The sequence below is a fragment of the Protopterus annectens genome, chromosome 8.part1 (assembly GCF_019279795.1).
Source record: "Protopterus annectens isolate FY-2018-M chromosome 8.part1, PAN1.0, whole genome shotgun sequence".
NCBI lineage: Eukaryota > Metazoa > Chordata > Ceratodontiformes > Protopteridae > Protopterus > Protopterus annectens.
The window spans coordinates 431,200,643-431,272,731 of record NC_056742.1 but is presented as its reverse complement, the minus strand read 5'-3'; positions in this window follow the sequence as shown (position 1 = coordinate 431,272,731).

The window sequence follows — 72,089 nt, the reverse complement described above, 5'->3', positions numbered from 1 at the left end:
ATGTATAAAACAAGGAAAATAACTATATTTTTTTTGCTATTTGCTACTTTTTTGTATTAACTAAAGCTATTCAAAGTATCCGGAGTGTGAAAAGTGTTTGCAAGTGTATGCAGTATTACAGTGCTGTTATTTCGCAAAGTACAGTCATTTCAAAGAATATTTTGAAAATACAGTTATTTCAAATCATATTTTGCAGAGAACAGTCTTTCAAAGAGCTTATTGTGGATTTGATTATTATTAGAAGTACCTGGTGTGTGTGTGAATGTTTATACATAATTACAAGGTCCATTTTTCATTGTGTTTTACTATAATCTGTGGGCATGGCAGAACGTTTTTGCATACTCGCACTGCTTGTGTTTGATAACAATATTGCAGAAAATTAGAGAGTGCTTGAGCAGGAATATGATATTTTCATACTGGCTGCTTTTTCTGGTAAAGACACACATGCAAAGGCATTTATTCTTCTTAATTTAGCTGATTTGATGCCATTGAAAGAGAGTGTTAATTTGTATATGCACCTGCTGTGTTTGCAGGGGAGGGGGAAGACCACCATATAGTGGTACTGGCTGAAATGTGGGAAGACCCTGAATGCTTAAAATGTAAATTTAGAGAAATGTGTAACCCCCCCCCCCCCAAATGAATATTATAATGGAAAGGCACTTATTTTACACAAGGTATCCAAACCCTGGTGAAACTTTTGCAGCATATATAACTGACTTGAGAAACAAGACTAAAATGTGCAGATTTGGTAATTTGAGAGATGAGTTGATAAAGGACAGGCTTGCGTGTGGTATTAACAATGACACAGTGAGAAAACCTTTGCTTTGAGACAGTGATTTAACTTTGAATAAGGCCATTCAGATCTGTTGGCTATACGAGCTTACAAAAAAGTGCACAAGTATGCTTACAAATGAGAATAGCTGCAGAAGGCACAGTAACAAACCTCATGTTGATAGTATACAGCATGTGATTAAAAGAAACAGGCTCAAGCACATGTCAGTTACTGCAGGTCCTGTAGCAGTCCCTGTGAAACCCCAAGTCTTTCCAGCAAATTCCTGAGCATGCCCAGTGAAGTATAAGGGTGAGTCAGCAAAGTCAAATCACGTGTCCCCACCCAGCTTCATAGTCAACTGTCGTAATTGTGGTAGTAATTATGAACCCAAAAGAGAAAAGTTCTTAGCTTTTGGTCAGCAGTGTCATTCTTGCAATAATTGGAATCATATCAAAAGATTTTGTAAATAAATAAGGCATATTCTTTCATTAAAAGAGAGCATTCCAAGAGGCAAATTGATCAACTAGAAAGCTGTGACCCTTCTTTTTATGTTGACGGTGTGTCTGTGCTTGGTGAAACAGTAAATGCAGTAAATTTGTGGGCAAAGAATGAAATCTTTTGTACTGTTTGGATTAAGTGCAGTCCCGTAGAGTTCAAAGTAGATATTGGATCAAAGTGCAATGTTATGTCAGCAGAAACATTTGCTGGAGTAAAAGCTACAGAACATCTCGATTTGACAAAGTGTGCAAATTTTGTTGCTTATGGTGGTGAAGAGATACAAACCAAAGGCTCAGTAGTGCTTTCATGTTACTCTGCTGAGAACAGCTATGGCTTGCAATTTTTCATAGTCAAGAGGCATGTGCAGTCATTATCAAGCCTCAAATTGTTTGTTTGTGTCTTTTGGCTTTTCCCGGTTAGGGGTCGCCACAGAGGAACACCGGTCTGCTAATGACTGGTAGTGAATTTTGACATACCAGGTTACCAGCTCTGATGCACAACCTTCAATGAAGGCACGCCCCATTCACATATGCCTCCACACAGAAGACGCTCTAGCTGAGAATCGAACGGGACAACATCTTGCTATGAGGCGACAATGCTACCGCAGCACCACCACCACAGTCTACAGTTTATAAATGGGACTACTTTAATTTAATAAAGAAGTTCACCATGTAAGACTGAATGACAACAGCTCAAATTCCACCCAAACTATTTTTTCTGAGTATGCTGATATTTTTGCAGAAATCTAGGCAAACTACCAGTCGAGTACTCTACAAAATTAGACCCAGAGGTCAGCCAAACTGTATGACCAGCATAGAAAGTTCCAGTACCTATGCAGAGCAGAGTCAAAGCCGAGCTAGACAAAATGGTGCAGCTAGGGGTAAATTTATCCAGTAAAAGAACTTACTGAATGGGTGTCCTCCATGGTGGTAGCTCATATGAAAAGCTCAGATGACATCAGAATACGTTTTGAATCAAGAGATTTGAACAAAGCATTAAAAAGGCCTTATCATCCAATGTGCACAGTTGAAGAGGTTGCTGCCCTCATGCAAAATGTCACAGTTTTTTCTGTCTTAGATGCAAAGAGTACATTTTGGCAAATTTTGCTTGACTGAAAATCTTCATTGTTAACCATATTTGGTACACAATTTGGAAGATACAGATGTCTGAGAATGCCATTTGAAATAAATTCTGCCAGTGAAGTCTTTCAGCGTGCAATGGAGCACATTTTTTTTCTGGCTATCCTTGTGCTATTATAGTAGGAGGCAATGGTAAAGTCGAACATGACAGAAATCTCAAGAACATTATACAAAGAGCACACAAAGTGAATCTTAAGCTGAATCCTCAAAAGTGCAAATTCAGGCTACCAGAAGTTACTTATGCTAGTCACTTGTTTACCAGTTCAGGTTTACAATCAGATCCTTCCAAGCAAACAACAGTTCTTGAGATGCCAGCTCCAGACAATTTCCAAGCCCTACAATATTTTCTTTGTATAGTCAACTATCTAAGCAAGTTCATTTTAGATTTAAGCCAAATTTCAGCACTGCTCATAGAACTGGCATGCAGAGATGTAATTAAGTCATGGTCAGAACAGCACCAAAGAATATTTGATGTCCTGAAACAGAACATTGCCAACCCATCAACTCTCAGCTAGTATGATGTTCACAAAACAGTTACTCTTTCCTGTGATGCTTCTACATTTGGTCTATGTGCAGTCATTCTTCAATAGGGTATACCAGTAGCCTATGCATCGAGAACTCTTATGCAGACTGAGATGCAATATGCTCAGATTGAGAAAGAGCTTTTGGCAATTGTGTTTGCATGTTCGAAGTTCCATGATTATATTTATGGTCGACCTATCCAGATCAAAACTGACCACCAACCTCTTGTTACTGTTTTGTAAAAACCTATGCATATAGCTCCAGCTAGAATGCAACATATGATACTCATATTGCAAAAGTACAATTTCAATTTTGTTTACATAAAAGGCAAAATTCTTTATCTTGCTGATACTTTATCCAGATTGCCAAGAAAAAAACAGAGAACAGCATAACATTGAGTGACTTGATTTTGAGGTCATGGAAGTGAGACATTTTTCTTCTACACATTTTATTAGCTCTGAACTCACACAGCTTCAGATCCAACTCTCCAGAAACTAAACCACTTTATCAGTTGAGGATGGCTTTCAAAGCAATCTTGTTTACCAGTAGAAGTGCAGCAGTATTTTCCATACAGAGATGAGATTTTGTCAGACAATAGTATCATCATAAAAGGTCCTAAAGTGATTGTTCTCAAGTCTATGCAACAAGAGTACATTAACATCTTGCATAGTGGCCACCTAGGAACTGATTCTACCAAATGTTGGGCAAGGGGCCTAGTATTTTGGCCTTCTATATCAGGGGATATTGAGAAAGTACTATCATCTTGTTCAGTATGTAATAGTACAAAGCTACATCAACAGAAAGAACCACTTCAATTAAGTCAGATTCCTGAACTGCATTGGTCAACAGTAGCCACAGATATCTTTGAGTGGAATGGTCAACATTACTTGGTGTTAGTAGACTCTTATTCAAATTGGTTGGAGATTGACCTGCTTCCCAAACTAAATTATGGTACTGTCATCACTAAGTTGAAACAACATTTTTCTGTCCATGGTGGTCCACACAGTTATTTCTGACAATGGTGCACAGTTTACTAGTCAGCAGTTCAAGAAATTTGCAGAATAGTGGGACTTTGTTCATAGTACAAGTACTCTGGAATGCTCCCAGTCAAATGGCTTGGCTGAATGTGCAGTCCAAAGTGGAAACCAGCTGTTAGATAAATCGAAATGTGATAATAATGATGTTCTTTTAAACTTATTACATCTCAGAAACATTCCATGTGATAATCATCTTGGTTCACCTGCCCAGAGAATAATGTAGAGACAAACAAAAAACACCTTACCAATCAGCAGTAATTTATTGGTTCTGTGTGCTAAAAACAGCAAAGCAGTAAAAGCCCAACTGTTAAAAAAGCAGTTGTGCCAGAAGGCTTACTATGATAAAACCAGCAAAGTCCTCAGTTCAATGAAAAAAGGGGAGATAGTGAGGATGCAGATGTCAAAAGATATGGCCACATCAAATTTGTGAAAAAGTATGTGTCAAGAGCTGAGATCTCAAATTATGGAATAACAAAAAATGGAATTCAGACAAAATCGGAAACATCTGTTACCAGTGTTTGAATTGGTGTTACAGCATATTCCCTGTGACAAAGACTCTAGTTGTCAGAGTGACTTGCCAAATGTTCCTGTTTCAGAGGACATTTCATTAGAAATCCTAATTCCTGAGAAATTCCCTGAGAGTCCAAAAGCAGAACATTCCGCAATGACTGTCGCTGTTGCTGAACACAGTCCTTACTATTATGTCATGAGATCAGGTTGCATCCCAAAACCTACTTCCAGATACACGACAAGCTGAACATGACTGTAGTCTTTCTTTATTAGTGTCTGTATAATTGCATGCCTATTGAGATATCATTGTTTATACATGATAGCTCAGTAAAGAGGGAGGATGTAGATCAGTGTGTATGATATACCTTTAAGAATCTTTCTAGTGAGTCACCACATGCATATAAATACTGAGCATGTGCAAGGAAGAGTGCCATTTTGATTGAGCAGCTAGAGTGAGAGCATGCAAGTATGTAGTCAGTCAGTTAGTTAGATAGTTCATTCAAGTTTAACGTTTCTGATATTCATCCCCATGTATTTGTATACAATAAATTACTTAAATGAACACCCATGCCTCAACATCTTCTTAATGCAAATAAGAAGAGCAACACGCAATAAGATTTCCTACTGGCACAGTTTCAGAGTTAAGTCATCAGCCAAGTGCCCAAGCCTAGTCCTCCACCACTCTGTCTGTGAAACCAGTGTTTCATGTCCTTGCTCCAAGTAGCTGGCACACACACACACACACACACACACACACACACACACACACACACACACACACACACACACACACACACACACACACGCACACATGCACACACGCACGCACACACACACACACACATACACACACACACACACACACACACACACACACACACACACACACACACACACACACACACACACACCTGGGAAAGGCTAGCACAGGATTACTAGCTGTGCCCTCTTCTGCCCAGACTATAAGGTAGTTCTCACTGCCACCAGGCACTACAAAGCCAGCTACCTAAGGATCCTACAATGGTACCCAATTATACTGAGTGAATTCCATATTAATACAAATGGTAATGTTGACCAAACAGCCAGGCTTTCAAGAGTGGCCAGAGTTATCATGAAATAAATACATACAAATTCTCTCAAAATGTAAATATTTTTCTAAAGTGACTAGCCACAATGAGAGGTTTGAATATATTTAATAATAAATAGTAAAAGAACATGAAAATATTAAATATCTATCTGCAGTAAACACCAGCGTTTCTGCCACAGGAAATATTAAAATAACACAGATGAATAGATTCACACATTTACAGAAAAATAGCACTTCTGATCTCACTATATTTTCCTGACTAATCTAAAGACAATTACTGTTCCTACTTACTGAATAGAGCAGGGCTAGACTATGTGGAGGTGTGTTGGTCCTTGTTGTCAGATCCAAGACAGAATATAGAATACTGAGAGCAAACTCCTACTAACATCTAAATAATATTTATGATTTACAGAATGACATCACACAAATCTGGTTATCTAACTCTATTTCCCACACTGCCCCCCATCACTAGAAGCTGTCAGGATTTTAGTACCTACATGTTACCCTATTCACAGATAGAGCTTTGCTCAGATCTGCTCCTGCTGCTGGACATAAAACCATTTTAACACTTCTACTCCTCCTATATAGCTACTATTTTCTAGAAAAGTCATTATATCTCCATCTCCATTCAAAACTGACTTAACCCATAAAGTAATTTAATTTTATATATATTTTAATATTTGCTGCAGCTGGACTGTGATTAACCTCTGCTCTTCTGTTGAAATATATGCATTAATTCAGTAAGCATTAATAAAGAAGTAAATAAGGTATTGTGCCCTTAATTGATTGCATTACTCTCTCTCTCTCTCTCTCTTTCTATGGTTGGAAGGTTTGGAGACAAAGCCAGAGAGGCAAGATTACGCTGGTTTGGACATGTGCTGAGAAGGGATGCAGAGTATATTGGGAAAAAGATGCTAAGGATGAAGCTACCAGGAAAATAGGAAGGCCTAAGATAAGGTTTATGGATGTGGTGAGAGAGGACATGCAGGTGGTTGGTGTGACAGAGCAAGATGCAGAGGACAGGAAGAAATGGAAACAGATGATCAGCTGTGGCGACCCCTAATGGGAACAACCGAAAGAAGATGATGATATATATATATATATATATATATATATATATGTATATAAACTGCAAGTGTTTGTAAAGGATAATAAATGAAGGCCTGTATTACTTTAAGTACATTATTGCAACCAAATCAAATAGACAGGTAAAAGTATAAATCCAGTGTTCTGTCTAAAATTGATATTATTAGATATATAACTGCAAGTATTTATAAAGAGTGTTTTCAGCAAGATAATGCAAAAAATATTTATCAGGCACAAATATGACATATAAGTCTCAAGACTTGATAGCAATACACACATTGTTCCAAAGTATGCACTTCCCACATAATTGTTCCAAAAATATGCATACACACTTCCATATTGTCACTACCATGTATACAAAACCACTTCCCATATCACCATTTCCATGTATAGATAAGCACTTCCCATATCATCACTCCCATGTATATATAAGCACTTTCCATATAATCACTCCCATGTCTACATGAGCACTTCCCAAATCATCACTCCCATGTATAAATAAGCACTTCCCACATCATCACTCCCATGTATACATAAGCACTTCCCATATCATCACTTCCATGTATACATAAGCACATCCCATATCATCATTCTCATGTATACATAAGCACTTCTCATATCATCATTCCTATGACTTCATAAGCACGTTCCAAATCATCATTCCCATGTATACTTAAGCACTTTCCATATCAACACTCCCATGTATACATAAGCACTTCCTATATCATCATTCCATTGTCTTCATAAGCACTTCCCATATCATCACTCCCATGTATACGTAAGCACTTCCCAGACCATCGCTCCCATGTATACATAAACACTTCCCATATCATCACTCCCAGGTATACATAAGCACTTCCCATACCATCACTCCCATGTATACATAAGTACTTCCCATATCATCACTCCCATGTAAACATAATCACTTACCATATAATTACTCCCATGTATACATAAGCACTTCCCATATCATCACTCCCAGGTATACATAAGCACTTCCCATATCATCATTCCCATGTATACATAAGCACTTCCCATATCAATACTCCCATGTCTACATAAGCACTTCCTATATCATCACTCCCATGTATACATAAGCACTTCCCAAATCATAACTCCCATGTATACATAAGCACTTCCCATATCATCACTCCCATATATACATAATCACTTACCATATAATCATTCCCACGTATACATAAGCACTTCCCATATCATCATTCCCATATATACATAAGCATTTCCCATATCACCATTCCCATGTATACATAAACACTTCCCATATCATCACTCCCATGTATACATAAGCACTTCCCATATAATCACTCTCATATATACATAAGCACTTCCCTTATCATCATTACCATGTATACATAAATACTTCCCATATCATCACTTTCATGTATACATAAACACTTCCCATATCATCACTCCCAAGTGTACATAAGCACTTGCCATATCATCATTCCCATGTATATATAAGCACTTCCCATATCATCACTTCCATGTATACATATGCACTTCACATATCACTCTCATGTATACATAAGCACTTCCTATATCAACACTCCTGTGTATACATAAGCACTTCCTATATCAACACTTCCGTGTATACATGAGCACTTCCTGTACTTTTGGCTTAAGTTCAATAAAGATTAAACAAATTAAATTGTTTTATAATAAGAAATTGAATGCTGTCTAACTTTATGTGTGAATTTATTGAGTGTATTTTCTCTTTGTCTCTCCAACCCCCATTTCTCTATTTTTTTATTTTAATTATTCATTCCTTTGTCCTTTATTTTCATCTTCTATAATTTATATTAATTTTTTTACAGATTGAAGTTTCTCTGGAGCAGCCCAGTTGCAGGCCTCAAAGATAAGGGAACATTTACCCTCTGAATGCCTATGGCCCTCCTCACAGGGTCAGCTCATTACCAGCATTCCTGTAGGCAGCCTGGCAAGCCTCACTGAATGGGGCCTTTGCAATTTGGTTGAGGACTTAAAGGAGCTCACAGATGACAGTTGGCTTCAGCATATCGAGGCTCCTTTTCAGTCGTGAGAAGACTTGCTGCCCCAGTTGGTGCTAACCACAGTGGCATCACAGACCCCTGCCCCCTCAACATCAGGGGTCAGTGGAAATGTTTGAGGGCTTGTGGACTGAGGAATGTTATTAAGCACCACTCCTGGCCACCATCTTCCATATTCTCCCTGCTACACCCTCTTACCTACTTTCCACTCACACTACCATCATATACATACACACACACACACACACACACACACACACACACACACACACATCTATATATATATATATATATATATATATATATATATATATATATATATATATATATATATATATATATATATATATATATATAGATATCTATATATATATATATATATAAAATACGGGGTCTAACCCTCAACAAAAACATAGTTCCCCCTTCTCCACCTATTGCAGTGCTCTCCTCTTGATGTGTTCCTGCTATAGCTCCCTGTTTGTTGTGTCTCCCCTTTTTTCAATCTTTCCCCTTTTCCACTCTTTAATGAAAATATTAGGCTGTCCACAAAAGGATACCCCTACATAAAACTTAATAAACCCCTTTATTTTTTTTAAATATTAATAATAAAAACTGTAATGTCTGCCACTTGCCTTACGTCTTTCAAGCATGGCAGTACATAGCTGTGTTTGGCTGCAACATCTGCATATATACAAAGTCATACAAAGCCTACAGCCTTCTCACAGTCCTTCATGCATACTTAATGCATATCTTCAGGTACTTTTTGCTCTTGCCATAAGTAGGCATGATTATCAAAACATCTTTGCATTTTCTTAGCATGAATAACCTATGTTAGGTTTATTTGCATGTGCATGTAATGCTCTTAGTGGATAACCACTATGCAGTTACAAAATCCCGGACTATCAATACCACCATTACATTTTCTACCTCTGAACACTGCACATTTATATAAATGTGTACTTCTAATTGCTGTTGTCCTTTCAGAATATAATGCTGAACTGTTTGTATTTTCCATCTTTACAGTTTTCTATTACTAGTACTCTGCCTTTCCACAGCCTACATTATAGTTGAAAATTACTTTTCCTTTGCATGCAATAATTAAGGAACTACCACGCTCTTCCAACAAACGTCTAGCTAGCGCCACCAAGTCTAATAACATGGCTGGGGACTCCTTGTTCTCCAATACCGCTGGAAAACAATGGAACCTCTTGCCGTCTGACCTAACCTCACTACCATCCCTTCTACTCTTTAAACAAAGTCTCAAGAAACACCTTAAAACTCACTGGCTGTGCCCTTGCTGTTACCTAGACTAATTTTCTGGATTTTTCTGCTGCTATCTCCAGACTTCCTACTTTCTTCCACTCTTTGCTGTCTACCCCTCTGAAGTAGTAGCCCCCATAAGCAATCTGAAGTACTTAGGATTTGTATGTATCATTGAAAGTAGTATTCTTGCCTATCTTTATACTTCCTCCTTTTTCTACTACTACTGCTTACCCCTGGGAAGTACTAACTGACTGGGGTAAACTAGAATAACCGAGGATATGAATATATCTTAACAATGTATTGGTAATTGCCTTAGTTATTCATACTGTAAAAATGATTTGTAGGTGTATTATGTTTTAATGTAATGTGTATCATAGTTTTACCCATTATTCAAATTGTAATACTTTTTCTTGTACATTGCAAAACATTTTGTTGTTTATATGTGGAGATTTTCTCCCTGGGCCTCTACTGAAAATGGAAATATATCCAGCTGGACCATCCCGGTCAACAAATGTAAAATAAATAAATAAAAATGTATTTCAACTTACTGTAGAGTAGTTAATAACATTTCAATTGCTTTTTGCCATTAAAGTACTTGCTAGATTTCTTTTTTCTAAAACACAAGGAATGCAAACTCAAGACACATCATTTGTTTCTGTTTGCAACAGTATATGCAACAGAATCTGTACATATCTGGAAACCTATGGATAATATAACACATTCTGTAAAACATCATGTGAAGAATCTAGCTCTGAATATGTATTTGCCTGCATCTCTCATGTGTATATATATATATATATATATATATATATATATATATATATATATATCGATAGATATGTAGATATATAGATACAGATATATAGATATAGATATATATATTTATATGGCTCCCCTTCAAAACATCTAAAACCCATAACATCTAATTTCATAACATTGAGACTAGAACATCTAAAACCCAAAACATCTAAAACCCATAACATTGAATTTCATAAAAACAGTACAAATCACACAAAAATAACATCCTCTCCACATATAATGACATATAATGACACCAAATTACCAAACACACTTTTTACTATGTTTGTGCAGGGGGGCTTGATACAGTGTGGTTAGGAAATTAACTTCTTCCCACTGTAGTGCGATCTTGGAGTTGGTATATTTAATTTATGCAGGGGGGGCCCTCCAAATGGGGAGTGCAGGGGGGAACATAGTAAAAAGTGTGTTTGGTAGTTTGGTGTAGTTATATGTGGAGGGGATGTTATTTCTTTGTGATTTGTAGTGTTAGATGTTATGAAATTCGATGTTATGGGTTTTAGATGTTTTGGGTTTTAGATGTTCTGGTCTCAATGTTATGAAATTAGATGTTACGGGTTTTAGATATATATATATATATATATATATATATATATATATATATATATATATATATATATATATTTCTAAATGTATGTATATGTATATATATGTACTTATATACGAGTATTTATAAAAATTATCTGTTGTGCATTCCTTATATGTTACTCAAGCTCTGTAAAAGCTATTTTTATGACTGTTACACAATCTCTGTAAAATCTTATTTATCTTTTTAACTGCTTATAGCCCAGGTTCTGGCTGAAAGGAGCCATCATACCCCCCCCCCCCAGTTAAGACATGTCAAACAAATAAATGCAGTGAGTTTGTATACATCTACTATATAATTTATAATTCCATTTACTAAAATGCAGAGTGGTTTATATTATACAATGAACCTGTGAAGACATTTAAGATCAACTCCACCTATGAGAGTGAGACTATTACGCTATAAATCTGATATATGATTTTTAATCAAACACTGTTCATCCATGGCAGAGAAGTACATCACCTTCCTGGGTTAGATGGACCCTTTCTGTGTACCGATTAACTAAAGCTGTCAAACATGCACCCTCAGCAGTCCAGGCTGTCTAAGTAACATCAAATTTTTATGGTGTCATATCATGAGAGTCTCTAAGTCTCTGTATCAATCATCACTTAAAGGCACTCTCACTTCCTTTGTAATATTGTTAGAACTGGTTGCAGTCCTCTGGATGTAACAGAGCAAATACTGTGTATGACAACATAATTCCTTTTGCACAGTGCTTCATGTAAGCAGTCAAGCTTTGTATTACCTTAATCCGCCAACTTTAGATTGTGCCAAGTAATTCAGCTTAGCGCTAATTATATCCTGTCAACCTTTTATATTTCAGTAAATAAGTCTGTAGTGACCTTTTCATAGTAAGTACAGAAATGTGTATATGTGTTGCCTGAGTGGACACAGTATATTTTTTGAAATACATTACATCAGCCACCTTGAGTGTACACAGTATAATTTTTGGAATACATTACAGCTGCCACTTTGAGTGGTCACAGTATAAGTTTTGGAATACATTACAGCTGTCACCTTTAGTGGACACGGTATCATTTTTGGAATACATTACAGCTGGCACATTGAATGGACACAGTATAATTTTTGGAATACATTACAGATGCCACCTTGAGTGGACACAGTGTAATTTTTGGAATACATTACAGCTGCCACCTTGAGAGGACACAATATAATTTTTGGAAAACATTGCAGTTGTCACCTGCACAGCATAATGTTGCTTCTCAAATTGAACTCAGATTATTATTCATGGCTATTGGAGGAATTGTGAAATTAGAAGTGAACAGTTTGGTTTGCTCTCTACTCCACAGAAATACTCAAAAAAAAAAAAATCAGTAATCAGTTGTAGAAAACAACACTTCAACTCATATTAATGATACTGCATACACTCCCCCCCCAAAAAAAATCATAACTATGACAAATATTAAACTCTCTTTTGTGTAACACAAGAACAAAAAACATATATTGAAGTATACTGCCTGATAAGTAATAGAATAAGATGTTCAAAAAATGTAAAAAAAAAACAATGTTGTGTTGAAAGTGAAAGCATAATCTCCACAAATAGGAAATGAAGCACTATTAGAAGGGACAGGACGTGAATAACATGAAGACAACATAGCAGCATCCATAGCAATAGAAAAGAGTCAAGCACTTTAACTTATCAGTAAAATTAGATGCATAGACATACATCCATACCCACACGGCAAATGCAGTAGAAAGCATCTGATAAGAATTGTTAGACAAAAGTAATAAACATGAAGATACAGAAAACACAAACATAAACGCAACATGAATGCAAAAGCATATCAAAATAGAAATAAACAGATTTAAAAATACCACAAAAATCCTGTGTGTGTGTGTGTGTGTGTGTGTGTGTGTGTGTGTGTGTGTGTGTGTGTGTGTGTGTGTGTGTGTGCAGTAAAATCTTTACTAATCACATCCACTCATGCTTTATTGCATATATATCTGGTGATATGAAATGTGAGCCTTGTTTACTTATTTAATTTGGTAAATCCTTTGTCAGTACTCTATTCATAGATTTATGCATTTTTCAAAGTTTGACTAACTGCATTGGATTACGGTAAACAAAATTCACAGCACAAATGTATATGTTGTATCGTTTCAGAGATAATTACAAAGAAAAATCTGCAGAAACATTCTCTTTCTCACTTTTTATTTGCTTGTCATCTTTGTTATTTGGGAATTTCAGAGGTGGCAGATCCACTATGAGTCTTTGAAGCTACTCAGATTGATTTATAAATGAAGAGTAAACGGAGTATGAAACTAAAGTGTACCTATACTTTTTACACATAGTCTCGTGAATATCACATTTAAGAACAAGTGCAATAAAAAAAACAAAACAAACATCCCTGCACCTTCCACATCTGTCCTCCTCATTTTATTATTCTCACTGACTGCTACTCCTTGGAGAAACAATTATCGGCAACAGACCATGAAAAGTTGCTTCATACTTCCATCAGGAGTCTACACTTTCAGAGAACAACAAAAAGTATAAACTAATTGCTGCTACATGAAGCCTGCATGAGAAATAATATCCTTGAACTGTAAAGATCAAACTACTATGATAAATCTGATACCGAACAATGGTACACAACACAGCACAGGGAATAGTGACCTCTGTTCTTGTCACTGTGACAAAGACACCTTGCATAAGTCTTTGAGATATGTTGTGTGAAATGTATGAGTGAAAAATGGCATGGTGATCTCAGCAAAACCTATTTGTTGTTGTAGTGAATGAGGCTGCAGTACTATCTACAATATGACAGCGCTGTTGCTGTTTCTACACTGCAACACTCAGTGCCTTTCCATTATTGTATGCCAGCTGTCCCTCACAATGATGCATTGCATAGACATTCTCCTGATGTACTAAGAGGTGTGTAGCCTTGAGTTTGTTACACAGGGAGTCATCAGCATGTCTGTGCAGTGTATTGTGATAGACAGCAGCTTCTGGCAGAGTCTCTACTCACATTATGAAAGCCATATTATACCTTGCTAGGCATTTGCAAAACTGAGATGTTGTAATCGTTCCTTTGACTTTGCTCCGTAATTCTTCTTTGTTAATCTCCACCTGAATCCCTTAAAATATGCATCCACCCATGCATCCATCCATCCACAAATCCTTTTCTCCATTTTTGCACATGGGGTTGGGGTCTTAGTTCAACAGTGACAATCGTCTAGATCCAAGGTATAGACTGCTGGGTAGCCTGCCCTTTGCCCATCATTTATTTATATTTATTTATTTATTCCAGTTTGATAACTGGGGAGGTCCACTGGGCTCGGTGAGCCTGTTTTCAGTGAAGGCCTGGGGAGAAAAGCTCCAACAATACATAGTTACATGAATAATTACTAAGAAACTTTGCATTAATGACAAATAAACAGGTAGCATTCATAAAGAAACAAACAATTACAATTTTGTTTAGGTGTAAAAGACAGGTAAATGGCCTTGAGGCTAGATTTTACAGTATAGTTATATATACAAAATACAAATGAGCAAGGTTAGCTAGCTGAGAGGTTAACCAGGAGTAAAAGTGGAGGAGACCTTGAGAGGTATAGAGTGAAGAGTACAGTTGCATTTCCTGTTTGAGTAAAGGTGAGAATTAAGAAGAGTTTTAAAGTTTTCAAGGTTATCACAGGTCCTAAGAGTGGAGGGAAGAGCATTCCATTTTTTGGCTAAGGTGAATGAAGGCGGAAGTTGACCAGCTGAACACTTGGGATTGTGGATGGTGATTAGGTTTTGGTGGGTAGATCTAAGTGTTCTATGGGGAGTATATGGCTGTAGGATATTGGATAGTGCAGGGCACTTGGTAGGTTGGAATAGTAGTATATAGGCAATCATAATTTGAAGAAAGCCAAGTTGGTTATGGAGTTCAAGCCAGTTTAATGAGTGAAGGGAGGAACAGTGATGAGAGGAAGATTTGGCTTTGGTAGCAAATCTGGAGATTTTATTGTAACATATTTCTAGTTTGGAGGATAGTGAGGAGGATAAATTAGTAAGCAGAGGGGGGCCATACAGTAGAGAGGGAAGGAGATAAGTAGTAGCAAGAGTTAGTCTGGTAGCAGGAGAGAGGAAATGATTGTTTCTATAAAGTAGGCCGAGTTTTATGTGGGTTTTCTTTGTGTTTAGCTGGACGTGAGTATTAAATAATTAGTAAACAAATTGAGTTCCCTCTATCTGCTACTTGATCTGTTCTGTCTAACCCTTTCTTCTCTTCTTTCTTGTCCTACATTGTAGTTTTGGTGATATTTTAAGTCCTCTCAAGCTTTTACTGATATTTTAAATTCATCAACATTCATTTTCTCTTGTTATTTTTCTGCTTTTTAATGTTTTACTTTGTGAAAACAGCACTATATGCATAAGCTTTTTAGCATGTGACAATGATACATTTGCTTTTATGTCTGCAGTTCGAGTGATGTTACTACCCTGAAAACCATATTTAACCAATCAATGTTCTCCTCATTGATATGCTGTCTTACCTTTGGCATACATGACCCTATGAAAGACTGTGTATAATTCTGTATCTAGGCAAACAGGCAGGAATATCTGCTTCTGTTCTTATATCTCACTTTTTACTGGAGTCCTTCCTGTCATCACAGGCATGTTACTCATTAGTGCTTGCCCCTGGGAATGGCCCCTCTGACACTACTAGTGCCCCTAGATATTTTTGCCAACAGCTGTCCCATTGCTTCCTGTACTATGTGTATAAAATGGGCTGCTATATTATTACTTATGTGTCCATTTAAGTCTCACTGCAGCAACCAGAAGGGCCCCTCTTTGCCTTCACTTTAGTCTCTGAAACCTGTATCTTCACACTCAGTTCAAAGTTTACCATACCATCTGCCATGCACTGCTACACCATGTGAGCCTCACTGACATAGTTCTTGCTTCTTGGATTGCTCTTCTGTATTGACTAAGCATGACAGTGACATACTCTGACACACACACACACACACACACATATATATATATATATATATATATATATATATATATATATATATATATATATATATATATATATATTGCTATACGCCGCAAACAGTAAGGTGCAAATGATGATACATGCCTATTCAGTCTTTTGGATAAGATCATGTATCTTGTCTTGTGGCAGTATGTGGTTCATGTTCCTACACAGCTATGTTACCTGGGATTTCCTTAGTGACTGAATACCTGCATGAGAGCTATTGTAGTTTGATATGCAAACTGCATGTACTTCTGAGCTCATGGCAACATTTTTGTAATAGTTGCATGGTCATAATGCAGAGGCCTTATCAATATGCCATATTTTCTGCTTTTTCTGTTATTAGTCTAGTGCTGGAGGGGAAATTCAAGCTTTATCCAAGGATGTAAATAACTGAAAAAAGACTCAGCTCGGGCATACGTAATATGGCAGTGCATTAAGTAATTTAGTTAATTATTATTAAAGTTTATTAAACAGGTAGGTGGGACTGATCCATTAGAAAACTGCTTTGTAACTTAGCCAAAAGAAAAGAAAATACAGTAATACCAAGTGACTATAAGCAAATGTGCATATGAAACTGCAGAAGTAATAGTGCAGAATACAGGAAGGATTAAACACTATCTGTGGGCTGTATCATTATTTCAGAAGACAGAACAGATAAAAACAACATATTTTCAAACATTATGGAATGGTAACAAATCACAATGCATTGCTAAATGTGGATCATATACAAAAATATAACCAAGAGCAAGCAGTTATAGAACACATTTAAACAAATGTAGTCCAAGCAAAACAGTAATTCGTAAATAGCATATATGGATGATGAAGGGTAATTGACAGATACTATTCTAACGATGACATACATGTGAAGTAGAAGAAATCAAGAAATCAAAGATCTCAAGTTAGCATTACCTGTGCACACAAAAAAGCAGGATTAGAAAACAGAAGTTAAAGGGAAACAGAGGAAAAACAAGAAAATAAAGTCTTATGAGTAGAAAATAATGGGGTTACGCCTCTTACATACTTATCACAATGCAGGTGAGTGTTTCTCAATTACTGCTGCTACTGGTGTTAGCAAATGCCCTCATTTCATTATATAACCTTTAAAATTGTTGAACTGTTCTTCAGTCATCAACTATATCTTGTTTAATAAGAAGATGCCATCTGTACAAATGATGCTAATACCTAATTGGGCCTACTTATACATTCAGAAAAATCTGCATCCGTCTGCCATAAAGAAGATTCACACATTAAGATAGATCCCACTTTCACATCAAACAACTGCTGTTTACTTACAGCGTGACAATGAAATGAAATGAGTTATGGCATTCAGTGCTACAATCTAACACATCGCCAAGTGTTCACATCACATATATTTTTCTCCCAACACAAACATAAAAGATTGACTTGTGAACTTTAACATTGAATATATATATTTTAATATTTGTTTTGATGAAATTGTTGCTGAACAGCTCATTAAAGTGCAAATAGTGTTAGTATATGTTTGTAGAAATGCATTTTAAACATATCCATTATATTATTGCATATTCACTTTGTTAATTTTCCACATTCTAATTTTTGGAAAACAACTGTGTGATTATGGATAGCACTACTATTACTTTTGTTAATGTAAAAAATTCATGGTTTTGCAAAGCATGTCTTTATTTATGCACTTAACCTAGAAAGTAGTCTGGCCCATGATTATTGTAGTACACCAAACACCATGTTATGTGAAGCACATTAGAATGACTGATAAAAGTTTAAAATTATGTCTCATAGTATTTTTCAGTTATGAACACAGCTGTAAAAATATGCTGATGGACATCAGCCATAACATAAATGTATTCACCATCGATACTGAGCATTATCAACAACCAGAAATTTAAGGCTGTATTTTTAAATCAGGTGATAAGTTATATGCACATCCAGCATTAAATCTTGTATACGGTATAATATTCCGAAATATCTGCTTGATGCAAGAAGGAGATTGTCTATCAATATAGTTTGATTTTAAACACAATTATCATTCTGTCTCAGCCTTCTCTTTCCACCTCAGACCTTCCTCACCTGCACATACAGCAGTAGTTTTCTTTTCTACCACCAGCAGTACTACCCCATTTGTTTGTCTCACAATCCTTTTTGTGCTGAAGTATGTTTCCACATCCATGAAATGGCTGATCTCCACAGTCATCTGCATGTGCCCAGTACCCCGTGCTTTCTCTTCAAGATGACTGCTGGCCATCTCTGTAGCACAACTTTGTGTAGCCCTGTGAAAATGCCCTGGCCTCATCTGGTCTCCAGTGAAAAGACCTCCATTGTCTCTGTCCTCTGCTCATACCCTATCCAGTCACATTCCTTGCCACACAACTTTCTGAGGTAGCTCAGTGAGGGCTTTACCTCCTTACTTCTGGTGTCCACCCCTCTAAAAATTGACTCCAACATTCTTTTATGGGTGGTCATGGCCCTTTCACTTTTCTCCTGAAGATTCAGTGCAGATATCACCAATACTTCTCACATTCATATTTTGCTGTGGCGCCATCAGTTGTAGATTGATTTCCTAATACTGCATATCAGAGTTCTTAAGGACCAATTACGACATTTGGCTGAGTCAGCACTGAATCTCAAGTGATATTTTTTCTGCCCATTTGCTTAGCCATACTGAGTCTTTCATTAGATTCCTCCCTCCCAATCTACTGTTACATTATGTATCTTTGTGTCACCTGTAAAAAGTCAGATCTTCTTCTTATTTCCTGCAGATGTCACTAAAACAGACACAAGGGACCCGAGAATAAGTAATGTGGCAAACCAATAGCCACTGTGTGTGTGTGTGTGTGTGTGTGTGTGTGTGTGTGTGTGTGTGTGTGTGTGTGTGTGTGTGTGTGTGTGTGTGTGTGTGTGTGCATTTATTTACTTATTTAGCAGGCAGGTGGATGAGTATGACTCGATATTTTGTAGCTATGACCTGAATATAGTATATCAGAGGACAGCAGATGGTTACAGATCAACATAATATTCCATTATAAATGGAAGGCAACATTAATAAAAGCATTATTCTTTGGACTCCAAACTGAATAAATAAACAGAGTAAGCCATTGCCAGCAGCAGAAGCTGACATTTCTTCCACACACAGTGCACCAAATTACAGCTGAATAATGACAGTCAGAATCTTCAGTAAGAAAAACAGTTAGCTCTGAGTGAAAGGTTAGAAAAGATAACCGATATCTTATTTCCCAAGGAAAGCAACTCCCAAAAAATAAATGAATAAATAACATGCATGCAATGTCAAGTTTTTGCTCTTATGTGGCTTACTTTTTCAGGTCTTTTGGGTTTCTAGTAACATAAAAGGAATGGACCCCATTCCTAATTCAAAGTATGATTTAAGTTCATGAAATTAGTATTGTTTCAGTCTTTGACATTAGCCAAAAGTGCTCTTCAAAGCCACCACAATGTGTCCAGATCTGACTCCTTCTATAATTCATATGGAGTTACATGTATCGGTAACACATCAAATACTACTGTAAATTATTTTTTATGAGACCCTTTGCTCCTAGTATTATTGAAACTGTCTGGGTAGCCTTCTTCCACATTGCCCTTGTTTCTGCTTGTAAATCATGTTATTTTTAGACTTTGTGTCTCTATGTACATAAGGCAGTATAATCACAATTCAATTTCAATTCAATGATCAATGCTACTTTTGTCTTCTTTTCATGGAGTAATATCTGTTTTTCTTGCATCTATGTTCTGAACTGTTAGTAATGGTTAATCCCATGTGATATAAACCTCAGCATTCTCTATAATGCTTTGGGGATCATGTTTCCAATGTTTCTCAGTTAATTCAATATTCTAGTCTTTGCACACTCCACAGTGCAACAGTCTTTCCACATTACTATGCCTTTCAGTATACAGGCCGTCTGACATTAGTGTATCCCACCCAGCAATAAGATGTGCAACTGTTTCCAGTTTTGCTTTACAGAACTTGCATTTGTCTGTTACTCCCTTATGTTCAAAGGACTTTCTAAATCAACTTGTACATAGTCCACCATCCTCTGCTGCCAATATTAACTTTTCATCTTTTGGTTTAAGTTCATCTCTGCTTAACCATTGCCATAGCAGATCTAGACAGACATAAGGCTATTCCAAGAGTTTTCTGTACTTGCAACTATATTTATACCGTTTCCACATTTCTTGCCTTCTTATCTGATCATTCTCTTTATATTCTTTTTTTTTTGTATATACATTCAATTGCTGCCTGTTTTTGTCTACTTCTGTTTTGATTTCCATTCCCACTTGACACCAGTATGATTCCACTAAACTAAGCAGGGAAATCCTCTTAAACTTCTTTTCCTCATATTTTAAAACTTTCACTATGTTTGGATCTGGTGGAGTCAGAAAATGTGTATATAGTTGTAAATTGCAGATCTATAGATGGAATCAATTTTGAGGAGGCCCATACCTCCTTCGGAATGAGGAATATATAATCTTGGTATACAGTGATTTTTTATATATAGCATTTGTAAAGTGTGAAACATTTTTCTTGTTTTACTGCCCAACTTTACCTTTTGGGGCCAATCAGTCAACCCAAAACTGTAAGTTGGAACAGGAAGAGCAAATTGGTTTATAACGTGGACTTTGTTCCTAGATGTCAGGATTGTTTTCAGTACTAATTTTAGTCTTCTAAAATATTCCTTATTTAGTTTTGCTCACATTTGTTCATTTTTTTATTGTCGATCGTTTATCAGTTCCCAAATATTTATACACTTCCTCCTGCTCAAGTTCATTTATATCACATTCCTATCCCAGACTGATGTCTTCTTGGTGCTGCAGTTTTCCTGCTTTAAAGGTTGCTTTTCACATTTATAAAGACCAAATGATATTCTTATATCATCTAAAAAAATTTTAACTTCTTGAAGCTGTGCTTTCAGCTCCTCATCTGATCTACTATACCATTTTAAATAATCCACAAAAAGAAGATGAGAAGTCTTTACACTTGGTTATTTTCTGAGAACCAAATTGTAACCATGACCTAATCTGTTAAGTAGACAGCTTAATGGGTTAAGGACAAGGCAAAAAGCAGCAGTGACAAATACTGCCCAGTGACTATCCTCTTTTGAATTTTTATCGTTGGGATAATAATTTGCATTTTATAATGGCTAGGCTGCAAAGTGGTTTACCACTGTTTTGTGGTCAGTGTAATGTAAATGAGCAATGTAGGGTGTATCTTATACAACTGTAAGCAGACCTTTATCCATGAATGTGGGATGCTATTAAATGCCTTTTTGTAATCTATCTATGCCATACTTAGATTTTTCCACTTTTTACAATTCTCTATTATGACTTTAACAACAAATTATACTTTGTTTTATATGACTTTCTTTTGTTACCCTTCTGTTCTACTGCCATAATTGATTCTTCTAAATGACTATAAACTCTGTCAGCATCAGTTCCAGTATACAGTTTATATATTGTTGAAAGGCAAATTATTTGTCTATAGATATTAGGGAAGCTTGGAGGTTGACTCTTAAGGAGAAGTATCGCTTTTGCTGTTGTTAACCAGGTTGGTGTCTGCTTGGGATGTACATACACATAGTTCTTACTCAGAACTATATTGCTGTGTAAAGATGTTAATACTTTTAACCAGAAATTAGGTATCCCATCTGTGCCTGGAATTTTCCATTTAGGAGCTTTTCTTAATTTTATTTCAATTTCTCTGGCTGTTACTTCATTTCATTTCATATCCTGCACATTTGAACATCTTAATGTTTCTTTTACTTGCTTTGTCCAATCAGCATTATTAATATATTCCACAGGGTCTTCGTATATATTTCTCCAATATCTCTATACCTTTTGCTTTTTTTCACAATCTTCAATAAAATGTTTTGGGTCATCAATGGATTGCTTATTTTGTACTTTTCCTTCATATTTATCTGCATGTCTTTTAAGTTTTTCTGCTTGTGCTGACATCTTTAGTTTATTGATTGTGATTGTGTATATGCCAGATCCATGTCTGCTCTGATACTATGCATTGCTTTTATTACATCTATCTTTCTAAGTATTTTTGTTGATCTGTTCTGTTCTTCTGTAGTCTTCTAACAGTGACACTTCTCATCATAATTGCTTGATAGTTTTCCCTATTTGATGCTTCCATGATAACATTTGATTTCTTCCCTTCCCTTATTGCACTGTGTTTTTGTGATAAGACTTTATCTGTTGTTAATTTAGTTGCACAGTAATATATTCTATTTACCTCTATTATATCAGGTGACTTTCTGTTAATAGTCTTGGTTACTGTGTTCATCTGTTTTTTCAGATTTCAAACATTTTAGCTCTTATTTACTTTCTGTAATCTATTTCTTTCATCAGTCTTAATATGTCTAGCCATGTCTATTAAATCAAACAACTCTTCCCTTATATACTTTTCTTTTAAATTGAGGGCGCATTCTTTGCTCTTTAAGTTCCAGAACATTCTCCTGTAACATATTTTCTTCTACTGCATCCTGCATCATCCATTGCTTTTTCATATGGGAATTCACTGGCCTCTCACACCAAAACATGGACCGTGTTAGAGTTGCCACTGTTTCCTGTTCATTCTCTTGGTGTGCAGCTCCAAATGAACTTTTGTGCTGGTTTCCTGTTGAAGGATCCAGACCGTGCTTACATGGCAAATGATCAGATGCTTCTCATTTCACCTTTTTTCTCCTTAATTTGAGAACTTGTTATTACATCATGCTGTGACATAACCTGTGTTAGGCTTTCTACACTAAATCCTTCATGTTGCAGGTATTCGATAACTTCAGTTTCTATTTCTTTAATGCCTCTATTACTAATCATCTTTTCTACTTCACCCTTTGTCTTCTTAGTTTTTGTATTGTGAAATTTTATGTATGTAGATACCTTTGTATTTCTCTTCAAATATCTTGGTGCTGTTTTTTTTGTACTAATTAGTTATGCTGTCACCTTTACATAAATATCACAACATATTAAATCTTACTTTCTTTCCCACGTCCATATTTCTTCTTCAGATATTTCCTGCTCTACCTGTTTTTCCTTAATTTAAGGTATCATTGTTTCATCATGGAGTGATATAACCTGCATTAGACCTTTTACATTGAATTCTTCACTTTGCATGCAGGAATTCCATAAATTTAACTTATATTTGTTTAACTTCTGATTTACTAATCTTTTGTTCTGTCTTCCCCCTTTGTGATTTTATTTTTTGAAATTTTCCATGTCTCAGTACCTTTGCCTGTATTCCTCTACAAATTCCTTTGGAACTGTTTTTTTTTTTTTATTATTATTATTGATTAGTTTGGCTTTCTTTTTTGTATAAATATTGCACCATATCAGCTCTCTTTTTCTTTCCCATGTCCATGTTTCATTTTTATAGCTTTCAAAAATCAGGTCTGTATTAGTTTGCCGAAATGTAATTCTGGCAAACACCTATTCATCTATCCATAATCAGTGAAAATTATGTCAGAGATTCACTGAATTTACTCAGGGCAATAAATTAGTTGCCTGAAGCACAACGGCCCAACTAGTAGTTGGCTCAAACCCACCCAAGTTGGGGGCTACCCCCACCCCCCAACTATATATATATATATATATATATATATATATATATATATATATATATATATATATATATATATATATATATATACCTAGACCAACTCTAAGATCACACTAGAGTGGAGAAAAGGGCAAAGTTCTGTAGTTGTCCATTGTGCTTCAGCCAACTATTTCATTGCCCTTAGTAAATTCAGCAATGAAGCGATTTTAGCTGATTACAGGTCGATAAATAGGTGTTTGCCAGAATAACATTTCGGTGACCTAATACAGACCCCAAAAATCTCTAGGTTTTCTTCTTTATATTTTGCCTCTTCCTCTGTGACTTCTTTTTACAAGCAGCCCACAAAGTTTCTGTGCCTATATAATGCTTCCCATGAATCTCTTGTATCAGTAAACACAAATTTGCATTTGAAGCTTTTGACAGTTTTTCTTGAGCAAATAATTTTATTTCCTCTACATTTTTTCTTAATTTTTTTGAATATCTTCTGTCTGGAAATTCTCGTTCTCTCCTATTTCTTCACAGAAGGTGGTAACTAGTATATGCTGTTTAACACAAGACAGAGTCTGATGATGTATTTCCACTAGTTATGAGACAGCAGCATGCTATAGAACATTGTGCACCTACTTACCTGACTAATGATATGCTGAAGATGCCATAATGGCATTCTGAAGGGGAGGGTCATGTGCTGATTGCATTTATGCATACAAAGGAGGAAAACCACGCAACAACAGGGAGGACATGCAGACTCCGCACAGAAGGCACCGCAGCAATTTTAATATCTCAATAAGAAAATAATTTTTTTCCAAGGATTGTTGATCCAAGTTTTAGGGGAAAGTCTCATTTTTTTTACTTTAATTTCAAGTAACGCTGTTTCTTCCATCAATCTCAGAAATTCTTCAATGGTGGGTTCTTGCGATGATTTCCATTTTCTTGTTATACATTTTCTTGCTACTGTGAGTATGGACCAAAGTAGAAATAAGTATTTTTCATTCATTTCTATATTGCCATTAGCATTCAGAAAAAAATAAGAGATTTAGTCAAAATAAAAGACTATGTAAAAATAGCTTGGAGAAATTTAGTGATTTCTTCCCCAAAATTTTTAATGTTAATACATTCATAAAAAATATGTATCCAGTCTGCTTTGCATCTTAGTGGGCATTTCCAACAAGTGGTATCTTCATATTAATTGATTTTGGTCAATTTATCAGGTGTGATAAATGGTCTGTGTAAAAATTTCCAAGTATATATTTTCCATACTTGTAAATTAAATGTTAATTTAATAGAGTACAAAAGGCCAGATTTACTTTCAATTGATAAATTCATTTGATGTCCTCTTGTAATGAAATTCCAAACATTTTTATTGGGTTTAGTTTCATAATTCAATAAGATTTTGTATATTTTTGAAATTTGATTTGTCCAATTATAATTATTATATATGACTTCAAACATGTTTGGGGCTGGTTTTACAGGAAGAATTAATAATTAGAATGTGACAGTAAGCTTTGGAGTACCAACCAATCTGTGTTTGATATATCATATGTATTTTGGATTTGTTGAATGTCTAGTACCCTTTGATTCTTTATACAGTTTTGCCAACATGTAAAGTTTTTTATTTCCCAATTAAAGTAGTTTTATGAATCTTATTGAAAAAAATGTTTGTAGAGCTGAAAGGTACTAGTAATTATATCCAATTTTTTATGTCTGTATTGGTGTGAATGAATCTTCTACATAAGTTATAAATGTTATTTATATAATTTAAATTAGTTGGTTTTATTATATTATATTGAATGTTGACAATCAATATATGCAAAAGCCTATTATTTTGTTGATTTAGCATAAGATTTTTAATTAGTTTTAATTTAGAAAGATAATATTATATAGAGTTTTCCAAATTTAAGAATAATTAGGGCATATCCAATTTATAATAGTTCTAAAAATAGAAGCTTTTATATATGTCTCTGTATCTGGAAAATTAATTCCACCCATTTCCCACGGTCTAATGTGATGTGTGTAAGCTATCCTATTTCTTTTTGGAAACCAAAGGAAATTTAATAGAATTTTATTTACTTCTTTTAAAAATGTTTTATTTGGTGTCATGGGAATAGCATGTTCTATATAATTTATTTTTGGGAGTAATATCACTTTTAATATTTGCAATCTGTCCTCAAATTTCAGGTACATTTAATTCCATTTTGCTATTTGCATTTTTATGTTATTTGTTATATTATTGCAATTTATGGTTAATGCTGATTCCATAATTTCACTTAGTGTTACTCCTAGATATTTTATAGTAGGAACCTGTTTACCTATTATATGATTTGTATTTAATGGAAATCCCACCTTTTTATTAAGAAATATATAGTTAGATTTTGTTTTGTTAAAACATAGACCAGAAATAAGATACATTTTTTCCACTAGCACATCTAGTTCTTTTAAAGATTCATCTGATACAGATAAGGTGAGTAAAATATCATCAGCAAATAACATAATTTTGAGTTAAGTTGACCATATATGTTAGTACCTTTTATTTTGTGATCAAAATGGGTGGGAGGATGACATAATGGTTAAGGTGTTTACCTTAACAACACAAGGTGCAGGGTTTGATTCTCACATGGGGTAACTAGCTAGGCTTCAAATGGCCCAAAGGGGCAGTTAGCATAGTACTAACCTATGAATCTATGATGCAAATTGTTCTACGGCTAGTGCAAAAAAATAGGTGACATAGGACAACCTTGTTTTGTACCTTTAGTTATCTCAATGGCTTCTGATGTAAAAGGCCCAAGTTTTACATAAGCAAAATTGTCTTTATATATGTTTTTTATTAGTGTAATGAAATGGGGAAATTCATATAATTCTAGTGCTTTGAAAAGATAGTCCTATCTGAGTGTATCAAAGGCTTTTTCTATGTTTAATACAACTATAAGGGCTTCCTGATTATCTCAGTTTAAGAAGTCTGTAAGTGTTAAAATTCACTGCATATTGTCATGAGGGGTCTATATTAGAACATCGAAGTTTCAGAACTTTGAATGTTCTAATATTGACCCCTATTCAGCGAAAGCTGAAAATAGCGAAGTTACAGAAAACTGAATTCTTTCCTAGGGAAAGAATTTGGTTGTCCATTCCTGTCGCTTCGCTATTTTCAGCACTGTGGTGGAAAATTACAGGTCGGGTTCAGGTAAGTGTGCGATTGTGTGGACGTGAGGGTTAGGGTGGGTTAGGTGAGTTAGGGTTAGGGCATGGGTCAGGTAAGTGTGCGAATGTGTGGATGTGAGGGTTAGGGCAGGGTAGGTTAGTTAGGGTTAGGGCACGGGTGAGGTGTGTGTGTGATAGTCACGGACCTTAGGGTTAGGGTTTGGGTTAAGGTTAGTGGGTAGATAGTGGTGTTTGTACAGTTTAGTGTAGGGTTAGATGTAAGATTTTAGGTGTATGCGTGTGGATTGCTGTTTGTTTGGTGTGTTTGTGTTGTGTGTATGTGTTTTGGAACAGCAAATTTTTCCCTAGGAAAAAATTCGGTGTTCTGAATTTTCGATGTTTTCAACTTTTGCTGAATAGAGGTCGATATTAGAACATTCGAAGTTCTGAAACTTCGATGTTCTAATATAGACCCGTCATGAGTATGTCTATTGTATATGAATCCAGTTTGGTCCTCATTTATGATATGTATTAAGGATTTTTTTAATTCTACTAACTAGTATTGATATAAAGATTTTATAATCATTGTTAAGTAATTAAATTGGTCTGTAAGAGTTACAATGTTTAGGATCTTTATTTTCTTCTATAATGGGGGTGATTAGGGAGTATCTCCATGAGGGTGGTATTGTGTTTTCTGATTGTATTTCATTTAATGTTTTATGAAATAATGATAATGCTGAAGTTGGTAATATCTTATACAATTCATTAATTATTCTATCATTCCCTGGTGCCTTATTACTTTTACTTTCCTTGATTTTTTTTTCAGTATTTTTTTTAGAGATATTTGTTTTTGAATATCTAGTTTTAGTTTTTCTGGTAGTGCTTTTTTTTTTTTTGCAAATTTTAAGTCTATATTTAATTGACTAGTTTGGTGTGTGTCATCTCTATAATGTTCAGTGTAGTGATATTTAAAGGCATCAGTAATATCACTTATGTCTGATACTATTTTATTTTTTATTTTCCCCTCATGTATAACATTTGTGATATTGTTTTCAATAGATTGTCTTTTAATTCTAATTGCTAGATTATGTATATGTTTGCACGATATAGCATATGAGTTACATTTTAATTTTTCTATTGCTATGTTAGTTTTATGAGTTAGAATTTCATTATATTTTTTTGTTTAGTTTCTCAATTGCTTTTTTTTTTGTTAGATGTTTTTCTATGATCATTGATAATAAGCTCTATGATTTGTTTTTAGATGTTATGCAATTCTCATTTCCATTCCTTTGTTTTATTCATAAACCATGAAAGGACTTTCCCATTCAAATAGGCTTTCAAGGTATCCCATAAGATTACTATATTTGATTATTTTAGTATTATTTGTATCTAATAAAATTGAATTTCTTAATCTAACCAAGGTCTGAATTGTTTTATTTTTGTAATATAAGCCAGTATTCTTGTTATAAAAATGAACTTCTTATAATCTGTTTGTAATTTAAGAATTAATGAGTTGTGATCTGAAAAAGACAAGGAGTTATGGAGAAATATGTTATTTTCGTGTTTAGCTCTTGAGTTATAAATATTTTGTCTATTCTTGTTTGAGTACCATATCTGTGATCTTGATGGGAGAATAATAATGAGCTGCTCTCTTCATATCTGTATGAATCAATTAGATTTAAATTTTCACACCATTTTTAGGGCCTTCCCTATGGGATTAATACGGAATCCTCTTTTGTTTGTGGTCTCAGAATTATCCAAAATGCAGTTGAAATCTCCCTCTACTATCAGATTTCCCTTAAAAACTCTGGTAATTAGATCTATATGTTTTCTTACTGTCCCAACCCCAATGCCTGGGAACCAGTAAACATTTGCTAGTGTCCAGATTCTATTATTAAATTTTACTATTACAATAGCTAAAAGTCCTTCCTTGTCATCATAATTATAGATTATTTGAGGAATAGTAGCGTTTTTTCTCCATAAGATTAATGTTCCTCTAGTCTTTTTTTTATATGAAGAGTGAGATAATTTTATGTATTCATTAGGATTCCATATATAATTATCATTTAGTTTAAAGTGAGTTTCCTGAAGAAATACCACTTGTGCTTTATTTAATTTCATATATGTTAATACATTTGATCTTTTCCTTAGATTATTTAAACCATTAGTGTTTAAAGATAGTATGGTTAAGTCCATTCCTTTTGTTTGCATTTATAAAGTATTTATGGTGAAATATGTTTAATGTTGTTTTATAATATATAAATTGTGTAACATATCTATTAATTTTAATTATTGTAAACAGACTGTCTTTTTTAACTGAAAAACATGAATTCTAACTAAGTTCAGGCCAATAAAGAAAGGAAAAAAATAGGTGATTCAAGATTAATTACATAATTCCAAGTAATCAAACATTTTGACAATCCCATTGGTAAACATGAAGTGATATACACTTAGAATCAGATTATCTCTCATATCTACCAAGTAAAAATAAAACTTGCCACGCCACTAGCTCCAATATAGTTTTTCTGTTGATATGATGGCTTCAAAAAGGAGTAACAATATTTAATTAAATATGTGTCATATAATCTAAGATTAAATGTACACAAAGTATGGAAATTATATATCTTTTTATGTATAGTTCTTTAACTTTTTACAAGTACTGTCTTTTTTGTAATACCTCTTAAACTTTAGTTAAAATCAGTTTTCATCATGTAAACAAATATTCTATAAAACAGTTGAAATTTCCATAAAAAACAATTTCTGAATGTACTTTTAAAAAGTGTTATGCTGTGCATAAAAACTCTATGAGTTTAACTAAGATAATTTTTTTCTTGTATCTTGTCCATGAAATATCATCGAATCTATTAAAGATTAATATCAGTCATGAGTAAATATGATGAAAGAGTTTATTTATTCCTGTTTATAATACATAAGTGAACCAGTGGAATGTTATATATAATATAATGTTGATTTAAAGCTCATATGAAGTAGCACATTGTTGCTTCCTTCTTGTATTATTCTCTGTAAATCAGTGCAAACTTATAATAATAGACTATCTACAAATCTGATTCTCTTTGAGAATAATTTATATCACCTTAGTAACCCTTACTTTAGTGAAGGAGTACAGAAAGGGGTGGTTTAACTGAGTGTATTAATGAATGATTCTTGTACTTAATTATGTTGAATCTTATTCCCTTTATAAGTGATTTCATGTCTGTTTTCACTTCTTTAATAAGTATTTGGTTATAGAGAACTATGTCCTCTCCACCTGAGTCCCAAATTGCTGTGTATCTTACCATCTCCCAAATACCAAGTTAGTTGTAATTAGAGTACAAGGGAATCATAGCTCCTATTTCTGTCTCCTAGTGCATTCCTCTTCTTCTAAGTAATTAATTTTTTTTTTCTAGATTATCCTGTAATAATTTTGTTGAGGAAAACCATCTCCTACCAAACTGCAGTTAATACCGTGTCCGCATTAGTAAGCGAACACTTACATTCAAAGAATTTTCATAGCACAGACTCCCCAGGTTTCTCAGTGTCTATCTAATTACAATGTGCTTACCATAACCTTAACTATATACCTTAATTTAAAAAACCTTCCGTAATACTATCATTGATCTATCAAATTTGTTCAGAATTATGTGTCAGGATTATGGCTTTTTACTTGTATAAGGAATTTATTTTCCTTTTGAAGTCTATTTGATCTTCTATAATATGCGCTGTTAGTAGACTGTATGTTAAATATGTTTTAGTTAATCTTTCATGGGCTAACTTATAAAGATATTGAACATTCATGATGTGATGGAAATCTTATACATGTAATCATTTTTTGTTGAGTGCAGAATGTGAACTACTATTGAGTGCTCTAATCATTAGAATAAACAGTTACCAAAAAATGTCTCTATTAGTAATAACGGATGAGTCTGCAATGTTAGAAATCACTGCCAGTACATGTTTGTTAGCTCACAAACAAAATGTCACTTTTCTTGTGCTTTGTGCTTTTGTATACTGTGATGCAATCATAATCATAGCGCGTATTAAATACACGTATGATAAGACACTGAAGGCACAGGTCTAAAAACAAGAATCTCTTTATTTTCCTTTTTTTTTAATTGGTTTCCATTCCCTTATAAAGCAATTTCAATGAGATTCACTCCACTATGCTACTCTCTGCCCACCTTATTTAGATTAATTAATTAAGTCCCCAGACAACTGCAGTCATGTATAAACATCTCTTACATATTGCAAGAAAACTATTAATAGAAAGGAAAACAAAATTCAGATTTTAATATTATTATGATCTAGTATCTCTCTTAGTGTCTATTTGTCCATTTTAAATTAAAGAGATACGTTTTCCACCTTAAAAATCATTTTGCTTGTCTAGGAAGTGTGAGAGAGGAAGGGGAAGTACGTATGCACATTAGTATGTTTTCACATGCCTTTCCGCTACTGTTCTTGCCTCTTCTGCAAATCTGTGACTGTCTCTACCCGACCAGAGAAACTCATGCAGACAGAAAACATCACAATCCATATTTTCTGTGCATCATGCCTTAAATGGAATACCAAGTATTAAAGAAGTGCGAGCGGTTTGTAAACCAATTAAAGCTTTCCTTTACTATCACAACACAATCTTCACATTACCTGCAATGCTGCACATTCCAATGTAAATCCTTTGAGTTTATATGTGTGAAAGGTGCTTACATCCCCTAGATTATTGAAAAAAAAGAAAAATGTTAATAAATGCACGCAGGTACTCTAGTCAGAAAGACGTTCATGTACGGCCCTTCAAATCCATTCAATATCTGACTCAAGACATTCTCTCCTTTCTCCTTCCGAAGCAAAGAAGCCATTAGTTTCAACAAATTTAAATACCTGTTATGTTAAAAAAACAAGCAAAGTCACATACAAAGGGAACTTCTCTATATTTCTATCAATTATTAGAGCAAATATACTTGTTAAACAATATCCACATGGAAATGCAGTCATTCAAATATATTATTCATAAGTTACTAAATACTCAGCTTGAGTCGGTTAATGCTTTCTATATTCCGTTTGTCATTGTGTTAATGTTATGTTAATTAACTGACTTTCATTTATATTTCATATACTTATTTCATCAGCATAGGTAGAATTAAGCCTGTGTTAAATATTCTTTTATAAAGATCAGTGGAAAAGAAAAATTCTCCAATAAGTTATAGTTAATGAAATAAGTTAAAATACATACTTTTTTTGGTTGCATGAACATGTAGACTATATCTTAGTTGAATCTTTCAGAGATGTGGGTGTTTCTGTAGTTTTAAGATCAGTTCTTTGTTTCTTTTTCCTCACATCAGTCCCGTTGTTTTTTTCAGGAGATCTTTTCAAAGTGGTAGTTGTTGACCAGTCCATTTCTTCAGGAATTGTGATGACGTTATTTTTGAAAAATGAAGATGCTTCCTCGAAGTTGTTGAAGGTCCTCATTACATTTGAATAAAAAATTCTAATTTTAGCATGATAGACCAATTGTGCTTTTATTTTATTTTGTTTGAGAAGTTTTATCAAAGGCCAGGTTTTTTCCTTAGTTCTACCACTCTTGCAGAGTAGTCATTGTCAAACCTTATCTGACTTTGTTTGTATACTATGGGATTTTTTTCTTCCAGGCTGATTTTAGTATAAGTTCTTTATCTAGATATGACAGAAATTTTACCACAATTGATCTTGGAGGAGCTTTAGATGAATAGGGTTGCGGTTTTCCTATAGCTCTGTGCATTCTCTCTATACCATTTGATAGTCCCTCCTTTAAGTCTAATACTTCAGGTAGCCAAGAGTTTAGAAATGTAATGATGTCCTCACCTTCAGATTTCTTTGGGAGACCAAAGATTCTTATATTTGTTCTCCTTTCCCTATTCTCCAGATCATCCATTTTGTTGATTAACCAGTTATTCTGGTGTAGTAAGAATTCAGTCTGGTTTTCCCCTTCCTTGAGCCTTCCATATATGTCATTCAGTGAAGTTTCTATATCTAGTATTTTATTTTGTTGTTGCTGTAGTATTTCTTTGAGAACATCAGTTTGTTTTTTGACAGTTTTCCTTGAGATTTTCCAAGTTGTCTGTAAATCTATCCATTTTCAAGGACAGTTCATGTAGTTTGGAAGACATCAGTTGGATCTCTTTCTTCAGAGTAATTTCTGAGTGAGAGTTCTTTGAGCTGGCCATTTCCATACAGTTGAAGTAATCTCCAGTTTATTTTGACAGGAAATTCTCAACAGAATTTCTTCAAATTTGACATGATTGTAGTTAGAAAGTTCCTTGATAAGGATTTGCTGTTTCTATTTGATGAAGTTTATTTTTTTCCAGTTTTCTAGTATAGTTTTGTGGACCTCTAAAAAGATGCTGGTATCAATTTGCCATCTAGGCTCTGCCCCTCTGCACATTTCATTTTTCAGAGTTTTTCGGCACACTTAGCTGATTTTGCTGATCAGCTGTATAATGCTGAGCAAAACATTATTATATGAGGTTCTCATAATTTTTTACCTCTATATTTGTGACATGTGGACAGGAACTTAGAATTTCTTCTCATACATACCCTGTGCATAAAGGAATGTGGCTACACAATGATGTGACACCATAAATGCGGATTTTCCCCATATTATAGTAATGTTAGTGTAACACAGTGGGGCTATATAGTTCATGTGTTTAATGTATGGTAGCTGTAGGTTTTAAGGCATCAATGGTAGTAGCAATTTGATTCTAGGGATAATGGAATTCAACTTTCCTTTGTCATATCTCTGCATAGATATAAAGAACACTGCTAAGATACCTTAAGTAGAAAGGTGGAAGCATTTCAAAGCTTTACTGAAAAATGATATAAATTCTCAGTCCCACAACATACGCTGTTTTAAACTAAGGCTTCTTAAAGGCATATTACTGTACTGACATACCTCCACACATGCCAATCCGTTTTACTGAAGCAGTTGTAGAATGACTATACATTGCATCTGTAGTTATTCGTCATCTGCAGTTAAAGTCTTTTCTACAGAGTGCTGTTGCCTTGAATGGAAATGACCAAGCTAATATCTGTGCAAAGACAGTTAATGACTGTAGTTGTACAATTCAAATATCATCATTACATACACATAAATATTAAAATGTGCAAATCTGGTTTGTAATATGTGATTCTCATTTAACTCATGCAATTAAAAAGACTGTAGCATAGCAACAATTGCGCAAGTTAGTATACTTATTTTTATTCCAGCTGGTACCTTTATAGAAGCAAAGATGAGGGGGTGCGTTGCATGTATATTCCTGGAGTGATATTTAGCCTACATCCTCAGCTTCCAAGCAGATAACTTTTACAGGCTATGTTCTTGTGACTTTAGCCATAGCTTTTTATAGCTGGTATGGTTTCTGCCTGTTCCTTTGTTAACATGTGCTATCTTCATAACCAAGCAGTCACCCAAGTACTGCTGTTGTTATTACTATTATTATTATTATTATTATTATTATTATTATTATTATTAATAATAATGGTAGTGCTAGCAGCAGTAACTTCAGACTTCATTTTCAGCTCTTTTTCACATATATAGACCATATTTTGGTTCATAGGTTCATAGGTTCATAGGTAGGTACTGGGCTATCGGCTCTGGGGCCTATACAAGCCCAGCCAAAAAGGTACCCTGGCTTTTGTCACCCAAGAAAATTATTTTCCTGTGCCAATGTCGAGCAGAGCCACAGAGGTGATCCCCGGGGTAAATTTCCTATTTCCCATCCAATCATCAAGACTTTTCTTGAAGAGTGCTAATGAGATGCTTTGTTTGATATAGATAGGTAGTTTATTCCAGAGTATGGGAAGTCTCTGGGACAGGAATCTATCCCTCTGGCATGTTTTGTTTATTGTGGTGACAAGGTTTAGGTCCCTAGAGCGTGTAGCTCAGAGGGCTTGGGATTTCTTTAAGTGGAGCATGTCCAACAGCTTTGGGTTTGACATAGCTTTGTATGTTAGGCAGAGATCACCTCTAAGTAGGCGATATGCGATGGAGTAAAGCTGGAGTTTTTTAAGACGGTCTGCGTAGGGCATCTGTTTGAGGCCAGTAATCCTCTTTGTGATGTATTTCTGTGGCCTTTCCAGTTGTTGCAGATGTCTTGTGAGGTACATACCAAAAGGGGCGTTGTACTCTTTAATGGGTCTAATGAGTGATGAGTAGAGGGGAACAATGACCTCTTTTTTTTCTGGATGAGAAACCTTTTGTGATGAGGTGTGCCATGTAGATGGATTTCCTGACTACTGTGGCGATGTGATTATCAAAGGAGAGACTACTGTCCACCTGTGTCCCAAGGTCTCTTATCACACTTTCAATGTTAAGTATACTACCGCATATGTTGTAGTTCATGGCTACAGAGTTTTTACCAAAGGGGATGATAATGCACTTTTTGGCATTGAGCTTGAGGCCATGGCTTTGACACCAGGCATCTGTCTCAGTGAGGCCTTTTTGTAGGATGTCCACATTGTTAGGAGTTTTGATTATGGCTCCTATTTCACAGTCATCTGTGAACTTTGTTAGCCAAAGACCTTCTGTGTTAGCCTGTACTTCAGAGAAGTAGATACCAAACAGGAGAGGAACCAGGACTGAATCCTGTGGTACTCCACTTGTCACTGGTCTGAAGTCGGATTTGGAGTCTGCTACTTTCACCGTGTGGGTTCTGTCAGTGAGCCAGTTGGCAACCCATCTTGTGACATAGGGATTTATACCTAGTTTAGTGAGTTTATCTATAATTCCAGAGTGGGGGATGGTGTCAAAAGCCTTGACAAGATCTAGATAGGCTGTGTGAACCACCTTACCCTTGTCTACAGCTTTGGTGACTGCTTCAAAGAAGTCTATCAGGTTTTGGAGACATGATCTGCCTTTTACAAACCCGAACTAGGTGGGATCCAGAGTTTGGAGATTACCAATGTCTTTGTTTATAAGTTCCATGATGATACGTTCCATGGCCTTGCAGACCAGGCTCGTCAGGCTAATGGGGTGGTAGTTCCCGGGGTCCGTGGTGGCTCCCCCCTTATGGAGTGGGATAACCGTTGCTATGCGCCATTCAACAGGCACAAAGCCTGAGGTGAGGCTTTGATTGAACATGGTACTTAGGTGGGGTGCCAGTTTGTTCTGTAGTTCATGTAGAACGCAGCCTGGGATGTTGTCTGGTCACATGGATGTTGTGTTTTTGGCTTTGGAGAGTGTGGTTTTTACCTGTGCAGCCGTGATTACAGGAACTTTGCATTCTTCCGGTATAGAGATGGGCTCTTTAGGGGGTGAGAGGGGGGTAAAGTTAGCACTGAACCTATCTGCCAGGATGTTGGCAATATCAGTTGGGTCTCTATATTTAGTGCCATTGTGCTGTAACTTAGAGCAGATCTGAGTATTGCCATTGAGATTCTTGACATAGCTATAGAATGCTTTGTGGTTGTCTTTAGAATCAGTGGCGGTTTTGTTTTTGTAACTAGCTTTGGAGGATTTTATCAGGAATCACAGCTTCTTACTGAGGCTGTCCAGGGAGTTCTTCCACTCAAGGGATTTTACTCTCTTTTGCAAGAGTTTCTTCCTTCTGTTGTACAGTTTGTTTATGGCAGGGGACCACCAGATTGGCTTTCTTTTTTGGAGGATAGCGTCTTGGTTTCGTTTGGGATAGCACGATCCATGCACTCATGTAAGTACTTATAAAGTGCAATTGTGTAGGATTCTGTAGTCGTAACTGTATTGTCCATCTGCATGGGTGTCATGAAGTTCACCACTTCTGTCTTAAGAAGCATGAAGTTGGCTTTGGAGAAATTTTTTACCATGGTTTCCTTAATGGGGGGTGGAGGCACTGCTCCATCATAATTTTAAGCTGCATGTTAGATCTTAACACAGCAACATTTGTTTCCAGTGTTTAGTCTGCCTCCATTAATACTCTGTTCATAGCTTGTAATTTATGTTTCCACAAACAATTCTGTCCCTACATATGGACTCAGCTCCATAACCAGTCTTACTGTATCATGCTAAGAGCTAATGCTCATTTAGATAAGCATTTATTGTTTCTTGCTACCCTTGAATACACAGCTCATATATGAGTGATTCTTCTATGGTTTTCAGTCTGCCTAGATTATTTTTTTAATTTTAGTCCTTGCTGTAGCTTCTTCTTGAAAACCAAATATGTTAAGTGCTTGATGGTTTCCTCATCAATGATATTAAAGCAGATTACAGAATGTATTTTTTCATTATTTTTGTTTTCACAACTCTGCTCATAAGTTCTTTTCCTCGCTCTCTCACACACACACACACACACACACACACACACACACACACACACACACACACACACACACACATTTTGCCTGTCTGAATTTAACTATTAATGACCAATCTCCTGATTCAGATTTTGGTAATTTTGTGAAGTATCCCTTCTAGCTCAAGGGAATAAAGCTGTATATTCTCATTTTCCCTTTCTGGGCATGTATAGGTATTACAGAATTATATCTAGCATAAATAACTTAATTCCCAATGAAGGGTTCCTGTTAATCTGAAATGTCAATATCAAATGTTTCTAATTCTGCCTAAACTCTGCTTCTTGTGATTCCATAATGTACGATCTTGCCTCTGGGCAAATACTCTGCACAACTCAAATCCGATCATAACCTTTGGACATTTGCACCCTTACCACTTCTCCTACTTGTAATGGACTTGAGTGGTTTGTTGGTCTTATCATCACAGGATATCTGGGTTAAATGTTTCATCAACAGCTTGGTTTTCACTGACCAGTTGTTCTTGACACATGGAACCAACAATTGACTACTAATTGGTAATGTGGTTCTGGTTTGCCTCAACAGAAGTCTCTGGGCAGGTGAACCAAGATATTTATCACAAGAAATATTTCTGAGATTTAAGAGATTCAGGAAAACATCACTATTGCCTCTTTTTGACTTCTTTATTAACTGTTTTGCACTTTGAACTGCACATTCTGCCAAGCCATTTGATTGCAGGTACTCAGGGCTACTCGTGACATGAGTAAAGTCCCATTCTTCAGCAAATCGTTTGAACAGTTGGCTTGAAAACTCCATGACATTGTCTGAAATAACTTTGTGCGCAATACCATGGACTGCAAAATGAGGCTTCATCTTAGTAATGACAGTACTGGATGCTAGGTTAGGAAGTAGGTTAATCTCGAACCAATTAGAATAGGAGTCTACTAACACCAAATAATATTGACCATTCCACTCAAAAATGTTGACCAAGGTAGTTCAGGAATCTGGTTTAGCTGAAGTGGTTCCTTCTGTTGATGTGGCTTAGTACTATTACACACTAAACAAGATAAAAGTGCTCTCTCAATGTCTTGTGACATAGACAGCCAAATTACTAACCCTCTCACCCTTCGTTTGGTAGAATTCGTTCTTTGGTGACCATGATGCAAGATAGTAATGTACTCTTGTTGCAGGACTTTTGAACAATTACTTTCGGACCTTTCATAATGATACCATTGTCAGACAAAACCTCCTCTCTGTATGGAAAATAAGCTTGCACTTCTTGAGGTAAACTAGATTGCTTTGATGGCCATCCTTGATTGATAAAATGGTTGAGCCTCTGTAAAACTGGATCTGTGGCTGTGAGATCTCTTAGCTCATCAAGATGTGTGGAAAAACAAATTCTCATGTCCATGACTTCAAAATCAAGACTCTCATTCTCATGCTGTTCTGTGGTCTTTCTGGGTGATCTGGATAATGTATCAGCAAGATAAAGAAGTTTGCCTTTCTTGTAGACAAGAGTGAAATTATACTTCTGCAATCTCAACATCATACTTTCCAATCTGGCTGGAGCTTAATGCATAGGCTTTCTCAAAATAGTGACTAGAGGTCAGTGGTCTGTTTTGATCTGGATAGGTCTACCATAAACATAATCATGGAACTTCAAACATGCAAACACAATTGCCAAAAGCTCTTTCTCAATCTGAGTATAATGCATTTCATTTTGGGTAAGAGTTCTTGATACATCGGCAACAGGTTGACCCTCTTGTAGAATGACTGCACCAAGACCAAATTTCGAAGTATCACATAAAAGAGTAACTGGCTTGTGAACATCATAGTATTTGAGAGTCGGTGGACTAGAATTCTTTGTTTCAGGACATCAAATGCTCTTCGGTATTGCTCTAACCAATAACACGATACATCTTTACATGTCAGCACTCTAAGCAGTGATGAAAGGTGGCTCAAGTTTGGAATTAACTTGTCTAGATAGTTAACCATGCCAAGGAAACATTGCAGGGATTGAATATTGTCTGGAGCTGGCATCTCAAGAATGGCTGTTTGCTTTGAAGGGTCTGGTCATAGGCCTGAACTGGTAAATAAATGACCAACATAAGTAACCTCTTGTAGCCTGAACTTGCATTTCTGTGGCTTGAGCTTAAGATTCACTTGACGTGATCTTTCCAGAACTTTTCTAAAGTTTCTGACATGCTCATTTTCACCATTACTTCCTACTAGTATGCCATCTACTATATTACCACAAGGATACCCAGAAAAAATTTGCTCCACTGCATGTTGAAATACTTCACTTGCAGAATTTATCCGAAATGGCATTCTCAAAAATCTGTACCTTCCAAACAGAATACTGAAAGGAGTTAGCAATGAGAATTTCTTGTCAAACTGAATTTGCCAAAATTAACTCTATGCATCTAAGACAGAAAAAACAGTAGCACTTGGCATCAGAGCTGCAACTTCTTCGACTGTGTGCATGGGATGATGAGGTCCTTTAAGTGCTTTGTTCAAATCTCATGGATCAATACATATTCTGATGTCATCTGAGCTTTTCTTATGAGCTAGCACCATGGAAGATACCCACTCAATTGGTTCTGCAGCTGGACAAATCCCACCTCGTCGCATCATTTTATCGAACTCAGCTTTGACTGTTTCCTGCATGGCTGTTGAAACTCTTTTTGTGCTGGCCTGATAACTAGACTGTCATCTGGGTCTAACTTCATTGAGTACACGACTGGAAGCTTTGCTAGTTTGTCTTCAAAAAGATCAGCATAAGTAGAAAAATGTACTGGGAAAAATTAGAGTAGTGGTCTTTGAAGCTAACATGGTGGATTTCCTTATTAAATGAAAGCTGTCCCATTTTTAGACTGTCTCTGAGCCCTAATAATCACTGGACATGCCTCTTGACCACATAAAATAACAAAACCAGGCAACAAGTTGCTTGCAGTAAAAGGTAAACGCTCCTAATTCAGACGACAGTGTATCATAAATAAATTAACCACAAAAAGGAGCGAAATGGCTTTGCAGTAAAAAATCCAGTTCCCAATGTAAAATAACAAAAACAAAAACAGCAAACCTCTATTTCCAAAGTAAAACAGCTTTTTCAGCTCATAAAAGTAGTATGCTGCAAAGTAAAGCAAGTGTAGCTGGTTCTTCAACCCAAAAAGAATTGCACAAAAGTATAATCCAAACGAGAACTTCTAAAATACATTTAAAAAAGCTAAGATAGTTTATTCATCATAATACGGAAGGACATAGTATAAATACACATCTATGACCTAAAACAAATGTAAAATAAGATAGTGAAATGTTATAAAAAGTTATAAAACATCCATTTTTAAATGTATTTTAGAAGTATATCAGAAGGATTTCTGTATATATGTAAATGAACTAGAGTTTAAGTCAATTAACTATGTCATGTGCACCAATGAACTTCTTCCATTGTATATTTAAATGCTTTGTTTTTAATGGCAGTTGTTGAAGTTTTGAAAAAGCCATTTGGTGAAAGCGCTTAACTCTAGCTAGCTATTAAAGTTCTGGATTTTTTACTGCAAAGCCATTTCGCTCCTTTTTGTGGTTAATTTATTTATGACATAAAATAACAAGTCGAAGCTTCTTCCAGCAGAGTAACATGAAAGCATTAATGAGTCTTCAGTCTGAATTTTTTCACCACCATAAGCAACAAGCTTTGCTCACCTTGTCAAATCAAGCCTTTCACCATGACACACTCCAGCAAATGTTTCTGCTGACATAGCATTGCACTTGGAACCTCTTAACTTTGAGATCTATGGGTTTTCCATTTATCAGAACAGTACAAACTACTTTATTCTATGCCCTTAAATCTACTGCATCAACTTTTCCATAAAGCAATGACTCATTTCTTCGAATGTTCCCTTTTAACAGAATAATGTGGGCCTTTTGATTTACAAAACCTCTTGAAATTATTCCATTTATTGCATTTGTGGCATTTCTGAGCAAAAGCTAAACATTTTTCCCTTTTAGATTCATGACTTCCACCATAATTATGACAGCTGGCAATGAAACTAGGTCGGGGCCCATGGTTTTAGTTTGCTGCCAATTCTTATGCTTCATTAAGACTGTATGAACTATTGAATTTGCTGGAAACTTCTGGGGTTTACCAGTGGGTGCTGCAGGGCCTACAGCTGCTGCCATGTGCTTAGGCCTGTTCCTTTTAACCACATTCTGCATACTATCAACATGAGCTTTATCAATATGCCTTCTAGAGCTATTCTCATTTATAAGCATATGTGTGCTTCTCTGTGAGCTCATATATCTAACAAATCTCAATGTCCTTATTCAAAGTTAAATCGCTGTCATGAAGCAAAATATTTCTCACAGCATCATCCTTAATTTCACACATAAGTCTGTCCTTTATCAATTCATCCCTTAGACCACCAAATCTGCATATTTTGGCTTGTTTCTCAAGTTAGTTATATAAGTTGCAAAAGTTTCACCAGGCCTTTTGATCCCTTGTGTAAACTAAGTGTCTTTCTGTTGCAATGTTTGTCTGGGGATTACATATTTCTCTAAATTTATGTTTTAAACACTCAGGATCCTCTCTTGACCCAGCTGGTACAACAATATGATGGTTTCTCCCTCTTCTGCATAGAATGCAGGTGCATATACAAATGAGCATTCCCTTTCAATGATTTCCAACCCAGCTAAATTTAGTAGAATAAATGCCTTTGTACGGTCATCTTTATCAGAAAATGTAGCCTGTATGAAAATGTCATACTCTTGCTCAAACACTCTCCAGTTCTCAGCAATACTATGATCAAACACAAGTGCACTGGGTTTTCTCTCCAGTTCTCAGCAATACTATGATCAAACACAAGTGCACTGGGTTTTCGAAATCCATTTGCCATGCCCACAAAGTATGCACGAACACACTGAAAATATGGTCCTTGTAATTTTGTATGAACAAACTGTTCTGTGAGCTTGCAATAACATTCAAATGCATAATAAACTCTTTGAAATACTGTTGTTTGCAAAATATGCTCTGCAATGGTCGTATTTTGTGAAATAACATTACTGTAATACTGCACAAAACCTGCAAAGAGTTTATGCACTTCTGACAACTCGAATATCTTTAATTAATATGAAAAATATGTGCTTAGTGAAAAAATGTGGTAGTTTCCCCTTATTTTATTCGTTTTATGCAATTTGGACTTTATTTCAAACATTTTCTGTAGTAATTCCAATATTTTTACCAATAACAGACATTTTGATTTATTCAAATATTGTTTAGAGTGTTCTGTATGCCTAATTTCATATTTTGGAATAAGAAATAGTTTTGAGCAAGTTTTAATAGCTAAAACTAATTTTTGACCTGTTTTGTGAATTATGCATGCAGTAGGGATGCATAGCTCTCAACTGTACAGCTTTTTGCAGAATGTCCAGATTTTTGCTTCATATTTTTGGTACATTTTTCATAAAATTGTAGTTTTCTGTTAAATTAGTGGCAAATCATTAAAGAATGAAGTTAGAAAATAATGACAGAAATTTGAGTTTCAGACGTCATACCCTTCAGAAAATCCATGATAATGCAAAACCCGTTATTCTATCAACTTCCTAAGTTTGTAAGATCGATATTTAAAATGTGTCCCTATTTTGCGCCTTTGTCCCACTATTGTATATGGCTTTGCACAGATTTCTTGCTCTAAGAGGTTGAGAGATATGTAGGGATAATACACTACTTCATATTCCTCCAGTGCCATCTGTGTGCCCCTTGAACTCCAGTGGAAGAACCTGGAACTTTTTCTGTCAACAAATCATTTTGGCTATTCTTCATCTAACATCATGTCTGTTTGGATATGCTGCTTCTGACATTATGTTGTTTTAGACATACCACTTCTGACATGATATTGCTCATCCCTCTATAACATTGATGACAAGCAGGCAGGGTATTTCATTCAGATGCATTACTGTATAGAAATACATCAGGATGGATAGTAGTATCATAAAATATAAATTAACTGGTTAACAGATAGAGCTTACAAACAAACATGCTTACATTTCAACAGCTTACTACAAAATGGCAGTCAGACTCACGCATGCTCAGTATTTATACATTTGTGCAAACCCTTGAATAGCTTCTTAAAGATACATACACACACATTGATCTACACTCAGTATAATGTGATCTCAATCAGAACGATTTGACTAATGGCATGTTTGATAAAATGCTGTCTGAAATCCCGTTAGGTGATCCAATTCTTGGACAAAATAATAAGAGACCCACAGAAAACATGTGACAACATGTTGATGTAGCAACTCCTGAGAAGTCAGAGAAAGTCAAAAAATCAACCTCCATGTCAAAACACAGTTCATTCTGACACCATGTCATGTCTGTATTTTGGCAAAAGGAGTAGACATTGTCAAGACAGCCAAAGCAAAGAGACACATAGGCAGCAAGCTGCTTGTAGTTCAAAGCTTTACTGAAGTGTGGTAGTTTTCATTGGTCACATGATGCATTCCCATTTTAAGCTAAAACCTCCTAAAGATTTATTAGGTCACTCAACTATCTTTGTATGTAAAACTTTTGTCTACTTAGAGAAAAAAATGTTCTCTCCTTTAAAATTCAGCCATATACTTGTGTATCCTGTTTTGAACATATTGGGATAGTGTTAGAAGATGCAGTTAAGAAACAATATTACCATGGTAGACAGCACAACTATTTTTTGCAAAAACAGACCTTTCCTCAGATGTTATATAGATAGAAACTCCTAATCATATTTCTATTAAGATTTTGCTTTTAACGTTTAGATGTAACATGTCAAGCCAGACATCAATGTATTTAAATTACTGCAGTGACTCTGCTCATTCTCTTCCTAACAGAAAGTCATTAATTAGCTTGGACTTGTGCCTACTGATAATTTTTCACAAATATCACCGATATGGAATTGATGTAGTTAATGGAGACACTATAATTTGACAATCAGTGTCATATGCCTGATCAGTCATTAGTAAAGAATAGAATAGTGTAAGCTGAAGATATGTGTGTGTGTGTGTGTGTGTGTGTGTGTGTGTGTGTGTGTGTGTGTGTGTGTGTGTGTGTGTGTGTGTGTGTGTGTGTGTGTGTGTGTGTGTGTGTGTGTGTGTGTGTGTGTGTGTGTGTGTGTGTGTGTGTGTGTGTGTGTGTGTGTGTGTGCGCGCGTGCACGCGTGCACAGTACATGTTAATGTCTTTTGCATACTGGAACATGTACATAATTAAGAAATTAAGTGTAATAGTAAGTACAAAAATGAAAAAATAGTAACAAGCAAAGATCTAATATTGAGGTTCAGAAATTCTATAGTCCATGAATTGTCCTTTAATTATTTACATGGATACAGAAAGGTACATTGCTGAAGGAATTCTACAAACATCAGAGTGGTATTTGCTACACTATACCTAAATAAGCAGCATGCAAAATGCTGTCTGGGTCCTTAAGTTAATGAAGAATGCATAACAGACATGGGCTTTGTCAACAACCTTGAATGCCTTGTTTGTAATGGGATTCCTATAATTTGATTTTAAACTAGAAATATCAAAAGCCCAATATACTGAAAACTCAAAATGTTGAAATCTATTTAATGGGGGAGACCCCCCTACCCACAAAGACACACTGATAATAACATATACCATCTCTGAAGTTGTACAACATTGTAGAAAGGGCATATCCCAATTTCCAATATTATGAGTGTTCAATATTTTGAATTTTCAACATTTTGTATACCACACTACTGCTATGTCCTTTATAAGACCTATGTCATTGCAGAGATAAACGTCTGTTGTGTTCAAAGATCACATTTAGTTATGAAGTTGCTTTCTTTTTGGAGTGCATAGGCAAGTGAGAAAGGAATGCTATAGATTTACACAACTCCTTCCTTTGTGTCAGCTTTGGAAGTGTTTCCATAATAATGTGTGGGCAAAAGGAAGCGCCTTCTTAACAACTTGTGTGAGGCTTTCATCCCAACAGTGATCAGTGTTTCTGTTGATGGCAGGAATCTCTAAAACCTGGTCAAAGACCTGCGTGCTTGTTTGTACAAAAGATTGCTAATCCTCCCCTACACTGGAATCACATGAGCTCCCAGCAGAGAGAGGGAGGCTGGGCCCTTAAAGGACTATGCTAGGATCAACAAAAAATAAATGGCTACACCCTTCATAATACACACACTGAAAACAAGCAGGATTATGTTAGGGAGTGGGTACTGCAGCTGTGATCAGTCAAACATTTACTGTTATGTTAAGTTCAGCTTACACAACTGTACTATCTTCATTATTTTGATTATATGGGTAGATTACCTTAGTGAACTACATTTAGGAGGTGGAAGGATAGTCCAGGAACCCCTGAGAATGGTCGTAGCAAAACCTGATCTGGGTCTACAGAATGACACAAGCTTACAGTGCTTTGTTAGAGTATGTACAGAGGACCAAGTAGCAACTTCCAGAATATTTCTAGAATCTAACCTTCCTCAAAAGGAAAGGGTTTACTATATAGGTTCATAGCAGATTACTAGACTAACAGCTCAAGTGCCCATACAAGCCTAACAGTTTTACCCAGATTTATCCCAATTTTCTATCCCTAGAGGAAAAATAACACATTTAACATCTCATTTGATTCACACAGTTATCTAAATCCAAAACATTTTAAATCTACAGAGGTTACTACACAAAGCAGGGACACTCCCAATGTCCGTCTCACAAACACAAAAGTTGTATGCCAACTTCATGATTGCAAAGATTTGGCAAAAGGGGAGAAACTGGAATAATCACAACACTCACCTTCACAATCTTGTCAAGTCTAACTACTTTTCCAAGATACTGGCATCCTTCCATTGATAATGTTATAATCCTCAGTTAATTGGTAAGTGGCAAACACCAGGGTCCCCAGTGAGGCTGAGGGTAAAAGACATTGGGCAGAAGCCTGTTGCTACCAATCCCTGCTATAAAACATATTACACATTTGCCATTCTGTCCATGAACTTCTTAAATATAGTCTTTATATTGTTGATTGAATGCTGACAATACTTTTGGGCATTCTGGTATGACAACAAATGAACTAAAGGTTGATAAATTAACTGATTCAGTATGAATGCTGCATTAGGCCTAAGTGGTTGAGAGAATTAATTCTGCTAAAGTACACGTTAGATAGCAATTCAAGTGGATCTGCATCTTGTTACTGAAATATGTAAGGCACAAACTATTGTTTTAAAATAATTTGTCATCAGTGCTTGTAATACCCTTTTTTTGCGGTGACAGAGAAAATGAGTCACACAATTGCAAAATGTATGCAAATCTCCCCTCAGTTTTTCAATACCATATGAAATACTAACAAACTGTCAGAATAATGCAGAGATGACAAAAATTATATATTTTTAAAAGCTACACAAACGTGTGCTTATTCTGTAATAGTGCCATAGCATCTTAAAACTATTTACATGTTAGAACTACTTCCAATGTCACATCTTCCTTACACATTATATTTATCTCAGAATATGCATAAAACAGTATGAAATGAAAAAGCAGGTTATATGTAAACTCCTATGAAATGCGCTGACATAACAGAATTGTTAGTGAACCACTTTATTACAGAATAAAGAGCTCTTTCTTTACGTCTGGACTTCAGATGGCAAGTGATGAACTTGCATATGATGTTGTCTCAGATGCAGATGAAGGGGATTTTTTTTATTTCACTTAGAAAAGTGCTTGTGGTGACTCATTTACAGGTCTTCACATTTTTCTGATTACATTTTATTTTCTTGCTGCCTCGTTTATTACAGAAAATGAAATGTGTATAACATACTTCATAAGATTAAATTGCATGCAAATAAATAGAGATTTGAAATTGTGCAGTAATTATTACAGAAGCCATAGCATCTGTGCATCTATAAAAATCTTCTCTTTTGACTCTCCTCATGGATTTAGCAATCATTACAAGTTACAGTAACTGTCAGAAGACCATATACATAAACATGAAAAGAGCGACAGCCGACCTTCTGGATGTACAGATGGCTGCTACGGCTATATCACATGCAGTTCCACAGTCACACATTCTAAGGATTTTTTCCAGTTTGAGTGGAAATCCTTTGCACACCCAACTGGTTAGGGCATTGTTCTGCTGCTGCTGTTGTTGATAAACCTTCTGCTTGAATAAAATACCCAAACATAATCATTATAGACTGATGCACGAAGATTTATAATTCATTTAAAAAACAAATCTGCATATATAAAAGCATTGAAAATTAAATTTAAAAAATATTTATATGGATCTTAATTTTTTTAACTGTTTATGCTTTATTTTTTTTCACTCATTTCTTAATAGTATCACTTTGCAAGATAATATTTCCTGTACAGAAAGTACATTTATCTGCTTAAGTGACATATGCAAAAGTAAACTTTTAAACATGTGTATTACCTTTTCATGTAAACTTCTTTTAAAAGCAAACTCTGTGTATGTGTGTGTGTGTGTGTGTGTGTGTGTGTGTGTGTGTGTGTGTGTGTGTGTGTGTGTGTGTGTGTGTCTGTTGAATCATACCAGATTATTTTTGTTATATGCCACAACAACCATTTCATAATCCTTAAAACTGATTTCTGATATTGCTTTCTCTCATTTATGTACCCAGCCTCTGTTCAATATAAAACCATTATGTAACAAATCAATGGTTGAGAAATGACTGCTGTTCCTGTCTCCCTTATTTATATGTTTATTTATTTATTTTTGTATTTATCTATTTACTTAACTTAGATTCACAGGTGTTTGTCAGCCCTTAACACACAAGCTCTCGAGATTGAGCTTTCCGTAGTAAATCTTGATGTTTTAATAATAAGCTCAAACTAAATGTCAAAAGTTTAGTATAATCACTGACAATACTTCCCTTCCTCATACTATACCAACAACATACTAATAGAAATGAAAATGTAGACAGGGACCTAGGTACTTGGGTTGATTGCTCCCTCTCTTTTGACCATAATGTGACAATAATTGCCAGGAAATGCTTTTATTTAGCTAATCTAATTAACAAATGAATATCATCAAGATCAAAAGTCGTTAACACTTTCTTATAATTGGCATTGTGCAGGACAGTTACTGAGTACAATTTCTTGCATATTAAGCAATGTGACTCACTATCTTCCTTTAAACATAAACTAGATGATGGAATGGATATCCAGAGATTTATTCAGCGAGAGAGTAGTGTGTCCTTCCTGGAGAAAGGAGGTGCAGCCTGAGAGAGGGTACTGGTGAAGCATGAATGATCATAACACTCAGTGGCTTTGGAATATTTATGACTCAATAAATCTGTGCAACTAGAAGCTGCCCTAGTTAAGCAAGAAAGAAGGGCTAAAAAGGATGGAAAACATCTATGAGTTTTGACATGTGCAGTCTGCAAATAAACAGTTGTTCTTCAGCTGTTATAAACGAACAGTCTTACTTGTGACAACATCTGTTACTACAGGCATGTTGGTATAGCCCAACAATGCAGACATTATGAAGGTGCAAAATTCAAACTCTTTTGACAGTGAACCATGACCAAGAAAAATAAGTCATCCTAATTAACTCATAGAGTGGAAATATACTGTTTCTAATCATGAGAGAAAACTTACTAAAATTAGAAATCTTGCCTGAATTCCAGATAAAGCAGTTATGAACACAAAAAAACAAAAAGTCACTGGAACCACAAACCGCTCACTGAATACACATTTATTACCAAACAAACAAATAAAAGTTAAATAAAAATTGAAACAAAAGCTAGCTCAAAAACTTTTGCCCAATCAGGCTTTTTCAGGCATATTGAATGAATTCACAAACAAGGACCTATATTATTATCATAGTCACATGGTCATCTTAATTAATTACACTAATTTCTGAAACTCTCTAAGCATAGGTTATAAAGAAACACTTCTATTCAAACCTGGTGCAATATGTGCCCCTAGGGGAAGTAGCCAGTAAAACTCTTTCATTTCTATATGTTCTTTAATATGGCCACCATGTATTGTAGCAATTAAAACCTTTAGTATACAAAATGTAAAAACATGATTAAAACATTTTTTCCTTTTTATGTTTGTATAAAGCATTTGTCAACACTACTCTTTTAATTTCTGATAGATGGTTTCCAATATGTTCTTTAAAATTCTAATTATTTTTCCCCACATACTACGCTTGACACAAGTTACATCTAGCTAAGTACAGAAGCTTTTTGTTTCACAATTGCCATATGCATTAAGCTTAAATTCTCTAACAGTTATGAGATGAATAAATATGTCATCTTCACAAATAAATCTACAGTAAATGCACCTATTACATTTAAATGTACCCTTTTTATTTAAATGAGTACATCCATTACCTTGTGTTTGTACCTTACAATAATACGTTTCAGGTTTTGACTTTTTCTAATTCCAAAACATCTATCTGCATTATTTAAATTCAGTAATGGTACATCTTGCAAAATGTGCCAATATTTACTAATTATGTTCTTAACATTAGTTGCATTATTGTTATAAGTCAACATGCATCTGATTTTATCTTGTGCATGCTTAGTGGTACGTCCCTTTTCTATTTCTGCTGAGAAAATAGGTTTAGCTGTTGTTTTCCTTTGTCTCAACTTCATCACAAAGTGTGCTTTCTTATATCTTCTTTCAATAAAATCAGAGATCACACTGTCCAACTGTATGTTTGCATTTCCATCCACAGTATTAAGCTCAGCTACCCTAAGGAGCTGATTCTTCACTATGTTATCAAACATATGTTGTGGGGGCATACTCTTTCTATGTAAATATGCATTCCTTTTATCAGGTTTCTTATATAACTTCATGCCAAGTGCTCCTTCAACATTCTTAAAACTGTAATATCTAGGAAGTCAATACCCTCTAATGACCTTGTTTTTTAAAACTTAGAACCAAACTTGTTTCAGATAAATACCCATAAAAGTCATTAAAACTTTCCATGTTCCCTCTCCAAGTAAAAAATAAATAATCTACGAAGCATTAATAAAAAAACAACATTCTATTAAAAAACAGTTTTCTGAGGACAACATAAACTTACACTCCCAAATATACATCCCAACATTTGTATAGCTATTAGCAACAGGTGTGCCCATTGCTATCCCTCTTCTCTGTCTAAACAGCTGTTTTTGAAATAAAAATACATTATTGATTAATAGTAACTCCAATAGACTGCAGAGTATATTGATGTATTATTGTTTGTGTTCATTGAAATCTAGTAAATACTCTTTCAAGCATTCAATACCTATATCATTAGGTATCATTGTGAACAGAGTCCACATCTAGTGTGACAAATATACAATCACTGAAGTCTACATTTATATACCAGTCATAGAGTTGCTGCAATAACTCAGTGGTATCCTTTATAATCGTACCTGTCCTATCAAAAAATACTCTTATCTGCATTTCTAGAAATTTTGAAGTATGTTCTGTTACCCATCTTCTTGCAGCCACAATTCATAGGTTCATAGGTAGGTACTAGGCTATTGGCCTATGGCCTCTATAAGCCTAGCCAAAAAGGTACCCTGGCTTGTGCCAACCAAGAAAATTATTTTCCTGTGCCCCTGTCGAGCAGAGCCACAGAGGTGATCCCCAGGGTGATTTTCCTGTTTCCCATCCAATCATCAAGATTTTTCTTGAAGAGTGCTAATGAAGAGCTTTGTTTGATATAGATAGGTAGTTTGTTCCAGAGTATGGGAAGTCTATGGGACAGGAATCTATCACTCCAGCATTTTCTGTTTATTGTAGTGACAAGGTTTAGGTCCCTAGAGCATGTAGCTCAGAGGGCTTGGGATTTCTTTAAGTGGAGCATGTCCAACAGCTCTGGGTTTGACATAGCTTTGTATGTTAGGCAGAGATCACCTCTGAGTAGGCGATATGCGGCAGAGTAAAGCTGGAGTTTTTTGAGACGGTCTGCATAGGGCATCTGTTTGAGGCTGGTAATCCTCTTTGTGAGGTATTTCTGTGGCCTTTCCAGTTATTGTAGATGTCTTGTGAGATACATACCAAAAGGGGCATTGTACTCTATAATGGGTCTAATGAGTGACGAGTATAGGGGAACAATGACCTCTTTTTTCCTGGATGAGAAACCTTTTGTAATGAAGTGTAACACATAGAAGAATTTCCTGACTACTGTGGCAATATGATTCTCAAAGGATAGACTAGTATCCACCTGTGTCCCAAAGTCTCTTATCACACATTCGGTGTTAAGTAGACTACCACCCATGTGGTAGCTCATGGGTATAGAGTTTTTACCAAAGGGGATGACAATGCACTTTTTGTCACTGAGCTTGAGGCCATGGCTTTGACACCAGGCATCTGTCACCATGAGGCCATTTTGTAAGATGTCCACATTGTTAGGAGTTTCAATTATAGGTTCATAGGTTCATAGGTTGATACTAGGCTATATGCCCTAGGACATTTATCAGCCTAGCCAGAGTGTATTTGACTTATGCCACACCTTAAAAAATGGGTTTTACTGTGCCCTTTTTTGGTTACTTTATTGAGCCTCTGTCTATTAGTGACACAGAAGTGATCCCTGGAGTGAACTTACGATCTCCCATCCACTCGTCAATATTTCTCTTGAAGAGAGTCAGCGAGGGGCTCTGCCTGATATGGACTGGGATTCTATTCCAAAGTACTGGGAGCCACTGAGTCAAGAATCTGTCTCTCCAGCATGTCCTATTAATTTCTGTGTTGAGATTCAAATCCCTTGCGCGCGTAGCTCTAGTGGATTTGGATTTTTTGAGGTGGAGCATGTCCATTAATTCTGGGTTGGACATGGCTTTATAAGTCAGGCACAGATCGCCTCTAAGTAGGCTCATAGGTTCATAGGTTCATAGGTTCATACTAGGCTATCTGCCCTAGGGCATTTATAAGCCTAGCCAGAGTGTGTTTGGCTTTTGCCACCCATTTTAAATTAATTTTGCTATGCCCTTTTTCGAGGTTAGTATACTGTGCCTCTGTCTAACAGTGACACATAAGTGATACCCGGGGTAAACCTACGATCTCCCATCCACTCATCAATATTCCTCTTGAAGAGAGTCAATGAGGGACTCTGCCTAACCTGGACTGGGATTTTATTCCAGAGTGAAGGGAGCCTCTGGGTTATGAATCTGTCCCTCCAGCATGTCCTATTTATTTCAGTGCTGAGGTTCAAGTCTCTCGAGCGCGTGGCTCGATGGGATTTGGATTTTCTGAGGTGCAGCATGTCCATTAATTCCGGGTTGGACATGGCTTTATACGTCAGGCACAGATCGCCTCTGAGCAGGCGGTATGCCACTGAATAGAGCTGGAGTTTCTTTAACCGGGCAGCATATGGCATCTGTTTGAGCACTTTGATCCTCTTGGTGAGGTACTTTTGGGGTCTTTCCAGTTGCTGCAGGTGTCTGGTAAGGTACATCCCCAAAGGGGCATTGTACTTAATTATGGGCCTGATGAGGGATGAGTAAAGAGGCATGATGACCTCCCCTGATCTAGATGTGAATCCCTTCATGATTAGGTGGGCTATATAAAATGTTTTTCTAACCACTTTGGCCACGTGGTTGTCAAATGAGAGATTGCTATCAACTTGGGTCCCCAGGTCCCTAATTACTTCTTCTGTACTTAATGGATTACTACCTATGTGGTAATTTGTGGGCACTTTGTTTTTGCCAAAGGGATGACTATACACTTTTTGGCGTTTAGCTTGAGGCCATGGCTCTGGCACCAGTTGTCTGTTTCTATGAGGCCCTTTTGGAGGATGCTTGTGTCGGCTGGAGAGTCGATTATGGCACCCAGTTTGCAGTCATCTGTGAACTTGGTCAGCCACAGTCCTTCCGTGTTGGCCTGTACCTCCGAGAAATATATACTGAACAAGAGAGGTCCCAGGACTGAGCCTTGTGGGATGCCACTTGTAACTGGTTTGGAGTCTGACATGGCTCCAGCAATTCTAACCATGTGGGTTCTGTCCTTGAGCCAGTTTGCAACCCATCTAGTGACATAGGGGTTTATATTTAAGCTGGTGAGCTTATCTATAATGCCCGAGTGGGGTATTGTATCGAAGGCTTTTGCAAGGTCCAGGTAGGCTGTGTGGACCACCTTCCCCTCGTCAATGGCCTTGGTGACTGTTTCAAAGAAGTCGACCAGGTTTAAGAGGCAGGATCTGCCCTTAACAAAGCCGAACTGTGTAGGATCCAGTGTCTGTAGGTCCCCAATATCTTTATTTATGAGGTCCATGATGATCCTTTCCATAGCTTTGCAGACCAAGCTAGTCAGGCTTATGGGGTGATAGTTTCCAGGATCCGTTGAGGCACCACCTTTGTGGAGAGGGACCACTGTTGCTGTACGCCACTCTTTGGGTACATATCCTGTAGTAAGGCTGAGATTGAACAGCAGTTTTATGTTTGGGTTTAGCTCTTCTTGGAGTTCATGTAGGACACAGCCCGGGACACCGTCTGGTCCTATTGATGCTGTGTTTTTTGCTTTGGAGAGGGTGGCTCTTATCTGAGCATCTGAGATGTCAGGGGGGCAGCACTCTGCTGGGATAGATATTTGCCCTTTTGGTGTGGAGGGGGGGGGGTTTGTGCTGAACCTGTCAGCTAGCATGTTGGAATGTCTGTGGGTTCGGTGTATTTTTTGTCATTTTGGACTAATTCTGAGCATATCTGGGAATTCCCACCCAGGTTACTAACATAACTAAAGAAAGCCTTGTGATTATCCTTAGTGTCCTGTGCAATTTTTCTCTCGAAGCTGGCCTTAGACGATTTTATGAGTGCCCATAGTTTTTTGCTAATACTGATCAGAGATGCCTTCCCTTTTTGGGATTTTGCTCTATCATGTAGTAGCTTCCTCCTTCTATTGTATAGTTTGTTTATGGCTGGGGTCCGCCAGACAGGACGTCTGCCTTTGGAGGATTGGGTCTTGGTTTTATTTGGGATTGCATGATCCATGCATTCCTGAAGGTGTTCATAGAATGCGTTTATAAAGGATTCTGCTGTCTGGGCCATATTTTCCACAGGCCCGGGGACTTTGAAGGATTCCACCTCGGTTTTGAGGAGTGTGAAATTTGCTTTAGAGAAGTTTTTCACTGTGGTTTTCTGGGCAGGGGGTGGGGTCGGGATGTGAATATCCAATGAGATTAGTTTATGGTCTGATCTTACCAGTGAGGGATACACTTCTGGTCTGGAGCATAAAGTCCCCATGTTGGTGATGATCAGGTCCAGTATGTTTTCCCCTCGTGTGGGAGTGGTAACAAGTTGTTCCATAGTATTTGAGTTTATAAATTCTAGGAAACTTTGGGCTAGGGTGTTGGAGCTAGAGTAATGCTCCCAGTCTATGTTTGGGTAGTTGAAGTCGCCCAATATAATGGTGTTTGGAGAGACCTTCATATTTTCCAGTGTTCTCAGGAAGGCCGAGTGGGGTTCCTGGGTTTGGAAGGGTGGTCTGTAGCATGCTATAAACTGGAAGGCAGTTTTACCCACTGTTAGTTGCACATGGATAGTCTCTGATGCTTCGTGCTGTGCCACCAACCTGGAGGTGTGGGTATCTTTGACGAATATTGATACTCCCCCTCCTTTTGTGGTTCGGTCCAAGTTTTGGGGCCGAAAAGCATGTTATGAGGTATAACCTGGTAGTGCTGGGGTGCTCTCGGGAGCCTTGAACCAGGTTTCTGTTACTGCACAGATATCGATGTTCTCCATGCTAAGGAGAGTTTCGAGTGCGTGCATCTTGAGGTTTAGACTTCTGGCATTGAGTAGCATTACTCTTAGTTTCTTATCCCTTGTGATACCTATGGTGGTGGGTTTGTCTTTTGAGCCTTGCCTAAAAAAGGCACTAGGGTAGCAAGAGCCTTTGCCAATATCCGAAAGCCCAGGGGTGACAGGTGCAAGCCGTCCCTAGAGAAGCATCGTGGCTTGTCGAGCATGTCATCCCAGACTGACAGGCATTGGATCCCCTTTGAATGACACCAATACTTAAGCCATTTGTTGAAATTGATCATCTTGTCTTCATATTGTGGCATCATTCTTGGTGAGGGTAAGATGCTACTCAAGGTCAGGGTCATACCGGCCTGGGCTACATGCTCAGAGAGCTCCTCTATGTCTCTTTTCATGTAGTCCAGGGAGGTACGTTTCAGGTCATTCACACCAGCATGGACAATGACTGAGTCATATTTGTACTTGCCTTGGAGTGACCTGAGAGCTTGTGTTATGTGGCGGATCCTAGCGCCCAACAGGCAGCTCACCGTGACCTTCTCCTTGTTCAGCCTGGTGAGCGGGATGTCAGTGTGCCTGATGATAGAGTCACCTATTACAAGTGTATCAGGTGTGTTGTTTAGCCTTAAGGGCTGTGACTGTTCGGCACACTGTCTTTGTGAGCTATGTGTTGCACGTGTTTTGTTTTGGGGTAGAGGTAGGCAGTATGCAACTGAGTAGAGCTAGAGTTTTTTTAACCTGGCAGCATAGGTAATCTGTTTGAGACCCTTGATCCTCTTGGTGAGGTACATTTGTGGTCTCTCCAGTTGCTGCAGGTGATGGGTAAGGTACATCCCAAACGGGGCATTGCATTCAATTATGGGCCTGATGAGGGATGAGTAAAGGGGCACAATGACCTCCTTTGATCTAGATGTGAACCCTTTCATGATGAGGTGGACTATATAGAAGGTCTTTCTAACCACTTTGGCAACGTGGTTGTCAAAGGAGAGATTACTATTAACTTGGGTTCCCAGGTCCCTAATTACTTCCTCCGTACTTAATGGATTACCGCCTATATGGTAGTTTGTGGGCACTTTGTTTTTTACAAAGGGTATGACTATACACTTTTTGGCATTTAGTTTCAGGCCATGGCTTTGGCACCAGTTATCCGTCTCTGTGAGACCCTTTTGGAGGATGCCTGTGTCAGCTGGAGAGTCAATTATGGCACCCAGTTTGCAGTTGTCTGCAAACTTGGTAAGCCATAGTCTTCCTGTGTTGGCCTGTACCTCTGAAAAATATATACCGAACAAGAGCAGTCTCAGGACTGAGCCTTGTGGGATGCCACTTGTAACAGGTTTAGAGTCTGACATAGCTCCCGCAATTCTGACCTTGTGGGTTCTGTCCTTGAGACAGTTTGCAACCCATCTTATGACATGGGGGTTGATATTTAGGCTGGAGAGCTTATCTATGATGCCAGAGTGGGATATGGTGTCAAAGGCTTTTGCGAGGTCCAGGTAGGTAGTGTGGACTACCTTCCCTTCATCTATGGCCTTGGTGACTGTTTTGAAGAAGTCTACCAGGTTCAAGAGGTAGGATCTGCCTTTAACAAAGCCAAATTGTGTAGGATCTAGCGTCTGTAGTTCCCCAGTGTCTTTGTTTATGAGTCCCATGATGATCCGCTCCATGGCCTTGCAGACTAGGCTAGTTAGGCTTATGGAGTGATAGTTCCCAGGGTCCGTTGAGGCTCCACCTTTGTGGAGTGGGACCACAGTTGCTGTACGCCATTCCTTGGGTACATAACCTGTAGAAAGGCTGAGATTGAACAGTAGCCTAATATGAAGTTTTAGCTCCTCTTGGAGCTCCTGTAGGATGCAGCGCGGGACACCGTCCGGTCCCATTGATGCTGTGTTTTTTGCTTTGGAGAGGGCAGCTCCTACCTGAGCATCTGTGATGACAGGGAGACAACTCTCTGCTGGGATAGATAATTGCTCCTTTGGGGGGGGGGGGTTTGCACTGAACCTGTCCGCCAGGATGTTGGCAATGTCTGTGGGTTCAGTGTATTTTTTGTTATTTTGGAATAACTCCAAGCATATCTGGGAGTTGCCACCCAGGTTTCTAACATAACTAAAGAAAGCCTTGTGGTTATCTTTAGTGTCTTGTGCAATTTTTTTCTCGAAGCTGGCCTTGGAAGATTTTATGAGGGACCGTAGTTTTTTGCTAGTACTGATCAGTGATGCCTTCTTATTGAGGGATTTTGCTCTATCCTGCAGTAGCTTTCTCCTTTTGTTGTATAGTTTATTTATGGCCGTGGTCCACCAGACAGGACATATGCCTTTGGAGGATTGGGTCTTGGTTTTATTTGGGATTGCATGATCCATGCTTTCCAGAAGATGTCCATAGAATGCATTTATATAGAACTCTGCTTTTTGGGCCATAGTTTCCACTGGCCCGGGGGCTTTGAGTGATTTCACCTCGGTTTTGAGGAGTGTGAAATTAGCCTTGGAGAAGTTTTTTACTGTGTTTTTTTGGGGTGGTGGTGGGGTCGGGATGTGGATGTCCAGCGAGATTAATTTGAGGTCTGATCTTACCAATGAGGGGTGTACCTCTGGTATAGAGCATAGAGTCCCCATGTTTGTGATGACCAGGTCAAGTATGTTTACCCCTCTTGTAGGCATGGTGACCAGTTGTTCCATAGCATTTGAGTTTATAAATTCCAGGAACCTCTGGGCTAGGCTGTTAGGGCTTGAGTAATGCTCCCAGTCTATGTTTGGGTAGTTGAAGTCGCCCAATATAATGGTGTTTGGAGAGACCTTCATATTTTCCAGTGTTCTCAGGAAGGCCGAGTGGGGTTCCTGGGTTTGGGAGGGTGGTCTGTAGCAGGCTATAAACTGGAAGGCAGTTTTACCCACTGTTAGTTGCACATGGATAGTCTTTGATGCTTCGTGCTGTGCCACTAACCAGGAGGTGTGGATATCCTTGATGAATATAGATACTCCCCCTCCTTTTGTTGTTCGGTCCAAGTTTTGGAGCCGAAAAGTATGGTATGAGGTATAACCTGGTAGTGCTGGGGTGCTCTCGGGAGCCTTGAACCAGGTCTCTGTTACTGCACAGACATCGATATTCTCCATGCTGAGGAGAGCCTCGAGTGCTTGCATTTTGAGGTTTAGACTTCTGGCATTGACTAGCATTACCCTTAGTTTGTTTTTCCTTGTGTTGTCTATGGAGGTGGGTTTGTCTTTTGAGCCTTGCCTAAAAAAGGCACTATGGGGGTGGCAAGAGCCTTTGCCAGTATCCGAAAGCCCAGAGGTGACAGGTGCAAGCCATCCCTAGCGAAGCAGCGTGGTTTGTTGAGCATGCCATCCCAGGCTGACAGACACTGGATCTCCTTTGAATGACATCAGAACTTTAGCCAATTGTTAAAATTGATCATTTTGTCTTCATACTGTGGCATCATTTTCAGTGAGGGTAAGATGCTACTCAAGGTCAGGGTCATACCTGTCTGGGCTACATGATCTGAGAGCTCCTCTATGTCTCTTTTCATGTAGTCCAGGGAAGTACGGCTCAGGTCATTCACACCAGCATGGACAATGACAGAGTCATATTTGTACTTGCTTTGGAGTGACCTGAGTGCTTGTGTTATGTGGCGGATCCTGGTGCCCGACAGGCAGCTCACCGTGACCTTCTCCTTGTTCAGCCTGGTGAGTGGGATGTCAGTGTGCCTGACGATAGAGTCACCTATTACAAGTGTATCAGTTGTGTTGTTTGTCTTTAAGGGCTGTGACTGTCACACTGATTTTGTGAAGTATGTGTTTCATTTCTTTTGTTGTGTGGTAGAGGTTGCTTGGATGTCTGCTTTGGAGGTCTCTGCTGTTTAGGCAGATTTGTGTTTAGAGCCTCCGAGTATGTTTTAGTGTGTTTATGTGTTTGATTTGATGATGTGGTAGGTCTATGTGCGACTGAATTTGTGGTGTGTATGGATACCTTCCCCCCTTGACTGGCTGTGCCAGTATTGCGTTGAGAGAGCTTAGCCTCCAGTTTGGCTATATGGTTGCATCTCTCACATATATTAGTATTTGTTGGGAGGAGGAGAGGGTTGTCTGTGTACATGCGGCAGTTGTAACATTGCCTCAGGATTCCCAGATTCACCAGCTGGACTGGAGATGAAACTGGCAACTGACCTTTGGACATGCCGGTATAGTATAAGTAACTCCTTTAAGGCTGACAAAAAGGACCAATAGGGGAACAAGTATTCCTAGGGAGTATATGAGGATGTAGTGCTATTAGTTTATTAGTGCTACCTTATATAATTGCTTGTAAGAGCAGTGCTAGGTTATAGGTTTAGAATAAGGTCTTTACTTGAGAGAATAGATCAGATCTAAGGGAAACCATGAGGAGCAGACTTTGTGGAGCCGAGAATGGTTTAAGCCTGGTTAATGCAAAATCGTGCAAAGCCGCGCCAAAGCGGGTTTTTATACAGGGAACTAAGAGCTAGAAATTGGCCCAAAATGCCCAATAAACTACAGGATTCTTGTGCTGAGGTCACTCCTCCAGGGACAGATAGGCTGCTCAAAGCTCCCCACTCCCACTGGTGAACAAAGAAGCTTCCTTCTATCCAAGTAAGGAAATGGGCAACACAGGAACTATTAAAAAGTCCAGAATACAACAATGCCTAAATAAGGGACTATTCTAGGTCAGGAAAGGCAGGAAACAAGGATATTTTTTTTGGGGTTTTTTTCATTTTTTTCAGAAAAACAGCAGGAAAAGTACAGTAATTTCCAAACACAGGCTAGAGCACTTGAGTGGGCAGCCTCAACAGTTAAATTCAAACAAACAAACTTTTACAAGTGCAGGTATGAGAAAACACAAAAAACAGGCTTAAAACAGGTAAATCCTCCTAGTTTGCAGTCATCTGCAAGCTTCATTAGCCAAAGACCTTCTGTGTTAGCCTGTACTTCAGAAAAGTAAATACCAAACAGGAGAGGACCCAGGACTTAACCCTGTGGTACTCCACTTGTCACTGGTCTGAAATTGGATTCAGAGTCTGCTACTTTCACAGTGTGGATTCTGTCAGTGAGCCAGCTGGCAACCCATCTTGTGACATAGGGATTTATACCTAGTTTAGTGAGTTTATCTATAATTCCAGAGTGGGGGATGGTGTCAAAAGCCTTGGCAAGATCTAGATAGGCTGTGTGAATCACCTTACCCTCGCCTATGGCTTTAGAGACTGCTTCAAAGAAGTCTATCAGGTTTAGGAGACACGATCTGCCTTTTACAAACCCAAACTGGGCTGCGTCCAGAGTTTGGAGATTACCAATGTCTTTGTGTATAAGATCCATGATGATACATTCTATGGCCTTGCAGACCAGGCTCGTTAGGCTAATGGGGCGGTAGTTCCCGGGGTATATGGTGGCTCCCCCTTTGTGGAGTGGGATAACCATCAGTGTGTGCCATTCAGTGGGCACAAAGCCTGAGGTAAGGCTATGACTGAACACGGTGCTTATGTGGGGGTGCCAGTGCATTCTGCAGTTTGTGTAGAACGCAGCCTGGGATGTTGTCCAGTCCCATGGATGCTGTGTTCTTGGCTTTGGAGAGTGTGGTTTTTACCTGTGCAGCCATGATTACAGGAACTTTGCATTCTTCCAGTATAGAGATAGGCCCTTTAGGGAGTGAGAGGGGGTAAAGTTAGCACTGAACCTATCTGCCAGGATGTTGGCAATATCAGTTGGTTCTGTATATTTAGTGCCATTGTGCTGTAAGTCAGAGCAGATCTGAGTGTTGCCACTTTGATTCTTGGCATAGCTATAGAATGCTTTGTGGTTGTCTTTAGAATCAGTGGTGATTTTGTTTTCATAACTAGCTTTGGAGGATTTTATGAGGGATCTCAGCTTCTTACTGAGGCTGACCAGGGAGTTCCTCCAGTCATGGGATTTTACTCTTTTTTGCAACAGTTTTTTTTCTTCTGTTGTAGAGTTTGTTTATGGCAGGGGCCCACCAGATTGGCTTCCTTTTTTTTGGAGGATAGCATCTTGGTTCTGTTAGGGATTGCACGATCCATGCACTTGTGTAAGTGTTTTAAAGTGCATTTGTATAGGATTCAGCAGTCGTACCTCTATTGTCAATCAGCATGGGTGTTGTGAAGTTTGCCACTTCTGTCTTAAGAAGCGTGAAGTTGGCTTTAGAGAAATTTTTTATGGTGGTTTCCCTAATGGGGGTGAGAGTGGGGGCAGGATGTGGATGTCTAGGGTGATTAACTTGTGGTCGGATCTGACCAACAAGGAATTGACCTCTGGTGTGGAACACTGGTCGCCCATGTTGGTAATGGCCAGGTCTAGGATATTGCTGACCCTGGTGAGGGTGTGCATAAGTTAATCCAAGGCATTGGAATTTAGGAATTCCAGAAAATGTTGAGCAAAAGAGTTGGTACATGAGTAGTTTTCCCAGTTAATTGTGGGGTAGTTGAAATTGCCCATTATTAGGGTGTTGGGTTGTACCCTAATATTTTCCAGTGTATCAAGAAATGAGGAGTGGGAATCCTGGGGCATGGTGGGGGATCTGTAGCAAGTTACAATTTGGATTGCAGTCTTTCCCAGAGTAAGTTGCACTTGGATAATCTTGGATGCATTATGCTAAGCAACTAGCCTGGAGGTGTGGATATCCTTAATGAATATGGACACACCTCTGCCTTTAGTGTTTCAGTCCATGTTAGGTGGAAGAAAGGTGTGATATGAATTATAGCCTGGTAATGCAGGGGTGCTCTCTGGAGCCTTGAACCAGGCCTCTGTCACTGCACAGATCTTGATATTCTCCATTTTAAGGAGAGCATCGAGTGAATGCATTTTGAGGTTTAGACTTCTAACATTGAGTAGCATTACCCTCAGATTTCTTGAATGTACCTGTTAAGGTGGTGAATTTGTCATTTGAACCGTGCCTAAAAATGGCACTATAGGGGTGGCAAGAGCCTTAGTCAGTATATGGAATGCCAAGGGTGACAGGTGCAGGCCATCTCTGGCAAAGCATTATGGTCTGTTGATCATGTTATCCCAGGCAGACAGATACTGGATCCCCTTAGAATGACACCAGAAGCTTAGCCAATTGTTGAAGTCAATCATTTTGTCCTTGTACTATGGTATCATTCTGGGTGATGGCAGGATGCTACTCAGGGCTAGGGTCATACCTGCCTGGGCTACAAGATCAGAGAGCTCCTCCATGTCTCTTTTCATGTAGTCCAGGGAGATACTCTCAGGTCATTCACACCAACATGGACAATGACAGAGTCATATTTGTACTTGTTGTGGAGTGACTTGAGTGCGTGCATTATGTGGCGGATCCTAACCCCTGACAGGAGGCTGACAGTAACTTTCTCCTTGTTTATCCAGGTGAGTGAAACATCAGTTCGCCTGACTATAGAGTCACCTGTGACTAGTGTGTTGGGTACATTGTTATGCCTTATGGGCTGTGGATGAGTGGCACACTGAGTTTATGGACTATGTGTCATTTGGGTTGTGTTGGGGGGGTGGAGGTTTCTTGCATTTCTGCTTTGGAGGTCTCTGTTGCTTGAGCAGATTTTTATTGAGAGCCTCCATGAATGTAGGTGTGTGTTTCATGTTTCTATTTGTGTGTTTTGGTGATGTAGGTTTTGAGGGACTATGTGATGAGTGTGGTGTGGTGCAAGTGTTTACCTTCTCCTTTTGACGGTCTAGTCCCATCTTGGTTGAAGAGATCTTTGCTTCCAGTTTGGCTATATAAGTGCATCTCTCACAGGTTGTAGTGTTGGGTGGTAGGAAGAAAGGGTTGTCTGTGTACATGAGGCAATTCCTGCATTGCCCCAAGATGCCCAGGTTCATCAGGTTGACAAGAGAAAAGACCGGAAGCTGACCCTCAGACATGCCTGGATAGGTGCTTATTTAGTAAGTACTAAAAACTGTTTTCCTCTAGACAAGTGAGGAAAGTTGAGTGTTGTAGTAATTTGTAGCTTATTTAGTGCCTACAACAAGTTCTGAACAAGTGCTGAGCTCAAAGAAACACATTTTAGTGCTATTAACTAAAATACTGGCTAGTTGTAAGGGAAAATTTGAAGAGCAGACTGTATGGCACCAGGAATAGTTTAACCCTAGCTAAGTGGCGATGCATAAAGTGTGTGTGTGTGTGTGTGTATATATATTTTAATATTACAGTAGCAAATTAGCAAACTGATTTAAACAAATTAACTAGTTAACCAATAAAAAGCTAAAAACTGAGCCCCGTTCCAGCAGTCTTTGATCAGACAAGTTCTAACTGCACACTCCTGCCACTAGAGTGCAGGGGAACCTTTTCCAAAAAAAGATGGTCTGGATTAGTTCTCAAGTTATACAAACAAAGCTAGATTCAGCAGGTTTGAATTTAGTCTATGCAACAGCAAACAAGGTTTACCAATTTCAGAAAGAAACAGTTCAAGTAAGCAGGCACAATAAGCCGTTAACCAAAAACTCCCAGCTCAGTAGGGCAGAATCTACCCTCTCCTCCGACAAGAGTGCATACCACACCTTCTTATTGTAAAATAACTGGCCCTAAGCCCAAGTGCTTAAACCAGAGCTAATACACTTTTAGAATAACAGACATTAAGCCTTCAATCAGCAACTCCCATCTTAGAAGGATGTAAGCTACCTGTCCTGCCACAACAGTGCAGTCCACAACCCTTCTTAATGTAAAACAACTGGTCTGAAGCTCAAGTGCTTCAACCAAAGGCTTAGAATAACAGTTACAATTTAATCAGGCTACTAACAAGAAATAATAAATGCAGTAGAATAAATGCAATTAAGTACTTTTAAGAACAAGCAGAAAAAGCAAAATAAAGTAATAAAAGTAGGAAGAAACACAAATACAGTAAAAGCAGATGAATAAAGTGCATTTTTTATATATAACAATAGAAAATGAGCAAATTGATTTAAACAAATTACCCAATTAACCAGTAAAAAAGCTAAAAACTGAGCCCTGTTCCAGCAGTCTTCAATCAGACAAGTTTTAACTACACACTACTGCCACTAGGGTGCAGGGGAACCTTCCCCAATAGAGATGGCCTAGATTAGTGCTCAACAAAACTAGATTCAGGATGCCTGAATTTAGTCTATGCTACAGCAACCAAGGCGCACCAGTTTCAAGACTCATCAATCAATTGGTCTGAAAGGGAGATTTACAATAGACTTGTGCAATTTAGGCAAACCATAAATGAATGGAACAATGGGTGTTTCAACATTGAAATGCAATAAGTCATTGTTAATTTAATTTTGTGTATGCAGTTCACTTAAAACATCAAGTACTTTTCTAATTATCCAACTGCATTCATCCTTAGTGACCTTTCCATAATCAGAACTGTTTAACATATTTTCCATATAATTTAAGTAGTAAAAGCAGTCTAATACAATTACTCGCCCCCCACCCCCAATACCTTTACCTGCAATTATAATCATGATATTATCACTATTCAAAAGTGAGGTAATGGCTAACTGTTCTCCTTTAGTTAAGTTATAAAAACTTATGCATATTCTGCTTCCTATATAAATTGTAGATTTCTTTTTCTATGGCTCATTCAAACACGAGTCACATTATTACTATGTGGGATAAATAAACTAGAATATTTACATCTATTAGTAATGATATTACTAGCATTATTCCCAAACAATACATTTAAATTCAGTGGTCAGACAACATATTCAAATTCAGTTAAAGTTTTTAAAATGTCTGAGACTGTTGCTGGAATAAAATTCAAATGGATATCTTACCTTCTGTCAAGGTGTGGGATGATAAGTTGAAAACCAGTTTCTTCATTTTCTCATTTGATTGTGAGTCACTCGTTGCCAGAATTACTTTTTCCATTGTTGAGATAAATTCTTTCTTTGAAGCTGTGGCTGGGACATAGGTAGTGGCTCCTCTAGCAAAAAAAGAAAAAGAAAAATCATCAACAGGATCAAGGGCTCGAACAGAGTTGGAATCCACAAACATATGCTGTTGCCCTTGGTCACTATTCCTCTCCTTTGTTTCATTTGCATTAACCGTTGTTATATTGTCCAATGTCACCCTAGCATTAGCCAGTCAAGAGCTTAATCAACAGTTGTGAGATAGTTGCTGTTATTTCACTGGTGGAGCTGCAGTCTACTCTCTCATTCCAATTGGCTGATGATATTAGCAGTCTCTTGGTGCCTAAACACCCTTTGTAAACACAGTTTTAACAAGAACTCTGATTTTGCTAATTTAATTGTGGCACAGGTGTTAAATCATAGTTCTTTTGTTGAGAACTCATGGTTTGATCTTGTATCTTACTAGAAACTGCTTCACAGTTATTATCAGCTATCTTTCCTTTAGACCAATCAAACACATTCCCTTTTCAAAAGTCTCTCATATCCCTCCTTAGTTTTTTTTTTTTTTCATTTCCATAAGTCTTTACTCATATACTACTATATGGTCTTGCGTTTCATGCAGCAGATCTGCTTGCTCATTCAACTCAATCTCGGAAATTAGCTCAGCATATAATGTCTTAACTTCAGTACGTAATTCTTGTTGAGTAGTATCAAAGAAAATGTTCATTAAATCCATGCCCTGAAAAAAACAGCTAAGGTTAATTAATTGTCATCTCATTAACAGATCAGGATAACTATCTTGATATACAAGCAATTTTAGTATCATGAGTCCACGTGTCACAATTTTATATTGCAGATAGGCTAGAAAAACTCATTCTGTGCCAGTGTAAGCATTTGAATTGACATGCATCTTCAAACTGTCTTAATTTGATTGTTAAACTGTTCCATAAACTGCTCCATAATATTATTATTTGGTATTTCATAGTTGTAAGTCTCATACGATTCTGTTCCACTTTGTCCAAGTAGCAGATTGTTGGAAATGTCCATGAAAACATTGAGTATGAAACAATTCCTATTCAGTGCTGTACTGGTACAGGGGTAGAGGGTATTGCTTTGAGGTGGTTCATGACTATGATCGGCAGTAAATATCAAAAAATGCACACCAAGTACCACTTGGATACAACTACTGAGCATGTTTAATACTGTTTAACTGAGTTTAACTGTCACCAACTATTGGCATTCCAACAATATCCCGCTCATCTTGTTTTTTTTTTTTTTTTTTTTTGCTCCCATGCTGAATTACTGTTCAATCCAAGGTAACTAACAAAAAAACAGTTTCAATAATTTCTTTAACTCCCTTAGTTATCCTTTTGACAGTTCAAATTTTCTTCAAACGTTGATAATCTTATCTAAGAAATTTCCTTACCAGTATTACCATTCCTCTTTCCCTTTCAAACAAGGCTCTTAACTACTGTTTCCCTGTACGCCTTCCTAACTTCATTAACTGTACTTAACTTCCAAAGTCTGAGATTTCCTTTTTTAATAAATTATTAATTCAATATCACTTTCTATAAGATGTGCAATGTCCCACATACACAAGATTAGAAATAACAAGGCTTTGCCTCCCCAGTTTTGCCTTCACTTTTACGCTCAGCTATCTTTTCCTCTTCCAAAGCCAGACAGTGATTCTGTCCTTAGATTTACAAGTCCATTCTTGTCACTGAAGGCATGAGGTGTAGTTGAATGCAGTGTGTTCTCTGCTGACAAGATTACTCAACTCTGGCATGTACTTCCCAACCCATTCAGCATGTCTTATTTCCAGAACTTTCTGAAACTGATTTCAGTAATTCACACACTCATGTTGTCATTCTCTCCATCCTTCATGAAACTTATCTATATGCCCAATTCTGTTTAATCTGTTGTAGAAGTTGCTCCTACTATAGCTGACTCCAGTATAGACATTGTATGAACAGCACTGGGCAGAGAGTTGAACCCTGATGCACACCCACTCCCACTGGGAACCCCTCTGTGAGACAAACTGTTCTGACTTGAGTCATTGAGTCCTTGTACATAGTCTGCACTAATTCTACCAATGCTGCTTGGACTTTCAACCACCACAAGACTGCCAAAATCAACTTTCCTGGATGAGACTAGTTGGCATAGTGGTTAAGGTCTTTGTCTATCATGAACAAGGTTCAATCCAACCTCTAGCCAATGCCTTTATGGAGTTTGCATGTTCTCCCTGTATCTCTGTGGGGGTTCCTCCCACCTCCCAAAAACATGCTGAGTATTTCCATCTCAAGCTTACACACGAATTGAGTTGTGGGCAACAGCACATATTCTAGATGGTTCGATAAAGGAAAAAGATTTGTATAGACAACTGCTTTGGGCATCTACTGTGGCAGGAAAACACAGATCACAGACTGCATACCATGACAGGGCTAGCTATAGAATGTTGTAAAATATCTCTCTAGGTAATTTGATCCTGTTGTCCTGCAGGGTTATATATGCAGGGTTGCCTAAGAATATCAGAATCAGATATTAAACGCATAACATCATATGCCCCCCCCCATATAATTCACTAAATAAGGCCACTCCCATGCATGCAAACTTCCATTTTTTCCATTTACAAATTTAGACTACTTACGGTGCATAAACACATATTCACAAGGTAAAATGGTCATTGCTTTTGTTGCATCTTACTAAATGAAAATCCCTTATTGACTATCATCCACCTGGTTAGCTTTAATGAACACATCTTGTTTTCTTTGCTCTCCTCTGCCTGGGCTTGAACACCCAAATCTTTCAAGTGACAGGGGTTGTAGTATCTATCATGTTGTGAGCAGCTCTAGTAGAAGTGTTATGAATCAAGAAACAGAGGGATTTGATATAATTACTTTTCTTCAAGACTACTTGGCCAAAGCCCAGGACTTAAATATATCCACCTCACAGCTACAAGTGAAACAGCAGCAGATTGCATTCAAACGTCTTAAATTTATTGATAAGGAATTTATCCTGAGTGTAACCAATACTACATACCATTGCATTTAAGGCATCTCACTGAGCTTGTATTTAAGTGGTGAAAAAATGCTCTTTCCTTTTCCTCACCTGCAGTTCTTATGATCTTCTTGCAATCTTATTTGATGAAAGAAGAACAATAAATTTGACAATTTCTCCCATGGTACTCATGAGAATAATCACACTGATTGCAAAGAACTAGAGTGTTGCAAGAAGATAATTCTGAGAGGAAAGTTTCTGTCATAAATTCTAGAAATCATGTAATTTGTATAGTCCTATGAGCAGAAACAATTTTGAACTATGCTGACTGAAAGCAAGCTAAATCAATTAAAAGGTTACCAACTCATTTGCTTCTTCCCATAAATGTCCCATAAGAAAAACAAGTTTAAAGGACTCAGTTTCTAGAATAGATGGATAAGACCATGCCTTCAACTTGGATGACTGATATTTGAGTAACATGACTGTAACTGGAAGAGATAACAGGTGTGATGGAGGAGTGCCATGGCTGTCACACACCTGTCTTAGGATGAACTGGTAAGGTGTATGTCCAAGAACCTGCTCTCCAAAGCAATTTACCTAGTGAAGAACTGAGAATCTAAAGAAGAGTATGTTCTAAGGAACATTAAGGTTATCAAAGGCTTTATAACACTTGTGAAAATGAGTGACAGTATCACACGTGCAATGGACACATCCCCAAGTAGCACTAACTGGGCATTAGCAGAGAGGTAGTACTTACTGCAAGAATTCCCAACTAATCACAGGTCAGACTACCACATTATGAGCAATGCCCACCCCACAGGGAACACTAACTGGGCATTAGTAGGGGTAGTGCTTACTGCAAGAACTCCCAATGCATCACTGGTGACAGTACTACACTATATGCAATGCACACCCCCTAAAGAACACTAACTGGGAATTAGCATGGAGGTAGTTACCGCAAGAACTCCCAACCTATGACCGATGGCAGTACTACACTACATGCGCTGCAAACCTCTACAAGGAACACTAACTGGGCATTAGTGGGGAGGTAGTTACTGCAAGAATTCTCAACCCATCACAGGTGACAGTATCACACAATCTGCAATGCATACCCTACAAGAAACACTAACAGGGCATTAGTAGGGAGGTAGTGCTTACTGCAAGAATTCCCATTCCATCAAAAGGATAAATAGTCAGGTGTTAAAATTTTTCTTGCCCTCCAAAAATCAGGAAAGAAAAAGAAAACAATTTTGAAAGTCTGTTCTGCTACAATGATTGAAGCACTGGTTCATCCTCATTTCCAGATAAGGGAGAATTAAAGGCTGTACCCCTTCCCTTGTAATTACAATAGCAGAAATTCTGAGATGTGGAGCCAAAGTAACACAGAAGTAGCAAATCTGATAAGGAAAATAAATCAGCTTTTCTCTGGCTGCACCTATGCTTCCAAGTTTGCAATCTGTAAGTGGTTGTCTGATGCACTCATTTGCATAGCTGGTAGTTCTAACTGGATTACTGTGCCTTGACTGACATATATTTATACCTATCACTGACTGGGGTATGCAGTAGTTGTGACTGAACACTTTTAGTTGTTTTCTAAGTCAAATTGAGTTTTCCTCCATCTCAAACTTTTAAACATTCAACAGCCAGCTCCACTGACATAGATGGGTGGCACCCTGACTGTGACTGGGGCAACCAGAGATTTATTAGAGTCTCATGTGTCTGTTGGAGCTGGAATGGGGGAAGTAGGACAAATTAGGCCAAACTCCATTATAGAAGGTGATTGACCCCAGGTTCTTGTGGAGTACTACCACAGCAGCCTAGTGTTTTTTTTCCCCAAATGCATCCAAAAATATATTAAAAAATACTTTTTATAAAATGTATGCTGCTATTTGTTACAAAGCTAAGAAGCTGCTAAAGCCTCACTTATGGGGTTTAGAAATTCCAAACTAATATCACTCTTCATGAAACACAGGCAGATCTCACTAACAGTGGCCAGAATGAGAAAGAGCAGGTATTACTAATTGTAAGGTCTTTTACAATATTTAGACAAGGCGGACATTTGATTCCTTTTCATCTTTTCAGGCACAATACACATTAAATGTGGAGAACACTATTTACAATGGAAATATTCACAGATGAGTTTAACTGTAGGGGTTTAATAGAGGGTTCTGCATTTTTTGTCTCAATGCTCTATGAGGTATGTCTACACATTTGTAAGATATCAGTTACACAAAAGCCTCATGTAAGTATTGACTATTGATTGGCAAAGTCATAATTAGCATAAAGGAATGTTTAGACTCATGCTAGCCTGCCTTTAAAACATAGTCAGTCCCTTTCCCTGTGTTACAACTGCTGAAACCTTATAGCTATTTTAATGAAAATGTGTTGCTACTTTTACAATAGGATTATTGGATGTCCAAGCTTAATAGACAGAAGTGTTGGCAAACTATGTTATCTTGTTATATGTGTGAAGTCGAAGTCCCAAGCTGTGGACATGTCCGGCAGCTCAAAGTGATAAGCAGCTACTATCTTGGTTAGCAAAGCTCCAGGTAAGAAGCTGTTATGTACTGTTTTGATTATAGAGACTAACTCAAAAGACCAGACATTCATTTGCACTCTGAAATTATAATTACTTTAGACAGCTGTTCTATTTCATATGCAAATGACTAGGAGTTTGAGGGCTCCTGAACTTATTACAGGAACTGACTTACAGTTCATTCTGTCAAAGGATCCCTAATAGCTTCAAAGCAATTCACTCTCCCTACTCTTAACACCTTATCAAAATCCATCCTCAAGCTGTACTCCTTTTGTCAAGGAGGGCTAGGCAAGTTAGTACTGGCCTACATTTAAAGAACTGCACCCACAGACTCAAAAAACATGTTTATTTCATCATGGCTTGGTGTTCCCCACATTTTAACACCACTCTGGTACTATTTACAGGTTTTTAAATATTTTTGTACATAATTTCTGAGTCTGACCACATGGGATCTGGCATCTTGAAGTAATTCTGATTGTTTAGTCTGTCTCTAGGTATCACAGAATGCAGTGCTTTGTCTGTAAAACATTACATCACACAGGCCTCTTTCTTCCTGAAGCTCCTGTCACTGCAATTATTTTGACATGCATGCACTGCTGTCTTTCAGTCAGTTAGCTTTAAGTAACATCTCATGTGCTCAGTGACCACTTAAAACACAAACAATGCAAATGCCACAGAACAGACTTGCAAAGTACTTTTTACTTCTGCTTCTTTTTAGAATGTCTGAACTGCAGTCTTTTGTGAAGCCTGAAATGTACTACTTTGAATCATCTCCCATCACCCTTCACACCCAACTTCCCTAGCTGTCAAAGTGCTAAAGGTAATTTGAGCTGTTATCTGCTGTGATTGACACCTCACATAGGGAGACTTGACTCATGTACTGTTTCCTTGTTCTATCCCTTACTTTCTGTATGGGTAGGTGAAGGAGTAGGGAACTGTGACATCACATCACAGATGGGTTTTTAGGATGGTCATGGTGATGTCAGTGTGGTGAGGGAATTGGCCATAAAACTACCTGCATTCATTGGCCATGATGATATCAATGAATTAGAGACTACAGCAAGCATTTCCAGGGCAGGATAAAAGTTTTTTGAAAGTGAAACCACCACAGTACAGTAAGATACTGTTCTAGTTGAGAGAAACAGTAGAGTTATAATATTTTAAATGCTGTAATGTTGTTTATTCATAGCAGGGACAGTAAATAGGGAGAAAAAGGGCAGAGAAGTTGAGCATTTAATAACAGAATCCCATTGTTGTCCTTTAAGTGTATCCATCCTGGCATCCAGGTATTGCACTACAGCTTAATCTAGAGCTGGGTGAGGAGCTATGCACTGAATATATCTTGCTATCTCACTCTGTTTATACAGGAGCTCAAGGACAATAGGGTTTCGCTATCTCACTCTGTTTATACAGGAGCTCAATGACAATAGGGTTTCTAACAGCAAAGTAGGTGAAACACAGATCACTTATAAAGAATCTATAAGATACAAAGTAAAGGTACAGAGCTTCTATTATTTCTTGGTAGTAGATGGTCCTAAGCCTGAAATCTTCTTAGTTAGGAACCCCTAAGGCTTTTCTAGTCATTTCATATATCAAATGATGTACATTCAGATGGGACAATTGTCATACTTCTCAGTTGTCCAGACTTTTTCAGAATGTCCAGATATTTGCCTCATATTTTCGGGCTGTTTCTTGTAAAATTTGTGGTTTTCTGGAAAATCAATGGAGATTGAAGATAATAAATAATCACATGCATTTGAGTTTCATACTTCA